General features: G+C 46.3%; 1 protein-coding gene across 1 annotated transcript; it reads left to right on the top strand.

The window, feature by feature from the left end:
• The first annotated feature begins 50,822 nt into the window (after window positions 1–50,822).
• On the top strand, window positions 50,823–66,603 carry LOC146199124 (ornithine decarboxylase-like). The gene is made up of 10 exons (XM_084592050.1): window positions 50,823–50,888; window positions 52,454–52,567; window positions 53,714–53,813; window positions 57,728–57,804; window positions 58,377–58,543; window positions 59,388–59,522; window positions 59,707–59,872; window positions 62,299–62,452; window positions 63,978–64,081; window positions 65,806–66,603. The coding sequence occupies exons 1-10, from the start codon at window positions 50,823–50,825 to the stop codon at window positions 66,178–66,180; spliced, it is 1,458 nt and encodes a 485-aa protein (XP_084448176.1). The 3' UTR covers window positions 66,181–66,603.
• The last annotated feature ends 5,486 nt before the right edge of the window (window positions 66,604–72,089 follow it).

Here is a 72,089-nt window from a genome sequence, read left to right as displayed (position 1 = left end):
ACGAAGTGCGTGATCAAAGGGCTCGCGTATACTCTTCCCACCTTTGACCGTCAGACATACGCGCGCTCGTTCGGGTATTATGATCTGCAGACGCAGCAAACGGCCCCGCTGACACCGGGCCGTAAGAAAGCCTTTTCCTGAAAGTGAGAAGCGAGAAAAGTTAATTTGGGCGTGCATTCATTGTACTAGAAAGTTATGGGACAGTTCTGCCTACGGACGATTGCACGCGCCCTTGAAATATTACGGACCGCTCGAGGTATTTTTCCTCTGAAGACGAGTACATATGGAAAACCTCAGCGGGTGTTAGTCCACTGATTGTTGTCATTTGAAGTCGACCCATTGAAGAAGCTTTTCCTTTTGCGTCTTCCCAGATCACTGTTTTATACTTTGCTTTGTCGCTTTCTTTATGACTAATAAATCAGAAATCATGGTCACATCGTGGTTTGATGAGTTTGATCTGTTACATAGCCTGCCAATATACAGTGTACATAAAATGCTGGGATTGGTCTTATTGATGGCCATTGTGATGATATACACGGTTAAGTGAATCCGTAATGTTTTTATGCGGACTGTCTAGACAGGTAATTGTTGAATAAAGCATGTTACTTATATATAGACGTTTATTTCTTTTGCCTCCTCGCGAGCACGCTGCCGCCCAGGCGCTCGCTCCATAAAGCGAATCGCCTTATGGAGGCGCTCGCTCTGTATAAGGATAGTACTCAAATAAACACGTGAAAGCGCTTGGCGAAAACAGTGACCAACAAGAAGCATCAATAAGTCCGCTGGCAGCAGCCAGCCGGGTGGCCGTCGAAATGACACAAAGTGAAGCTAACCTATCTTATGAGGCGAACCTTAAGAGGCGAACCTTATGAGGCGAACCTAGTCGTTCAAAAACATATAGCTTAACTCCGAACTGACGGAATGTTACTCGCGGTTATTACATCATTATTACAAAAGATAAGATGCATGTTCCTGTGCGATATGTCGGCATACAGCTAACGGAACGATTAGAGCGAAATGACCACGCTGATGCAGACACGCTTCGTGTGTCTGTTTATTTTCTCTTTTTGGTCCTTTTTCGCTTTTTAGTGTACTGAACCTTCACCAACCCATTTTTTCGTTCGACTTGACTTCTGCGCACCGTGCAAAAAAAGACACCCTATTATCCCTTTCGGTGCTTTACTTGATCGTGGGCCCGGGCTAGTCCAAAACGATTCAAATTGCACAAAAAACGCAATTGTACAATATATGATATGCGATGAAACAAATTACTGACGATGAGATGTCAACATCGAATCTAGGGCACCCTGGGGTATCGCGCATCACACGCTGCTCCAAGCCAATCCGGCACTTGACAAGCATTTACCTGTACCGGTAAGTACAGGAAAACGTGACCAGTGTCGAGTGTTAAAAATTCTAAACATATGTACTGTCATTTTTAAAAGGACGTCCATCAGTTCATTGAGCTCATCACAGCCAATCTGGTAGCTGAATGCATCAGCAGCTTTCATACATGTTAAATGACATTAGGCACACTTAGCGGGCGTCAGTATCACAGTTGCTTGCCACCATATGCGACTGTATACGTGATATGATTTGCAGGCCGGGCAGGAAGAGCACATCATATGGATTTGTTGCAATGCCCTCCGGTAGTGGCGACTCTCTTTAAAAGGCAAGATGTCCCAGAAAAATATAGCGTGCCAATAATATAGAGAGGATTGTTCAACATATTTTGATTTTTGACAAGGATGCAAGCAATAAATACCCCTTACTCGGAGCAATAACTTGGTTCGGAAGGTACTCGCGTGCAGTTTCAAGAATGCAGTAAAACAGTCTAGCCATCCTTGCGTTAGCTCATTCACATAAGGTAACAGCTGACAATTGCATGAATGCTAAGAATTTTCTGTGAGATTATGGAGGTAATAATAAAAGAATAAACGCCATTATACCAGGTGTTTACTAAATCACCAAGCTGCGTAAGAAAGGAACCACCAAATTCTCTTTGATGTGTTTGTAACGCCACCTCGCCTCCATGCCGCAAAATACTAAACGGCGGGAGATTTGAACTCAGAGCTTGACCTATGGCAGGTATGGCAGATATGGCAGGTAATTGGATCTATTAATACGCGTAACGCTGAATAAGCTGCGACAGCGCTAGAATGTACAGGCACTAAAGCCAGAACTATCCTTTCAGATAATAAGGCGGCTGTTAGGAACTTCGGCAAAGGCCTAATTTTCAAGCAGGCGGCCAGTCTGCTGAGAAAGCACACGCTAAACCGGGAGGTTTCAGTCATCTGGGTTCCAGCTCACGAGGATCTACCAGGCAATGAGGCTGCCCATCGCCTCGCTCGAGATGTATACTACCGAGCGGCCATATAGACTCCGCTACCCGGAGACAAAGACCTCCTCATTACTTACAAGGTGCTTTCTGAGACTCCCAGACTAGACAGAAGGACCTGTCCACCACCAGATAGGTCCCTAATACCCTCAGAATGCAGGGCCTCGCGAAAATTTCAGGCCAATCGTTTCTTTCCTCATGTTACTCCGCATAATGAGTTGACAGCGGACCCAGAGGCTTGCAATCTCTGCAACGTACCTCTGAATCAAAATCACCGAATCTGGCAATGCCCCGATTCTGCGGGAGCTAAAGAAACTGATCCCCTTGATCAAATTACCTGGGAGTCCTACATCCGCAGACAAAATGTGGATGAACAAAAGATCGTCCTACGCGTGGCGGAGGAGGCTTACTCCAAGACCTTCTCTGCGGCCACGGTGCAGGAGAGCCGGCAAGGAGACCCTCCCCCTGACTGAGCCCCTGCCCCGAGGTCCATGTCGGTGTAAATAAAGTCTTCTCACTCACTCACTCACTCATTCACAGGTATGCTTGCAATCGTGGCGCAAAAGTATATATCAATTAGGGGTGAGTGTGACCGAATAGGAACTCGCAATAATAGTAGCTCACAGGACCATGTTACAGCTTGTGGGGGTTCTCAAGGGGCTCCGGCTCCGCTCTGAGACCCGAAGCCACAGCGCTAGCTCTGACCAGAGCCGCGGCCGTGAAGGACGACACACCGAGGCACAGCCTGCGGGCCAAGCTGTTCACTGAGAACGCCCAATGTTCTTCCTCGGTGTCGTCGCAGCATTCGCGCGCTCCGGAGATGCGCCTTCGTCTCCATGGATGCAGATGCTGTCCACCGAGGTGACAAGGGAGGCGGAAGGAGGGGCCGCCCGGCGCTCTACGCCAGTTCTCTCACCCCCCACCTCCTACGCCACAGCTCCGGGGGAAGGATGCCAGGAGGGTAACGATGAAGGCTTCTCGCGAAAGAGAGGGAGAGGGCATTCGCCGCGTCATGCGGTCAAGGGGAATGTTGAAGTTCCACACCCTTCCTCCCTTAATCGTGACCTCCACCTGTTCGCTGTTTCCCCATTTCAAGCTGCATGGCTGATCCCTCAGCAGGTTCATGCCGCAGGATAGAAGTCGGGATTCGGGTTGGCAAGCTCTGCCTCTGGCACCACGGCCACAGACAGGACGGCCACCCTCACGTCGGGCTGGCTCCGCGTGCAGGCCGCACATCGGAATTGTGCTGCTGAAATCCCCGCCGCTGTCGTCACGGGGACGAAGAGGAGGCGAATCCGCTGGCCCGCCATCCGGTCGCAGGCCGCCGGCACGCCCGCAGTGCGCTAATCGCCTACGACCGCGCCGACTCCCCGCAGGACGTAAATCAGGGCAGCAGGCTCCGTCCCTCCGCATACAGGAACCACTGCGGCCTCCGTATATACACGGGCCTGGTTCTTCCGGGTTCTTCAACCAGGGTTGAACAGGCGTAATCTAGCCCGGGGAATCCGAGAGAGCGTCGGGAGAGGTCGGAGTGCACTGGTATCTCCTCGCCCTCCCGTTCGTTATTCGTTCGAGCTCGAATGCGAGCTGCTCCAAGAACCATTTAACACTGGCGCAGCCACGGGGCGCGCCGTCTAAATAAAAGCCTTCGCCGCTCTTGCGCCTGAGCGTAAACGGCGTGGCCCGTACGTACGCCCGGAGTGCCGGAGACCAGTCGGCGGGCTCGTCCCGTTTGGAAGCGCTCAGCACTGGATTCGAGTAAAGGAACATCGCCGCCTTGTGTATCGACTTGTGCCGGATAGCTTCCATGTAGTTGGAGCCTGAGAACAAAAAATATAGTTATTCGATAAAGCCTGCCTTATACAGGGTAGACCAAAATATCACGAAGCACGGTGCTGGTGTTTCGTATTTTCTCACGTTTTTCAGAAAGAGTAAGATGGCAACCTCTGTCCCTACACGAGCACAGAAGCGGTGTATTTAAATATTGTAGCAATGCTGAGGAAGAGGAAAACACATAGAAGAAGAAATCGAAAAGGACGCTGAGAAAGAAGAGGAGGAGAACAACACCAACAACAACAACCTCGACCTGTGCAGCGCTCCGACGTCAAACCCCCGTCGTAACAATATGTATAAGCTACTTTGTAATGTACATCAGGTAACGCGTGACATGCAGAGTAGGTCAGAGAAATAACTCAAGTTACCGACATTCTAGGGGAAATTAGGAAGAAGAAATGGACATGGGCAGGACATGTAGTGTGAAAGGAGGATAACTGATGGTCGCTCAGGGTAGCAAACTGGACTCCAAGGGAAGGAAAGCTTAGCAGGGGGCGGCAGAAAGTTAGGTGGGCGGATGAGATTAAGAAGTTCGCAGGGGTCAAGTGGATGCAGCTAGCACAGAACCGGGGTAAGTGAAGAAATATGGGAGAGGCCTTCGCCCTGCAGTGGGTATGGTCGGGCTGACGATGATGATGATGAACGCGTGACAAAAAAATCTAATTGCTGAAGCATTTTAATTACCATTACGGCAGAATTCTACATGCGAAAGTATGAAGAGTTTGTGCAGTGCAATATTATATCCGAGGCTCACGTTCATGACGAAGATAATCTCTGAACAACTTTCATCAGACTAAGGCATAAAATACCAATGTGCGTATGCCATGGAAGAAAGGTTATTATTTTATTGAACCACACGAAAAATTTGAGTTATTTTGAGTTAGTTAAACAAAACCGTTACCATCAGCAGGATTCATGAAGATAATCAAAGAATAAAATTAGAAAAACTCTGAGGGTAGTATGCGCCGCAGCTAAATGAATGCATAAGGTCGCTGTTCTCGCCCAGGTGCTTCTTTTTCTCCCGTTGAGTTTTTTTCGTCTATTATTCAGTACTAAAATAGTATACGACAAGTTCATTGTGGCGCACTGTAGAATATTGAAAGATGCTCCTGAGAAAACGGTAAATGTGATTGCTCTAACCTTGCGCGGCGCTGCACAGTCATGCTTCTACAATCAGTCCTACGCTCGGACAAAGTATTCAACGCTGGTATGGAGAGTGGTTCCGCCAATAATTTCGAAGCAACTCTCGACAAGTGTATTATACAATACTAACATATCGTTACGAGGCGGCAAACCGATGAAGAAAGGAGACAACATGACCGAAGGCGATAGTAGATGACGTTTAATGAAAGATGGCGGACCTAGCTCGAGCGCGCCTGCTCACGCCAGTTCTTTCCCGCTAGTAACAACACTGATGGGGTCGATTATTTTTCAATATATATATATATATATATATATATATATATAATCATCACAAGCCGAGCGCTTTAATCAACTGCGCCACGCCCCAGTCCGTGAAACGTTCACTCCCACCTTTCTCCCTTCCCTTAGAGCGTGGTTCAGGTGTCCACAGAAATAAGTGTGACAAATACTGCGCCTTTCACTTCCTGTTAACTAATTATTATTATTATCATAATTCCCCTTATCCACTCTCAGGATAACGGGATTCCGCGAGTGACGATTACGACACCTTTAATTTCCTGTAAACGAATTATAGACCGCCGGTGAACTTTGAAGCGTTCAATGGAATTCTGGTTTTGTTGGACAAGGGGCACGCCATGTGCCGTCACGAGTGGTCATGACGACAGAAGGCGATTCATGAATAGACGAAGCTGACCCCACCGGGCGTCCGATCCAGGCATCCGTGAGGCGCCTTTCATTTGGCTCTTCCTCGAACGCCGTTGTTGTTGCGACTGAAGAAGAAGGAAAAGAAAATGCATGGGCCTGCTACTGGCTGGGCGCGAGATACCGTGGCGCCACCTCTCGGAATCCCCCGTATGACGAAGTAAGTGGAATAACTCTGTTGAACAGCTGCTGTAGGATGCTTTTGTAGATAGTTCAGTTGCGCATTAGCATTACGTGAATTTATTTATTTAATAGACACATCAAACTTGGCCTTATGTTTAGGTATGAGGCCCAGTCATTCGGCAAAAAAACACTTCACCGAATTAGTTATCGAAGTTGGCGAGCTCTACTGCTACGACGAAGCGCACCGGCTGCAGCATTTCTGCTGGTGTGAACAAAAAAAAAATGAAAACAACTGAAGCTACCACGCAACCAGTCAGTTGCAAACAGTCAGTGCACAGGTAATGGGATTCCTGAGCAAGAGCAGATGACTGTCAGGAGCCTGGCTGTCCCGGGGGGAAATGTAGCAGTCCTGAGGAAGAGGAAAAACGTAGAAGAAGAAAGGGAAAAGGACGTTGAGAAAGACGAGGAGACTCTCGTGCCCGTGCCGGACTCGCAGCCGTTCACCAGCTGAATTCTCTGCCCCCTCGACCTGTGCAGCGCTCCGACGTCAAACCCCGTCGTAACAATATGTATAAGCTACTTCGTAATATATGCATCAGGTAACGCGTGACGTGCAGAGTGGGTCAGAGAAATAACTCAAGTTACCGACATTCTAGTGGAAATTAAGAAGAAATGGACATGGACAGGACATGTAGTGCGAAGAGAGGGTAACCGATGGTCGCTGAGGGTAACAAACTGGATTCCAAGGGAAGGAAAGCGTAACAGGGGGCGGCAGAAAGTTAGGTGGGCGGATGAGATTAAGAAGTTCGCAGGGGTCAAGTGGATGCAGCTAGCACATAACCGGGTTAAGTGGAGAAATATGGGAGAGGCCTTCGCCCTGCAGTGGTTATATTCAGGCTGATGATGATGATGATGATGATGATGATGATGATGATGATGATGATGATGATGATGATGATGAACGCGTGACAAAAACTAATTGCTGAAGCATTTTAATTACCATTACGGCCGGAATTCTACATGCGAAAGTATAAAGAGTTTGTGCAGTACAATATTATATCCGAGGCTCACGTTCATGAAGCAGATAATCTCTGAGCAACCTGTATCAGACCAAGGCATAAAATACCAATGTGCGTATGCCATGGAAGAAAGGTTATTATTTTATTGAACCACACGAAACATTTGAGTTAGTTTGAGTTAGTTAAACAAAACCGTTACCATCAGCAGGATTGATGAAGATAATCAAAGAATAAAATTAGAAAACTCTGAGGGTAGTATGCGCCGCAGCTAAATGAATGCATAAGGTCGCCGTTCTCGCCCAGGTGCTTCTTTTTCTCCGGTTGAGTTTTTTTCGTCTATTATTCAGTACTAAAATAGTATACGACAAGTTCATTGTGGCGCACTGTAGAATATTGAAAGATGCTCCTGAGAAAACGGTAAATGTGATTGCTCTAACCTTGCGCGGCGCTTCACAGTCATGCTTCTACAATCAGTCCTACGCTCGGACAAAGTATTCAACGCTGGTATGGAGAGTGGTTCCGCCAATAATTTCGAAGCAACTCTCGACAAGTGTATTATACAATACTAACATATCGTTACGAGGCGGCAAACCGATGAAGAAAGGAGACAACATGACCGAAGGCGATAGTAGATGACGTTTAATGAAAGATGGCGGACCTAGCTCGAGCGCGCCTGCTCACGCCAGTTCTTTCCCGCTAGTAACAACACTGATGGGGTCGATTATTTTTCAATATATATATATATATATATATATATATATATATATATATATATATATATATATATATATATATATATATATATATATATATATATATATATATATATATATATATATATATATATATATATATATATATATATATATATATATATATATATATATATATATATATATATAATCATCACAAGCCGAGCGCTTTAATCAACTGCGCCACGCCCCGGTCCGTGAAACGTTCACTCCCACCTTTCTCCCTTCCCTTAGAGCGTGGTTCAGGTGTCCACAGAAATAAGTGTGACAAATACTGCGCCTTTCACTTCCTGTTAACTAATTATTATTATTATCATAATTCCCCTTATCCACTCTCAGGATAACGGGATTCCGCGAGTGACGATTACGACACCTTTAATTTCCTGTAAACGAATTATAGACCGCCGGTGCACTTTGAAGCGTTCAATGGAATTCTGGTTTTGTTGGACAAGGGGCACGCCATGTGCCGTCACGAGTGGTCATGACGACAGAAGGCGATTCATGAATAGACGAAGCTGACCCCACCGGGCGTCCGATCCAGGCATCCGTGAGGCGCCTTTCATTTGGCTCTTCCTCGAACGCCGTTGTTGTTGCGACTGAAGAAGAAGGAAAAGAAAATGCATGGGCCTGCTACTGGCTGGGCGCGAGATACCGTGGCGCCACCTCTCGGAATCCCCCGTATGACGAAGTAAGTGGAATAACTCTGTTGAACAGCTGCTGTAGGATGCTTTTGTAGATAGTTCAGTTGCGCATTAGCATTACGTGAATTTATTTATTTAATAGACAAATCAAACTTGGCCTTATGTTTAGGTATGAGGCCCAGTCATTCGGCAAAAAAACACTTCACCGAATTAGTTATCGAAGTTGGCGAGCTCTACTGCTACGACGAAGCGCACCGGCTGCAGCATTTCTGCTGGTATGAACAAAAAAAAATGAAAACAACTGAAGCTACCACGCAACCAGTCAGTTGCAAACAGTCAGTGCACAGGTAATGGGATTCCTGAGCAAGAGCAGATGACTGTCAGGAGCCTGGCTGTCCCGGGGGGAAATGTAGCAGTCCTGAGGAAGAGGAAAAACATAGAAGAAGAAAGGGAAAAGGACGTTGAGAAAGACGAGGAGACTCTCGTGCCCGTGCCGGACTCGCAGCCGTTCACCAGCTGAATTCTCTGCCCCCTCGACCTGTGCAGCGCTCCGACGTCAAACCCCGTCGTAACAATATGTATAAGCTACTTCGTAATATATGCATCAGGTAACGCGTGACGTGCAGAGTGGGTCAGAGAAATAACTCAAGTTACCGACATTCTAGTGGAAATTAAGAAGAAATGGACATGGACAGGACATGTAGTGCGAAGAGAGGGTAACCGATGGTCGCTGAGGGTAACAAACTGGATTCCAAGGGAAGGAAAGCGTAACAGGGGGCGGCAGAAAGTTAGGTGGGCGGATGAGATTAAGAAGTTCGCAGGGGTCAAGTGGATGCAGCTAGCACATAACCGGGTTAAGTGGAGAAATATGGGAGAGGCCTTCGCCCTGCAGTGGTTATATTCAGGCTGATGATGATGATGATGATGATGAACGCGTGACAAAAACTAATTGCTGAAGCATTTTAATTACCATTACGGCCGGAATTCTACATGCGAAAGTATAAAGAGTTTGTGCAGTACAATATTATATCCGAGGCTCACGTTCATGAAGCAGATAATCTCTGAGCAACCTATATCAGACCAAGGCATAAAATACCAATGTGCGTATGCCATGGAAGAAAGGTTATTATTTTATTGAACCACACGAAACATTTGAGTTAGTTTGAGTTAGTTAAACAAAACCGTTACCATCAGCAGGATTGATGAAGATAATCAAAGAATAAAATTAGAAAAACTCTGAGGGTAGTATGCGCCGCAGCTAAATGAATGCATAAGGTCGCCGTTCTCGCCCAGGTGCTTCTTTTTCTCCGGTTGAGTTTTTTTCGTCTATTATTCAGTACTAAAATAGTATACGACAAGTTCATTGTGGCGCACTGTAGAATATTGAAAGATGCTCCGAATTAGTTATCGAAGTTGGCGAGCTCTACTGCTACGACGAAGCGCACCGGCTACAGCATTTCTGCTGGTATGAACAAAAAAAAAATGAAAACAACTGAAGCTACCACGCAACCAGTCAGTTGCAAACAGTCAGTGCACAGGTAATGGGATTCCTGAGCAAGAGCAGATGACTGTCAGGAGCCTCACAGATGTTGAGCACCGTTCGCCTGCTACCTTGAACGGTAGAGCAAGCACGTTTGACTGTGGGTATGACATGGAATATTTTTTTAGCAAAAGTGAAGACGTGTGTTCCACACAGCGTTCTTGCATTCTGACTACCCTCATCTGCACTCTTGATTAGAGCGGATATTTTATTTTTCCCCTGCACAGTAGTTTTTTTTTTTTTTTTTTTTTGCACACATATCCTGATCAGCTCATTACAAAATGCATGCAATGCTGTATCTTCCGTTTATTTACGGACTCTTTCTTTTGAAATTACTACAGTACTGGAGACGCTGCCTGAGACAACTCGCCATGCATACCGCTGCCCGAGGCGAGAGAACCTTAGGTCAGGTGTCCACAGAAAGGTGAGATACAGCGCCTGTCGTTTCCTGTCAACCAATTATTATTAATTACACCTACCTTAGAGCTTTTTAGTGGAAGCATACGATTATGAGCAGCAAAAATATATATTCCCATGTTTATGTTTTCCCCCTTTAAGACGAACCTTTCATATGTCCTAACATATATGCCTTAAATTAGCGCACAGTCCTGATTAAAGAAGTCCTCAGGCGCGGCAAGATCGTTCACCCGCATGATCCCACCTATGAAGTAATGAGCTAAACATTATAATTTTTTTCTGATGTTGGTTTACTTCTGGCTATTTAAAGGGAGTCCATTTTTTTGGCATTGAGTCGAAGTCCATTTTTCTTTTGGCATTGAGTCGAAATTGAGTTGAAGTCTGGCGTTTACAATTACAATATACTTACAGAAGTACCTCGTGCCACGAGGGGTGGGAGGACAACGCCTTGCTAAAGGGGAGCTCGTTGCTTCAGTGGCGCAAAAGGGAAGAAGAAATTAGTGCGCCGCAAGGACGGATACGTTACCTAAAGGGGTGAGTTGGCCAGCTGGCCCTGTGATTTGATTATTGAGCGTCCACGCCGCCATTCTTGCCTCGCGTCGATGAGAGGACATTTGCGCGTCCGGCGCTCGCCGGCGCGTTCTCGCAATGCCAGGAGCCAAGCGTCTGAAGCCTTTTACGGTTTTCGGCCGTGTGCCGCAACGCACCACAACGCTAAAACTGACAAAGATCCTAGTGAAACGTTTTTCGAAAACGGAACTTGGTGGCGTTCAAGATTTCACAGGCGGGAAGTTCTAGATTTTCCTGAAGACTAGGGCTGCTGTTGAGAGATTCCTGAAGGATCCCGTCGTAGATGTTAAGGGAACTGCGGTGACTTTTGAGTATCGGGGCACGCGCGCGAAGCTGGTGCGCGTCTTTGGCTACTCCTCGAAGCACCATGACGTCGAGTTAGCAAGTGCACTGCAGCCCTATGGGAAAATTGTCAGCGTTGCTCGCGAGACCGTCCCCGGTTTCCCGTTCGTCACCACGGGGATCCGACGGATCAAGATGGAGATGAAGTCTGAGATTCCGAACTTCCTGGATGTGATTGATACAACCATCCAGTGCGAGTATGAAGGAGTCTAGAGGGTATGTCACAAGTGCGGATACGAAGGCCACATGGGCGCGAGTTGCAACACGCCACAGTGCGAGCGTTGCGGCGCGTATGGGCATGAAGTGTGTGATTCCGTGTGCCCTAAGTGTGGTGAGGACCACGCTGTGAAGGCATGTAAGAAGAGGGCATTTGCGTCTGTGTTAGGGAATGAAGACGTGAATGAACAGCCAGCCAATAATTGGGAGCAGCCCGCACCAGCACTCGTGCTGGCAACTCCTGAGAACCCGAAAGATACCGAGACGCAGGGTGATGCGTCTACAAACGCCATCACCGAGGAAGATAGCAAGGAGGCGACGGCTGTGGCCGCGCCATCTGAAGAATTAGAGGAAAAACAAGCAGAAGTTGTCTATGAAGACCACGAGGTGCTCCCAACGTCCGCTGCCGGGAGAGCGGTTACGGACATTAGCGCACCCTCTAAAGAGCCCGAACAAAACCCCGAAAAAAAAAACTGGACACTGCCAGGGGCCCTCAGTGGCCGCCACGGTAAAGGAGAAAGAGTGTGCAGCCGGCGTCGCTGCCACAACAAAAGACCGATCGGTTGAAAGTGAAGAAGATTAAGAGAGGGACATGGATACGCCCACAGTGCGCCCCAAATGCAAGCGCAGTCCCAGAAAGAAGAAAACCAAAAAGTCAGCGCTTTCAACATCACCAGAATCTTCCGCCGACGCGCCGTTGACGAAGCGTGCGTTTCTGAAAAACCCTCCACCAATAAGCGAGATCAGCTCTGACGCTGAAACAGAAATGCCGAGCCAACCTCCCTGTCACATTTGCAACACAACGAATTGTGATTGCTACTCGGACATCTCAGACATCTACGACGGCGATTCCACAGCGGAGTCACCTTCCGCTTCTCCCACTGTTCATTAAACCACTCCCTCCTCATGAGGTGGGCGCGCATTCCCCCCTTTCCTACCTTTTGCTACATCCTGGCCTTTTCCTTCGTTCTCGCAACGTTAAACATTCGCGGCTTTAGTAAAACTGCGAAGCAAGCTGAAACAGTAGACATAGCCCGCGCCAAAAAGGTCGGCATCCTCACACTCAAGAAACTTTTCACCGACAAGAACAAATTGAAAATTTTGACCTCCGTTTCAGCACAAAATCCTATCGGAGTTTCGGAAGGCAGGGTTCAGGGGGAGTTGCGCTCATCTTCCTAAGAGACACCGGCCTGTCAGTCCTACTCCATGATTGGGACAACGCAGGACGCTTTGTCTCGATTGACCTTAACAATGGCATGCGCATCATTAATGTATATGGCCCATGCTGTTTTACACAGCGAGAATTTTTTGAGGGGCTAGAAGAAAGATTTATTGGCCCAGCCAAAATAGTGTTATTGGGCGATTTTAACTGTGTCCTCTTCAAGGAAGACCGCCGCTCTCTTCGGGGTACACCGCGGCGGCTTAGACGAGACCACAATGGCGCACAGGCCTTGCGTGATCCGGTGGAGGAGTTAGACTTAACCGATGCTTGGCGCACACTCCAACCTGGTCGCGCCGGCATGACCTGGTCTGGCCGTGGTCTCGAAAGCCGTATTGACCGCGCCTATGCCTCTGCTAGCGTAGCTGGTTCCCTGCACTCTGTGTGGGCATTCCCCAATGCCCTAAGTGATCACAGGCTGCTTATCACGCGCTTGTGTGCGGCTGATATTACTCCACGAGAAAAGGGTTGCTGGAAATTAAACACGCGACTTCTGGATGACGAGCGTGTCCAGCAGGAAGTCGCCAAAGTTATAAGGATGCAGAAAGCTGGGATAATATGAAAACCTCCATCAAGATTTGCCTCCAAGAGTGGGAAAGAAGATGGCGCGGGAAGATAGAGAAGAAACCCGAATTGTCTCGGATGCCATCATCCCGCTATCGGCCCCATTTTCTCAGAGACCTAGCATCCCCGCGGCGTTAGCCACCCTTCGTAAGGAGCTCCATCGTCTTCTAAATCGGCGCTGGGACAGACTTCGCGCAACAGCACGCGCTGAACGACGGGAAACCGAGGCATGGTGTTCGCGTCATCTGCTACGCCGTCGCCTTGCCAGAAAGAACGAAACCCTCTCTGCAGTCGAAGATCCACTCACCGGCCATATTGTTACGAACCCTGAGCAAGTATTGAGTTTAGCACGCGATTTCTACATCGAACTTTATGCTGCTGAGCCCTGAACCCCCCCCCCCCCCATCGTTCCAGCTGGGGGCCGCAACATGACGCACCTACGCTGGACGACACATGGCTGTCGTCTGAAGAGCTACACACAGCCCTAAAACAGATGAAGCCAAACAGAAGCCCGGGTATGGACGGACTTCTGCCAGCCTTTTACATAAAGTTTTGGCCGTCGCTAAAGACCGCTTTCACAAACTTAGCAAACGACGCATTAGAGCGAGGGGAACTAACTCCAAGTATGAACGAAGGCCTCATCACACTCCTGTCCCAAGACACCTACAGGAGCAGCGACCTTAAAGCTTGGAGGCCAAAACCCCTTCTAAATACGGACTACAAGGCAATTGCCAAATGTCTTTCCTTATGCCTGACGCCTGCTCTATCGTCAATAGTAGGCCCACACCAGGCTTGCTGTGTCTCAGGCCGCTCGGTAGAACTCAATGGCATGACTCTGAGAGACCTTTTGACATGGATGGAATCGCGCAGCCTCAATGACTTTCTTTGCTCCCTGGACCAAAAGAAGGCATTCGACCGCCTGAGTCACGAGTACCTGCTTAGGACACTTTATCTCGCGCGCATTCCCGTACAATACATAAATATGTGCAAGGCGCTTTATGACGCACCATAAGCAGCAGTCATTGTACAGGGGCGCATCTCAATGCCCTTCCCCGTGGAAAAGGGTGTCCGACAAGGTTTCTCCCTCTCCCCGTTGCTCTATGTAATAGCGATTGAACCCCTCCTGCAAAAGATTGTTACAGATGGCGGCATCCGCAAAGCACCATTGCCAGCGGGCCGTCCCTGCACTCCAGTGTTCGCCTACGCGGATGACGTTTCTGTGGTGGTGCCAGACACAACATTAGTGGAGAGACTACTTGAATTAACTACGGAGTACTGCCAAGCGAGTGGGGCTCACCTCAATCACAAGACGTCCACTGTTATGGTCTTGAACACGACCCCCTCCCCTACCACTATCCAATCGATCTCTGTTACTTGCGAGACAAGAATCCTCGAATATTTCTTCGATTCGGCTGGACCAGCGCCTAGAAATTGGAATAGGGCTGAAGAGCAACTAAGCATCAAAACCCACAATCATGGTGCTCTAAAATGTCCCCTGACTGCGCAGGCCACCATCATCAAGACAATGCTGATTTCTACCCTCAGCTTTGTGGCCGGCATTCTTGACATCCCCCCAGACAAGAAAAAACAGCTCCAGAAACATATATACCGCTTTTTGTGGCAGACAGCCCCCGATAAGGTAAAGCGAGCCATTGTCTGCCTGCCCAGATTCTAAGGTGGCCTGGGGCTGCCCGATCTGGATATTCTCGCAAGGGCTCTGCACATCAAATGGACATTCAGAGCCGTCGAATGCGACATCCCGCTAACAAAAACGATGGATTCGTACTATTTGTCGACAGGGCTGCGAACATTCACTGAGAAGGCCCTACACCACAACACCCCGCATGCAGGGTCACCCCTATCATTTCACCGAACCGCAGCCACTGACTTAGAGTACCTGAAAGAAAACTCGTCTCACGTTGACCCACGAACCATGCACCTGAAAGATATTATCAATTGGATCACCCCTCCGCTCCCTGCCCGCCTATCAAGCTACATGCTATGTGCAGAAAGACCCAGTTGGCAGTACATAACCGCCCACTTACTCGATGCACGCCGAGCCTCCCTGATGTGGAGGTTCGCAAGAAGCATCTTATCAATCAGAAGGCTTGCCTTCGTCCCTGCGACGTCAGGAATGATTGACCTGTGTCCCTTCTGCTTGGCCCGAGAGACAACGGAGCACATCTTTCTTTACTGCCTAATTCCCACAGCACTCCCAGAGCGACTGAGAGATATGTTTGGCCTCCCCGGGGTCCCATACCCCACCGTTCGCTACTTCAACCCGCTTCCAAAGGAAGGGCGCAAGCAATTTGTCTTGACATTGGCAGAGGTCAACTATCATGTGTGGTTGGCCCGCTGCAAAGCGGCCTACTCGAACGAGACTCTGAGCCTCCATGAAGTGAAGGCCAAAATCAGAAAAGAACTATGGTTCCACCTAGAGAGAGAGAGACGCCACTTAGGGAAAAAAGTTTTTTGAAGAATGGGGACACCCCATGGTTATCTTCAAAGAAGGAAACGGAAAACTAGAAGTGGGATATTAGAAGACTTGCTCGCGTCAGGCTTCGACCCACCGGGGTGGTGCGAACGTGGTGCATATGCACTGCGACCCCGCCCCAGTGGGAACAGGCCGGATTGCATGAGCCCCTTGGCTGGGAAAAGCCCGCTCCCCGAAACAACCCCCCCCCCCCAAACATTATGGTGTGGGAGGCCTTGCCTGGGGTAGCCGTAGGATGATGATGGTCGCAGGTTGAGGTCTGTACCCTCACAGGAAGATCGCACCTAGTGCATCCTTCCTTCCATCTGATAAGGCAAGGGAATATACTTGTTCGCCGTGCTGCGCTAATTTGGTTTTCCTGACGAATTCGTTCAGCTCCTACGCGGCCTATACACAGACCTCAGTAGCAATCTATATAGTACTAAATGGCCAAATTGCCGGCAGCTTTCCGACTACGCGGGGAGTGCGTCTTTTTTTTTGTCACTGAGTCGAAATTGAGTTTAAACCTGACGTTTACAATTACAGTCACAGGGAATACTTGTTCGCCGGGCTCCGCTCATTTGGTTTTTCTGACGAATTCGTTCAGCTCCTACGCGACCTTTACACAGACCTTAGTAGTGATCTATGTAGCACTATAAATGGCCAAATTGCCGGCAGCTTTCCGATTACGCGGGGAGTGCGTCAAGGGTGCCCGCTCTCGCCGGTACTCTTCATACTTTCACTCGACCCGCTGCTGCGTAGGGTCGCCGCAGACACGCGTAATCGAGGTTTTCCGTCAGTAGGACAGGAGACTGTCGTATCTGCATACGCGGACGATATTTCATTCTTCGTGCGTGACAATGACAGTTTATTTGTTTTTTTTAACATCTTTTCAGAATACGCAGCTTTATCTGGAGCGCAGCTCAACACGAAGTAAAGTAACGCACTCCGCTTCGGTCAGTTCAGGGGCCCTTTAGCCGCCGCCGTACCGTTTGTGGACGCAGCGCGCGTACTTGGCGTGGTTTGAGCTGCGGGGTTTCTCCTCGCATCTGGGACGTAGTTATCTCGCGAGCGATGTGCGCCCTTTCTTATGCAGCGCGTTCCAACCTGGCGCTCAATGCTCAAGTCAGTGTCGTCAAGACACGAGCTTGCGCTTTCGTCATTTATGTGGCCCATATCGCGACAATCTCGCGCCGTGTGGCGAACCGACACGAGTCCCTTATAGGGACCAATGTTAGGGATGGCAGGACAGCGCTAGTCCCATCCTACACCTTCCGAGGAGCATGAGAGGCCTTGGCCTGCTGTGCACACCGACGGTGGCTCTAGTACTCGTCTTAAGGCTGGTGGAGAGGCTATTAGCTGACGAGTCTTACCCTGGTCGCTCGGTTATCCTGTACGCGTCGTGTGCTTACACCCGAGCATTACCTCGGTCCACAGGCGGACAGACCTCTGCCTGTTTACCGCGATGTTGCCGAGACAAAAGTCGACTCTCGATGCAGGCCTGTCAGATGTTATTGTAGGCGACCTACCAGCCACACCCATCAGCGACCTAGTTGCCGTTCGCAGGCTTTCAGCTGATAAGCAACCAGAGACCGCTGTCCCCAAATGGCGAGCGTGGGCAGTTTGTCGACTGCCAAATGAAGTGCGAGATTCTAACTGGCTTATGCGCTGGGCCATCCTCCCCACGAGACAGCGCCTTGCCAGATGGGGTATTCTACTCAATGATCAGTGTGCCAATTGCGGTGCTCTCAAGAGACTCTCGCATGTTTTTTTTTTTTCAATGCGTAAATGCGAGAACAATGTGGCGGCTCGCATATCGGATGTTTAACGTCCGCATGAACCCCGGCGTCAAGCGCCGGCGCAACCCTTTTGAACACCTTTTGTTCACTGTGGCTCTGTTTGTGTTGTGGCGTCGCAGGTGCCTTGCTGAGGCACGCCGCACTCCCACCCGAGCAATGTACCCAACCTTGCAGAGACTGCGCTTCGTCATCTAGAAGTATCTCTCTATCCAGTTAGAAACGGATGCCTAGGCGTGGTTTCTGCGGCGCTGGCACACGCGCTTCTAAGTTTTACGGGGTAGCAGACTTGATATGCCTGTCGTGCTTAATTGGAACCCCTCCCCCTTCTATGGTTTTTCCCTCTCTGAGAAATCATGTATTCGAGCTTATTTTTTATAAGCACATTACAGTATTGTGTATAGTGCTATTGGTCTGTGGGTAATGGGCGTTTCTGTATGTATGTATGTATGTATGTATGTATGTATGTATGTATGTATGTATGTATGTATGTATGTATGTATGTATGTATGTATGTATGTATGTATGTATTGTTGTGCCAGTGGGGTTATCACACAGTAGCCCACCGTCAACAGGGTTGTGCCAAGGAGCTGGTAACGCAGCGCTCGTCACCCGTTTCGTGAACGAGGGCTGTCAGCTTCCTGGGCGGTAGCGATGAATCCGAGTCGGCGTTGGTGAGATGAAGGAAAGGCTTTATACACTATTTACATGTATTTACACAACAAGATCGGCTCTGGGGCCGAAAGCTAACATAGCCATACGCGACTGTTCTCGCGCAGCGACGGCCGGGGAGATTCCGCCGCGTCCGCACTGTCAGGGGGCGAACTGCTCCCGATGGACGCTCGTGACGAACTCACACTCGGAGTCTCGAACGGAAGCACTTGAGACTCCGTTGCCGAGAACCGTTGACGCTCAAAATGGTCCAATCCGACGGCAGCACTTTCGCAGGGCCAATGGGAGAGCTTGCTGCGCTCTCGCTTCAAATATGCCGCGGGGCGAGAAGGGTTCACCGTCAGGGCCACGGCGCGCCGTGCTGTCTGGACGTTCAGCGCATGTTAAAACACGTCGCTTCTGTCCCTTTGGTACGGCTCGCCTCCAGTGCATTGGTGCTTTGCAGAGAAGTATCCAGAGTTTGTGAAGGAGGCGTTCGCCGAAGAAGTTTGGCGTCCGGCTGAATTTCTGGGCGGCTTTGGCCAGGCACAACAGCACCCCCGCCATCAGACAATGCGCCGGGAAGACGAGCTGCTCACATGTGGCTCGGATGCCGGGCGCGCTCGTTCGCCAGGTTCCTCCAAGCTCACGTACAGTGTCCGGGCGCCAGGTAGCCTCACGTGCCTCGGGTTCCACTCGCCAGGTCAGGATCTCTGCCGACAGCCTGGTTGCCGGGGCACGCCGATCAACTTCGCCCGGGTCGCTCCGATGCCCTTGCCACTCGCCACTGGTAACGGTAGACTGTTCTGCGGCTTGCAAAACCGACCGACAACAGGCAACACCCAACACAAGCAAGTACCCTCAGTCACCCGTCAAACACCAGACAGAGTCAAAATTTCAAATTCAATTAGCTAAATTGTTGTCCCCTTTTTGTTCCCACTACAACAAGAGACAAGTGTATAGGATGCAGTACACAAGGTCCAAACAACAATTTTGCGTATTAAAGATGCATTAAGTAGCAAGTAAAATTATCAATAATAGAAAAGAGTCTCCTTGAAATCACTTGGACCGTAGACCACAACTGAGGAAATAAGGAGGTCATTCAATTTTGCCCCGATCTGCCTACAGCATTACCGTTAGCGACGAAGCTCGTCGAAGGTAGCTATGTTTTGAATGCATAACTCAAAGCATCCGAGTTCGCATTGTGCTGCTCTCTTCCGCAAGCGGCAGAACGCGAAGCAGTATTCGGGCGGTTTGGCTCTCCTCCCTCCGCTACAGCCTCGGCTGTCCATTTCTCTACGAGACCTTTCTTTCCACTTTGGGTGTGAAAGAACAGACGTGCACAATTTGCTCGCTTTGTTGAACGATCTGTCTCGTTCTTTACGCTTTGCGCACCAATCGCGCATTTTCAGAGCACGGGTGCATTTGTGCCACTGGGATCGCCGCTTCTTTTCCTTTCGCGATCGTTTGCGTTTTCTCACCTTTCGGTGACAGCGTTCTTTCATGCACCTGCCTTTCCGCTCTTTTCGGCGGCGGCACTTGAGTTTTTGCTTTCTTTTTGGGGCCAGCTCTTTCAAGCTGCCGGTAACCGGAGCTAGTATGGCGCCGACATCGTCGGAGTTCGGCGCCGCGCCTGCATCGCGGCCAGCAGCGCATGACTCACTGCCAGTCGCGTCCGAACAAGGACAAGGCTCGCTCACGCCAGCCCCCGAGCTAGGCATATCCTCTACGGGCTCGCCTCTCAAGTTACACTGATCTGCCGGTGTGCCGCATCGCTCAGCGCTAACCGGCGCGCGATCACGTTCGTCCGACAGCTGCGGCGCTTCGGATCGCGTGAGGTCCATGTTCGCACCAAGGTTGTTTTCGCCAATACAATTGAGCGCGTCAGGACAGGAAGATTCATGGTTCCTATCTAGTCGCTCGCTGTCGACTTCACAGGTGTGATTCTCGACAGCGTCCGCGTCATGGGTTTGCCTTCGCTGTTCACCACTCGTGGGCTGCGCAGTTTCCATGAGCGCCACTTCGTTTTTCTGCGAGTGATGATCTACGACAACGCTGATCTCGGACATCGCCAATTTGTCGTCTATTAGCCTGACTACATCTCCGCCATGCTTGACAACTTCTGCTTCTGAGTTGTCAGGCGGTTGATTTACTGCCAGTTTCCAACTCTCGATTGGTGGAATGCTTACAGCTACGTGGGAATGCGTGCAGGATGGTGTCACTGCGAATTTCTCGCCGATGGAGTCGGCTCCAACCGTCTCAGCTGCCAATGGTTCGACCAAGGTAACCCTAGACACTTCTGTTTGAGACTCGATCAGCTCGCTGCTGCTATCGCGTTGCTTGGCCGCTTCCCCCAGCTGTGTCTCATTCTCTGGTGCAAGTACAATTTTCTCCGAGACTTCCTGACTGTCTAGCCATTCGGTTATATCGGCTTTCAACTGATACGCCAAATCAAAGTGCGTTTTGGTACAGTTTTTCTCTCGTTGATACCTGTCCCTAAGTTCCATTGGTGACAGCCGATGTCTTTTCAGTAAAGATTCTTTCAGGTAATCGTAGCTTTTCAAGTCAACATCTATCACGCGCTTGATTTCTTCCGATGCCTCAGCGGAGAGAATAGCTACCAATTTTAGTGCCCAAGTATCTCGCTCGAAGCGCTTACTTTTGCAGACACGCTCGAAATCTTCCAAATACTTTGCCATATCCTCGGCGATGAGGAACGGTGGTGGACAGTCTCGCGGTATTGAACCGTTACAATGAATGACATTAAAAGCTTTAATCTTTTCCACGCTCATTCTATGGGCTGAAATCTCCAGCTGCATCAGTTGCCTTACGCGGGCGTCCTCTTTCTCGTGACGTTCCCTACGTTCACGATCCTCTTTCTCGCGACATTCTCTACGTTCATCGCGCTCTTGGCGTTCTAGCAGTTCTAGTCTTTTGGCTTCTTCCTTCCCTTTTCTCTCTTGAATATCATCCCAGGCCTCTGCGGCTTCCTCAACCGTCACTTCTTCTGCCTGCATGATCTCAAGAATTTCCTTTTTTCTTTTTGTTGAGCCCAAATCGATGCCCAACTCATCACAAATTTGGAGAAGTTCTTTGACCTTGTAACTCTCCATCCTTTACCGGCCTCTTGTTGTTTGCCTTTTTAGAATAGTGTACTATACGTTCGCTATCTCGCTCCTAGCAAGAGATGCGCAAGCCTTTCTCACACTGATTCCCTTCTCAGCATCCCCTGGTTTTCAAAACACTTCCTGTAGGCTTGAAACACGCAAGGTTAACACAATGCTACGCTCAGCCTTTCTCTAAGCTACCCTGTGTGTTAGAGAAGTCTGGCGTTTGAGGGAAACTTCAGGTACTCACCGCGCCGAGGTGCCTGACGCCGGTCAATCCCGCAGCTGCCATCCAATGTTGTGCCAGCGGATCCCACCGCTGCCACCAATGTTGTGCCAGTGGGGTTATCACACAGTAGCCCACCGTCAACAGGGTTGTGCCAAGGAGCTGGTAACGCAGCGCTCGTCACCCGTTTCGTGAACGAGGGCTGTCAGCTTCCTGGGCGGTAGCGATGAATCCGAGTCGGCGTTGGTGAGATGAAGAAAAGGCTTTATACACTATTTACATGTATTTACACAACAAGATCGGCTCTGGGGCCGAAAGCTAACATAGCCATACGCGACTGTTCTCGCGCAGCGACGGCCGGGGAGATTCCGCCGCGTCCGCACTGTCAGGGGGCGAACTGCTCCCGATGGACGCTCGTGACGAACTCACACTCGGAGTCTCGAACGGAAGCACTTGAGACTCCGTTGCCGAGAACCGTTGACGCTCAAAATGGTCCAATCCGACGGCAGCACTTTCGCAGGGCCAATGGGAGAGCTTGCTGCGCTCTCGCTTCAAATATGCCGCGGGGCGAGAAGGGTTCACCGTCAGGGCCACGGCGCGCCGTGCTGTCTGGACGTTCAGCGCATGTTAAAACACGTCGCTTCTGTCCCTTTGGTACGGCTCGCCTCCAGTGCATTGGTGCTTTGCAGAGAAGTATTCAGAGTTTGTGAAGGAGGCGTTCGCCGAAGAAGTTTGGCGTCCGGCTGAATTTCTGGGCGGCTTTGGCCAGGCACAACAGTATGTATGTATGTATGTATGTATGTATGTATGTATGTATGTATGTATGTATGTATGTATGTATGTATGTATGTATGTATGTATGTATGTATGTATGTATGTATGTATGTATGTATGTATGTATGTATGTATGTATGTATGTATGTATGTATGTATGTATGTATGTATGTATGTATGTATGTATGCACACAACAAATTCTCTTTCTGCGGGCACACCTGCAGGACGTATGAGTGAATTTACACAGCGAGCAATTCATTGCAAAGTCTGTTAGGGGACCAGAGTGCGAACTTTCTTGACCGGGTGAACGTCGCCTCCGCCCTAACACCCTGCTTTCTCAAATGTGACGTACCGCCATGTCCTCAGGTGCTAGCAATATTAGCGATTATTTGTCTGTCCTTGTAGCGCTGCGACCACCACACTGGTCAACGTACAGTACTGATGCATACATCCACCACATCAAAGGGCTATTGGAGTGGCCAGGCGCTGGTCGCACCAACAGCCCCTTGAAGTAGTGGATGGATGCATCAATACTGTACGATGAACAGTGTGCGACAGAAATCCACACGGAACTCAATTCTGTAATTGTGGAAATTACTTCGGTGACACCGGTGTTGTGGTATGCATTTAAGCTATATTGCCGAAAGATTCTTGTGCGTGCAGGGAAAGCACGGTGTGTTCGCGTCACCATCGCCCAAAATGAAATTGCGACGATGGACAGCTAACTTTGCGATGCACGAGTACCTCGACACGCTCTGAATTCGGCACCACAGAATCATGGAGCATAGCTCGCGCGCGTTACTCGCCGCACGAGTATACTATCTGTCGCTCGAAGGTAACGCCGATCTCAGACACGCGAGAGCTCTAAGCAAACTCAGCGACCGTCGCACTCCGGTAGATTTTGTTGCTCGTGAAGACGGCTGCACGTCTTCCGATCCTGCTGAGATCCTAAGCACTTTCAAATCGCATTTCGCTCGCCTTTTTTCATTCCAAGGCATTGAGCAACAGGAAGACTGCGAAGAACCTGTCCTTTATATGGACTCCTTCTTCAGGATCCAGTTGATGCGAATAGGGCAGTTTCCTCGCCAGAAACTTTGGACGAGGTCCGGTGTGCGTTAAGCGCTATGAATAATTCCAGTTCACCAGCTCCGGATGAGCTGGTGACGGGATTCTGCTAAACATTTTACCACATCCTCGGTTCCCTCTAGCTTCAGGTAGCGAATACATTTCTGGAAAGCGGAACCAAAACACCCTCGTTTAGTCCGGGATGCATTGTTTTGCTCTAAAATGAGAGTATGACAGCAGTGAGTCAGTCATTGTGGCGACCAATTACCCTCCTCAACACTGACTACAGGCTGGTGTCCACAATTCTTGTTCGGGCGCTCCATCTCCACTTGCAGTACTTGATAAGCCCGGCCCCGTACCAGTCCTGTCCGGTGCCCGGACGGTCGCTGTTTGCTGCTCTAAAGCTAACGAGAGATTTATCCTTTAACGCTCGAGGTAAAGGCATAGCGAGAGTCTCCGTCGTACTGGATAAAGCCAAAGCCTTCGATAGCATTGCGCACAGCTATTTATTTGCTGTGCAGCGCTCCTTCGGCTTGCCCGAGGAATTTATCCGCCTTGTTCATTCTCTCTATGCAAATCTTACTAGTGAGCTCCTTCTAAACGGTTGCATCGCAGGCAGATTTCCCGTTTCATGGGGAATTCGGCAGCATTGCCCCCTATCGCCGGCGCTCTTCCTTCTTGCCCTCGATCCGCTTCTACGTAAAGTTGCAGCTGACAGGCGCACTCGCGGTTTTCTACGTGTTGAGCAAGAGACAGTGGCGATCTCTGCGTACGCCGGTATTTCCCTATTCTTGCGGCATGGTGATAACTTCCGCATTTTCTGGGAGTGTTTTTTGAAGACGACGTGTCCGGATTCCTGCTGAGCACAAGAAAAAGTCACGAGCTCCGAGTTGGATCTTTTCAGCGTTCATTTCCAGCCGAGGTCCCCTTTGTGGACGTGGTCTGGTCCGCGTACTTGGAGTACTGCGAACCAGGCTAAGTATCTGCCCGCACATGTGACGAAGCTGTTTCACGTACAGTCCGAGTGCTCGCTGACGCCGCGCGCTTCAAGCTGTCGCTGAGTTCCATGGTCGCGGTCTCGGGCGTGCGCATTCGCTCTTTGTGTGGCGCGGGTGGCAGCCTTGCCGCGCCACACGACGGGCCGTCTCACCTCTTTGATAGGCGCGTTCTTGAGGGCTGGGAGACGGCTCTCATTGCGCGCCACTTCCTGCACCTACCGACTAGCCTGGGTGGGCATGGGCTCCCTTGCATCAACACGGTGGCTCGAGTCCTCATAGTTAAGTTAGTTACGACACTGCTAGGAAACGAGTCGTATCCGGGGTGATCGCTTTTACTCTACTGTATGAGCACAGCTCATGTTTTCACCGCGGATCTATATAGGGGCCCGCAAGCCGAAAGGCCACACCCATTCTGCTGCGTCGCAACGTGTTTCAGGCAGACCCTGAACGCGTACCTACCTGACGTGGATATGGGTGCTGCTCCACCAACGGGAGTTAGTGAGATGGTCGCCAGCTTGCAACTCATCCCGGACGATCAGCGCCGTACCTCAAGCAATAGATGTAGGCTTGAGGCAGTAAGCCGCCTCCCTCGAGGTCAGGGATGGCGGCGCCACCGCATTGAGTGGAGGTAGTGCTGGGAAGTTTTGTCCATGCTTCAGCGCCTGCATTAATGGGACGTCGTGCCCAACGACAGCTGCCCCATTTGCGGCGCGATGAAAACAATTTACCATGTAGTGTTTGACTGTTCCGTGGCACGAGTCATGTGGCGCGTCGTGAGGCGTATATTTTCTATGAAGTGCGGGCCAGGAGTCCGTCGGCCGCGCGGAGTGTTTGGGCGCCTTGTTTTATACTGTCATGTTTATTTTGTGGCGTAACCGCTGCCAGACGGAAGCACGCAGGCAACCTGCAGGCGCAATGTATCCCACCGCCACGGAACCTTCGCGTCCTGCTCTGGAAGTAACCGTTCGATGGTCTGGAAACAGAGGGGAAGGCGCGGTTCCTGCATGCCGGCATAATCGTTTGTGTTTCGCCCGGATGTAATGCCCATGCCGGCACTGTTGTATGAATTATTGTGCTGTTTCTTGCCATGAAGGCCCCACTTGAGGGAGAATGAACACCCCCCTTCTTTTCCCTTAGATATTTTTAGGCATGTTGAAGGGTTAATACGTACAAGGTGTGTACTTCTTAACTTGGCGACAATGTAACAATCGTTGTGAATGACAGACCTGCAGCTTGTATGGCACTGTTTAATATAGTGTTGGAGAGTGTGTATATCTGTAGGTATAGTCAATGTTGCAGTTATAATAAACTCCTCTTTGCGTGCCGTCATATAGAATAAACGCATCTTTTTTATTAGTACAACACCTGTCATTGGGTTTATAAAGGTTACGAAACACTTAGACTTGCCCATTACCGTCTACCTAAAGTGAAAGCAGTTGGCGTATGTACACGACGTACCTGCGCGACGCTGACAGTTATCTCGGTGGTCTTCGTCTCTGACCCACACCTTCATCTCTCAATAGCACTTCTGAACCTTGCTAAGAAAAACGCGTTCAAATTTAAACCACTCTTTGGAGCCTGTCATAAAAAGTATAATGGGTGTAAAGTTTCTGGATCAGCTTCTCACGCGACAGGTCGCGGCTGGTCGCAGCTAACACGAACTGATAGTCGGAACTTACCTGTTGCAGAGCACTTGCGACTGCCCCTTTTGAGAGCATGAGTTTTGATCATGCCTTGCCTATCGGCTACACTTTATTTATGTGGGGCGCATCGCACTCCCCCAACGCCGTATATGCGGCCCTTCTCCACAATGTGCGGAATTTTCCTTTCGACAGGATGGGAGGGTCAGGAAGAAGGTTTCCACTTATCTTCTTATCCGTTTGAAATGCAGAATAAGTATAGCCGGTGGTTTCAGTCTCCCCTACCTGACCACAATCTTAGGCCGTCTGAGCAGTCCTAGACCTTCTGTTGAATAAGTCGTATGTTGTACACACTCGGTAAATTATTTTCTTGATAACTCACTCTGCCACGGCTTTACTAAACAACTTCGTAAAGGTCTAAGCACGGCCAAAGCCAAGCATTTACACCCACGTGGCAGGCGTGTTAAGCAGCTCGCCGCAACCACTACAGAGAAGTTCATCCAGATCCCCCCCAGGGCATGTCTGTGAGGATATGGCGGTGAGAGAGCTGAACAACGAGCAAGCGCGGAGCAGATTTTGGCTGGATAAGAGTTTAGCGCGCGTTATCAGTCGCTGACCATCTGTCTATATTGCACCCTCCAATGAGTGTCCGCAGACCACAGCCACTAAACCTTGGAACATGCACTTTCCGACAGTGTCGCCGCATTCCGTAGTATAACTACTTGATTTTTCATGGGGTGATGGCTACAATAATAAAGCTCAATAAATGCCGTGTCTGGTCAGCTCAGCGTGGGATTAGAGGACGCCGATGACGCATAGTAAATCCCGTGTTACGAGCAGGTGTTCGAGTGATATCCGGTACTGGGAGAAAGACCTTCAATATAAGCGAAACAAATATTCACTATCGCAATGTCAGAAAGGGCCCCTAAAAACTGGGCTACTAATCTCATTATTACATCCCCAATCGGCATATTCTTTACAGTGGAATTAAACAAGTTCAATGGTGCTTTAGTTGGCCGTTAATTATTCACCCGACAGAGCTGATTTACCATTCTCCTCGTAATCCGATCTCGACGTCAGTGAAAAAAGCAGCTGTGGTTTAGCTTGTTGTTACACCTGAATTTACGCGAGAGCTATCTGCATGGCTACGCTTATATTCGGCTTGAAAGTAAACACATGACTTTTGCAGAAAGTAGTTTACTCTGCGATTGCAGCTTTATTTATACCATAGGGGGCAATTTTGACCACTAAAGTGTGATGAGGCAAAAGCCTCTATCGATCGGTGGTCCGAATTCCTCAACTACGGCATCTTTTTCTCTCTGTTTTCACTCCCGCCTTCGCGATGACTGACGAGATGGCGTAATCGACCAGCCAACGTATAAAGCCCCGCTTTAACCGAGCCGTATGAACGTGACTGCGTGGCCTAGGGATAACATGTATGCAAAGGTTTTGGCAGGCTGATTGTGAGGCCCGCGTTGGCAGCTCCTGCCAAGCGCAATGTCAGGAAGCCCTACGTCTAGTTAGAGCTTGGCCATGTTAACTGCCAGCTACAGCCTCCCACGACTCCCTTTTCGTCGTCTTCTTCTCCTTCTTCGTTTCCTCTTCTTCCTCTTCTGCTCAACGTCTCAAGGTCAGTCAAATCACGGCCGAGGTGCGACCACAACGAAAGGGTGATCACGGCAAGTCGGTCTGCACAAACCAAAAGGGAAATTGGCTCCTACATGGTTTCAAGCCTAGAAGCTTTAGCTGGTTCTGGCACAGGAATCTTGACACAGGGTTAGATGTTAAAGCCATCGTCATACTTTGTGTTTTTGTGCACGAGGGCTGCTGAGACGCGGACCTCCTCTCTCAATATTTCCGCTTGCCTCTCTTTCAGCTCTTTTTCATCCACATGACGCAGCAATTTCGGCAAGGCCTTAGCCACTTGGGAAGCCCATGCCTTTTCTTTTTCCTTTTCCTTCATTCGCACCTGCACGCGCTCTTCGGTATGTCCATTACTTCGGCCAGATCCATTGGTATCTTGGACTAAGAACTCCACCTGCTTTACGCCAACCACCATCTTCATCCGTAAATAAATGTATGTTCCTTCTCCTCTTGCTCAGTAGCAAAAACAGCGCACCGAGCGCTTGCATACGGATGAGTCTTCGATTATGATTAGGAAGGAGCAAGCGTTTCCGAAGAGATCTCCAAGGTAATATCTTAGGTACGCGCCACGATCTTTCCCCATTTTTAGGATTATGGCGGTGTCGATGACACTGTTTTTCTTTTAAGTGCCGCAAGGATTATTTGGTCTTAGAGTTGCATAGAATATTTAGTTTGTCTGCCCAGCGAGGGTGGCGCCAGAGGCCCTTTATCATTAAAATGTGTATATGCAGGAACAGTTTCAAAATCCGTTGCGTAAAAAGCAGCGCGAAGGCCACAAGCAAGCACACTGTGCTTGATTTGTCACACATACTAGTGAAGAGAAGGGTTGTAGCTGCATTTCTCGTGGCTTCCCGCTTTTTTGCCGACCGTTGCCCGCTGTCACCAGGCAACGGTCATGTAAGGATGTGTTGGCTGGGATGACAACAGTGGCTTGAGAGATGCACCTAGAAAAACCTACTGTTGGCAACTCAGCAAAGAAAATCAATGACAAAGCTAAGTTCGCCTCTGGTTCTATTGAGAAATGTAGCTGCTGGAAGGAAAAGGGTACGGTGGACAAGCCTAACTGAAGGAACGCGTCAGCTGATCACCACAGTTATGCGAATGCGGACGTAAACCTGCTCCATGAAGACCTACTGAATCATAAATGAAGTGTGGAGTCACTTTATGTCAAATGTTTGACACGCCGTGGGTCTCCCGAATACGGCACCAACGATGCACTGCTTTCCTTGCGGCCACTGAAAGGCCTCAGACATGGTGCTGTGGTTGGTGTACAGAATTTAACACTTCTCCTGTTTCGTGTCTTCATTACAAAATGACAATAATGGATCATTTCATTGTTATATATTTTTTATTATCTCTGTACCATCCCTGAAGTGATAATAAAGAACATGATTTTCAACCTATAGGTTTCAAAGTGAACGCGAAAGTGAAGTCGGGAATGTAGAGGATCTCTGCAGGTGCACGTCCATTGTGACAGATTCCTGATCTAATGTTGACCACCCGGTACATGCTAACATACAGGTACTAAACATCTGTACGATTATATTAGGCAAGTAATATTGGTGCCTGTTATTCTAGGCAAATTAAAGCAAACATCCTGCATTAAATTGATAAACGGCATAGTGAATCTCAAGCCTACAGGAGGGCGAACGTACCCGGAATATTTTGACACTTCCGGTCTGAATGGCATCCGGCAGAAAAGAAATTTCCAGCCCCAAGCGGGATTTGAACCGGCCGCGTCGCGTACAGACCAGTCCGCTTCCCGCTGACGTACACAGGTCGGCTATCATCGCGCTTTGCTTTATATTGTTGCTCAGTAGAGAGGACATACACCCACAGGCGCCAACAACAAGTCAATCAAACTTGTACAGCTCAAACTTAATATTATTTCTTAAATACGCTAAGCCATCAACTTGGAAGGCTCGCTGTGAGAAATCGTTTTTGTCTTATTCAATTCTATGAATAACTAAATAATGTTAATTATTTTTCACAGGACAGAGTCCTCTATTTCACTATCTGTTGGGGCCCAAAAGCGTCACATCAAAATATACGGTTCCGCAACCTTGCACCGGAAATATCAGATGTTGTAAGATGTCATGGAGACTGCTTACTTGGATGTACGCCGTCAGTATCCAACTGAAAAATATTGACGGGGGTTTAAACCCGGCAGGTTGCGTAAGCAAAGCCGCCATAGGTTCCTCTTTGTGTTCTTACTTCTTTTTTTTTTCTGTTGCGCGGCGTAGCTACTGACCGGGTTTACCCGACGGCTTGAAGTGGGGCACCATCTGCGGTCGCTCTAAAAGTGAAACGTGGCTACCGGCCGGGCTCAACGACGGGTTGAAACCTGGCGTAGTATTGCTTTCGCAATAAAACAGAATTTCAGATTCTAACAGAGCACCATCGTCAGCCTCGCGCTCTGAGTGTTAAACTTGTAATGTTATAATAATATTGATTTCGACCTCTTTGAACGGGTCGTTCTGCACTCTAAAGGATTGCAAAATCCCAGAAGAAAGATACTTAGTCCTTACTAGCCCATCCATCACTTTCCGTAACGGAACACAAAAAAATTATATGCCCTTGACCACTTTGTGCTAGGTCATCTTCCAATGTCCACACAATGCATTCTTCTGAATTGGGCAGGTACATCATCGTCCATGAAATAAACAGAGAAATTCATCATATTCTTCTCAAGTATCTATATTCTGCTTTTTTTTACGAAAGTGCGCTGCCATGCATACGTGCTCAGCATCACGAGGCTTCAGACGTGACATTGTGCCTCGATTACCTATAATCCTAAAAACTCTCTTTGACTAGGCACGCAGTGAACCCGTACAGAATAAAGGAAGCGTCTTCCAAGTGTGCTTGCTCTTTCAAGGTTGTTTAATTTCTGGGGTTGGCGGAGGGGTAATTACATATCACTATTTTAAGTTAATCGTGGACCAATTCCCACTAAACGTCGCCTTCTCTCAGATTGGCCGCGAGCAGTGCACTTGACCTCAACATGTAGATGATTAAAACTAATCTTAATAAAAGTGATGAGCCAATTACTTTCTCCCTTAGCCGCTAGCTTTTTTTGGCATTTGTGTTGAGTTCATTTGTTTCCTGTTTAAGAAATTATATTTCTTCCTGTGTTTATGAATATAATTTGTGCCAGGTCAGACATGCATAAACAGAAATTTTCGATGAGCTGTTTGGTAGTGTTTTGTAAGAGAGTTTCAAATAGTCTTTTTTAAAATGAAAGCTTTTCTTGGGTCTCGCGTGCCGTCCGCAAAAGCTGTGATCAGAAAGCGTCCATCGCACTGCCACTGAAAAAGATGCCTCCACCGCAAGAGGAGGAAAAAAGTTTATTGTCTAAATATTTTCCTTTCATTCCTGAGTGCTACCCTCAGCCCAAGCCTCCACAGGCCGTCCCGACCCCGCAGGCCCGCCAGAGCAGCTTCATTGGTAATCAAACTATCCATCCGATCCCTAAACGAGCGCGCAAAACCCCTTCTCCACGCCGGGGTAGTGAGGAACAGTTAGTAATTAACTTTGTTTAGCGTAAGCACTATAGTAATGATGACATTGATGGCGCAGTTAATGATAATGTTGACAGTAATGATGACGATAATGGCGCATTTAGTCAATAGTAATGATGGTAGCGATAGTGGATGATAGGGATGACTAAATTGACTATGCATTTATTCAAAATAGTCTTGTAAAGAGGAGTTCGCTATTTCCGCTCTTAAGCAGACTTAAGCGCAGTCCTGTAAATTTTATCAGCGGCAGTGAATGCAAAAATCTAGGCACTCACATGCACCAAACTGCATTACACGAGACGAGCGCATGCGTATCAGAATGGATTAATAAAAGTTCCTTTGGCTAATATATTTAATTGTAGCATTAGTCTGGCAGTCTTCAACCGTGAAGTGTATGGATACTTCCTCCACACAGTTTCCAGTTTCATTGGAAATATTATTACCGCATTGCGTAATTTAAAAAACCTAGATTATCGGCAATCAATTATCTTTTAAGCAAACATCTATATAATGCACCGAAATAGGACAAAGGAAGTAAGCTCTTCATTTCCTCATCAAAATGCGACGATCTTGTTTCATATCGACAAGTTACACCTAATTTTTTCAATGCTATGGCAGTTAGCGGTCTTCATTCTTTTCTGGCTCTTAAGATCCGTCGTAACCTGCTTATCGGCACAGATACTTATTTGCCTAAGCCGTTGTTAACCAGGTCAAGAATTAAACACAAGGAAGCGCTGCCTGAAACTTGGGAAACTCTGCTGGCTTGTTTGCTTTTTTGCTTATTAATTTCTCTAAACACACTTTTAGCGAACTCTCAACCGAAGCGCTCCAATTCTCTGTAGCGTTATTCTTCCTCGTGAAATTAGTGCCTCCTGAAATTTCTGGCTGCATTCGTGAAGTGTAAATATTAAACTTTGGCATGGAATCGAAAGGGCGCAGTGCTAATTAATATTTCCATTCAAGCACAAATTCATCTGACCAAATCTAAAAGTGCAGTTGCCCAGGTTTCACTATTAGGCAGTACAGAATCGCGCCAGTAGTCTGCTCTCGTAACCATATTATTTGTTCAGTTATATATTATACGAATTATATAATATTTGGGACACAGCACAAGGGCAAAGAATATCTGCCATAAGTCTGCGAATTATGCACTTATTTTAAGAATATAAACGCTATTAAACCGCATCCTGTATTGGGTAGCTGGGAGATAGCTCCACAAGCCCTACTCTAGAGATTAAAATGAGCATACGTGGGCCATCGGTGGATGAGTAACTAGCCTTCATCATCGTCTAAGATTGAGCACTCTTGTATAATCGCTTCCTCCTCGGCCAGTACTTGGGTCGTGTGCTGAACATATGATGAGAAATTGATTTAAGAAATAAAACGATAGCGTTACTGGTTTAAAACGGTCCACAAAAAATATTAAGACTGCGTTACCACTTAGAGCTCACAAAGAGTAATATAAATAATGTATTAAATATATAAATATAAATATATAAATATATATATAAATATATAAATATATATTTATATATATAAATATAAATATAAATAAGTGCAAATAATGAATATGAAAGTTAAATTGTTTTCTATATTTACGTCCAAAGGAAAGAGGATTAAGAGAAATAGTAACATCTCTTTCATCTCTGTGAACAGCGACAGAAACAATGTTTACACTAAAAATTTTGATCACACCCGATAAATTTCATCCATCTACAATGGGATAAGCTCCCATGCACGCAAATGAAACAAAGGAAGCAGAATCACGCTCAAGCACTTTTTTGCGATATATGCTGCCTCAGGTCATAAATAAGAATGTTATGAGAGATGAAGGGTGTGGTCAAATAAGTGAAAAAAGGTTGCCTGATGCAATGAAGTGGAGGAGTGAACGATGATACGGTCTCTCCGTCCAAGCGGCATATGACTGCCGATTAGAGGGGAAGAGGCCAGCTGCCACCAGGTGCCGGATCCACGTCGGCTTCAGCGTTGGACATTCCCACAGCAAGTGATGGGTGTCAGCTTCTGTATTTCTGGACTTGCAGACTGGGCACCAAGGGTGTGAATACAAATACCGAAATTGAGACCACTTTCGAATCACTGCCGGTGTTAGGGCCACCGCAAGTCTAATCCTCCGAAGCGCCACCTCCCCTGCACGGGTTCGAACGTGAGGGAGGCTTAACGTACATGGAGGTATGAGAGCATGTGTAAGGGGTCGGAGGTGCTACTTGTTAAAAATGTGGTAGTATGGTCCAATATTATGAAGTTTCGCAATGTCGAGGTTGAGGTGGAAAGGCTGGTCGCAGAATCCGCATGGCGAATTTGAGCACTTGAAAGGTTACACGAAGTCCATTCAATACGAATTCGCTGTTGTGTGCGTGCCGCAGACAGTGTATGTTTTGGTAGATTTCTGGGCTACTACTAACGGGTCTAAGTGGTTTGTCACCTAAAGAGCCTCAGTGCGTATGACAATACGGGCCGTGGGAAGCATGGGAATGGCGGTCACAGAGCGAAGCGCCTCTTGCACTGCAAGTAGTTCCACACAAAAAGAAGATGAAGGTTCCGGTAATTGAAACATTGATGCCTTGTTTAGAAAGACTTGTTAGGGCGTTAAACTGCAGTTGTCACTTCGCAGGCTTAGATGCTTGCGTCGATTTAAATTATAATGGAACCTTGTGGCAAGCGGGCGAATTGTTCCATAATTAGGTCGTGAAGTGACGAAGCCATTTCTTGTGTTCTCGGTCGTCGTAAATCAGTTGACTTGTTATCACTCAGCAGTATCAAACGCCAAGGAGGAAGAACTGGCAGTGGCTATGGTAGTAGTGAATGTGACGAAGCATAAGCCCTCAGAGCGCACGCTGCTTGAGAGGGTGGCGTTAAGCCTGCGTGCATCACGTCGTTCCTGCACGAGTTCATCTATTGTGTTTAGCTGTGCGTTTTCTTCGAGTGCCACCCACGATTGATGACCCTCATTGCCTCTCGATTTATAGCTTCAAGTTGATCCTATTGTGCCCTTGTCAAATGCTGAAATTGGACTTGATAAACAAGGCGCGGTTGCACAACTGCCTGCGCAAACTGTCTTGCAACATTTGAGCCATCTCCGCCCGTTTTTGGAGCAATGCGTCTTCTCATGAGTCTGTAACGCCTGTTTATTAGCGCGAGAAAGCCATGCAGTTCCAGTTCCTGACTCATGAATTGTTAAACCCAATATTTTTGCTGTTGAACTTTCCTGAAGGGGGGGTTCCGGATAGATGTAGACGAATTAGTGTTGCCGCTAGTTTACGGCGGTCTCAGCGATTGGTGACTGATGTAAACGTAGTTTTCCTGGCAAAAAGTTCCAGCCCAATAGAAGATGCATATGTAGACGTAATATCTGAAGCTGATTGCAAAGCAGCGGATTGAGTCAGTAGGCCGTTGTGTGTGCCCACACCGTGATGTCATCAGCGTATATGAAGAATTTACCATCAGAAATTTCATATAACCGCCATGCAAGGGAGATAAATGCAACATTAAATAGTGTTGCTGGCAACACTGAACCCCGTGATGCGCCTCGAAGAAGGACAAATGACCCTATGGCATCGCCATTTAGGCGTATTGCAGATGATCTACCTTCAAGGAAAGATTTTACAAAATTGCGTACTCTAAGTGGTAAATGGAGCATGTCAATTTGATCCATAATCGCAGCATGACTGATATTATGAAAAGCCTTTTCTACATCCATGGCGAGGGCGGTGCCTACATTGTGGCTGCGGGTGGAGGATAATATTGAGGACGCTAAGACAGCGAACTCGTCTTCTGTGCCTTTAGATGGTCGAAAGCCAATTTGGGCCGAATGTTAGAAACCGTGATGTTCAATTAGGCCAGCACGAGATTTGTGCGGCGAGCATTTTCTCAGCAAGCTTCCAAATTGTTGGCGTTAAAGATATGGGTTTAAAGTTGCTAAGGACTGCTGGCGTTTCCCCTCGCCTTTGGAATAGGGATAGCCATACCTTGGTTATGGTGTCAAGGAGTTGAAGTGCATCACCACTGAGGTTCTTGCAAAACCTCGTACATATGGAGTCCGGACCTGGCGCTGTCTTTCGGTTGGCTTCATCTATAGCTGCAGTCAGTTCGGGCATAGAGAATGGGCTCGTGATTCCCTCAGCGTTGGCAGCAGATGGCAGCTTATCTACATGGGCTGGCATGCCCCACAAGTAAGTTCTTGTAACTGGTACTATCAACACGTCGTACTTGGGGAAAATTTGAGCGCTGCTTGTCTTGAGATATCATTCGGAGATAGGTTTGCCGCCAAGCATCCTGTGGCCACTGCATCAGGACGACGACAACCGTGCTCCTTGGCATGGAAAGTTCGCCAGAGATAAGCATTCGACGAATGTGTGGAGAACTGCTCACACCACAGATGCCATTGCCGTCATGAGATATCACGTTCATACCTTCGAGCCTTAGCAGGAATATAATTCAGTCTTGTACGTGCACGCACAAACGTTGGGTCTCTAGTTGCAGTCAATTCCACTTGTCGACGAGCAGCCCACATGTTGAGCAGAGACACATCCGGTGCTGGTCGACCAGCCTTGATGCAAGTAATGGCTGCAGCCTCATTTAGTGCTCTTTTTTTATGCGGTCTAGAAGCGATCGTGCCGACTCCGGAGAGTGATTTTGAAGAATGGCGCGGAAATTGTCCCAGTGGACAAATGAACACTTGCGGCGTAATTGTCGGGCCTGTAATGGATCGAGGTCGATGACGATAAGATGATGGTCATTTCCCCAGGAGTCTGGCTCCAAGTGCCACGATGGAGTGCGGGGTCCTGACAACCACGTCAGATCAGGTGCGTATGTTCCACTCCGAGTATGAAGCACAGCCCTCGCCGATGTATAGGGTTGGTTCAGCAGAATAAACAACGCGTCCATAAAGCATCCTGCACTTGCCTGCCGCGCCGACTTAAAATGGAATACCCCCAATCCGAGTGAGGTGCTTTGAAGTCACCACCAACTAAAACTGGACATCCCGGGTATTGTTCTTTTCGCTGCAGCCAAGGCAGTGACCAGTGGAGAACAATGTTCTCGTGGCTGAAGGCGCCTCTAACATATAAATTTGGCATTTTATGGCATCAGACGTCTAAGCGAATTCCATTCGCCGTCTGCACACATTTTAGTCCGTGCCACCACTTTCACCCAATCAGCGTTACTTGGCACCACTGTATCCTTGCCGACGTGACCTTTTGTGGGGTTCTGCAAGCTCCTGCATCATTTTAAAACGCTGGTATGCATCACCTGCCCCCTCGTCGCCACAAGGCTGGCGCAAAGTCTCTGCTTGAAGAATGCTCAGGACACAGGCGCCCCTGAGTCTGGTCCCCCTTTGTACTCTAATCAAAAACGGTGACCTGAAGAAAGAAAATATTATCAATTACGATTCTTGTTTATCTAACTGTCTCAGGCTTTCCTTGCCTCATTCCTGCTTTGGAGGAGCTCTGTATAATATGAAAGAAGCTCAAGCTTTGATGACAAAAATACCACTGATGAACATGTTTGCCTCTAATTCTAAATGTAATTCATTTGAACAAAATAATATTAGACGCAGAAACTTATTCCTTACATTACAAATTAGTCCAAGATAAACTATTCTAGTGTTACAGTGATTTACATGCTCTCAAGTATGAAGCTGAAAATAACGTTTTGGCGCTGAGCCACAGCGGGTTTGTCTTCAGTGAGGGGTGTAGTTTGCACTGATCAAATCATTTTCACCACGTGCTGAAGAAAAGAAACAGTCTCCCTACAGCTGTGCGAACAAGTCCTTGTTAATAAGGCAGTGGCTTAAAGTAAGCGGTCATCGGCCACACCTCCCGTCGAACCGCCAGCAGTACCAGGAGCTGTGTTCTGTAACTGGCTGGAGGGAGCGGGTACGCTCCCGCTTTCCGTCGTAAAAGCTTTACTCGTGTCGAGCGCACATCCGCAAATATCATGCACCCCATCTGTTGCCGCAGTCTTCCGACATATTCCTGTGCAAAGCAAGGAAAAATATGACCTTGCCACGTGTTTAGTTTCGAGGATGCGATATTTTCGCACTTCAGTGGCTTCCTTTTTTCTTCGCTCACTATGGAAACGTAAGCCCTTTATTATCCTTTGTATGATCCGTACCTCGCTAGCATTTTGCCAGTTCTAAACTCCAAAGCGCATTGGTGCTATTCTGATGGACTAGCAATTTCTGAATAACAAATGTTCGACCTTTTATTTCCACTTTTCTTTACAAAGAAACCTTTAATGTCTGTATCTTTTAAGAGGTTTTTTATATACGGCGAAGAAGACTTTCATGGTGTTCTATGCAGGAACAAAAAACAAACGCTTTTTTGTTGCTAAGGAAACAATTGCTTACCGTTCTTATTTAGGGCAGGTTCGTCACATATCCTCAGTTTTCTTTAAGGTGCTCGCAAATTTGATTTAACAAAAGCTTGGTTGTAGGTTTTTATTATTATGAGGATTTAGAGACCGCGTCGCATACAGCGAAGAAATATACAGGGTGTTTCATCTAAGATTTTACCTATTTTTTAAAAATAGGAAAATTAAGTTTTATTGTCGATTCTTCTTTTAGCTGTTGTATTAAAAGTAGAGAAAAATCAGGAGCCTTAAAGGGTACTAATTAGCTTGATAATTAACTAAGATTAACTAATTAACTTTTTATTTATACCAGCTAGGAGCTGCTTTCAAATTGCAACAGTGAGCTACCAGTGTGAGAATGCCAAATAGTATTTTAAACGACAAGAAACGCGCATTTCTTAAGGACTGCAGCGCTGGCAATTCTGGCCGCTTTCGACGCACGAAAACGAAACCTAGCAGTCGAGGCGCGCACTTATGCACGTCCATGAGTGACGCAGCTGTGACGTCACCGAGAGAAACCAGCCGTCTGCAGGCGGCCGCTACGTCATGGTCTGGTAGGATCTTGAGATATCACCAACGCATTGCGGGCGAAGCTTGTCATGGTGCGGGCGTAGCGCTGATGGTATGGGCAAATCAGCCCTCCCTCTTGACTACAAGCTTTGGCTCCCAGAGGGTGAAATAAAAAGAAAAGCAGTAGATGCACAGATATCGCACCACTGGATGTGATAACGCAGCGCCAGACGAGTATTTCACGAGCGGCAGCAGCCGCCTTCAGACAACTTGATTCGCCCGGCGACGTCACGACTGCGTCACTCGTGGGCGCGTGCGTCGAAAGTGGCCAGAATTGCCAGTGCTGCAGTCCTTAAGAAATGCACGTTTCTTGTCGTTTAAAATACCATTTGGCATTCTCACACCGGTAGCTCACTGTTGCAATTTGAAAGTAGCTTCTAGCTGGTATAAAGAAAAAGTTAATTAGTTAATCTTAGGTAATTAATAAGCTAATTAGTACGCTTTAGTGCTTCTAATTTTTCTCTACTCTTAATACAACAGCTAAAAGAAGAATCGACAATAAAACTTAATTTTCCTATTTTTAAAAAATAGGTAAAATCTTAGATGAAACACCCTGTATAGAGGGCCCTCCAAGTAGCTTAAGCGGTGGGTTAAAACGTATGCAGTAAACGGAATTTAGGTGGAACCAATGTCAGGTCTGAAGTTACGTCACGTAGAGCTCCTTGGATAATTTCATACACTTAGACCTGTATGTATATAACATGAAAAAAATCTCAAAATGATTAACTCAGGGCAAGCGGTATTTTCAGCTTGACATTTGTTGTGAAGACAGTTTCTTCGCATATGGCAAGACTTCGTCAAAATAATTCGTATATCTGTAGGAGTACTTGCAATCAGCTTATTTTTTGCGACGCCCGACGGTGAGCTGGCATCCCATCCCTCGAATTGCGCTGATGGGTGTGAGTTGCTTTGCACTGATGCTTACTTACTGCCCATTATAGAAAGCCTAATCCTGTTATTAATGCAGAATAAAAAGAATAAATTCTCGGTACACTCCAGTTACAGCTCAGTTTCCACTTGTTCCAGGATTCCAATCAGGGTGAATGTGAAACAGTGGATCACTTCACAAGCGTGTTACCTATCCATTTGAAGGAGCTTGCAAAGCAGTGTATGTGAGCAAAGGGACAGGAAAATAAAGAGGTTTCTGCAAAGTTATTCAAATCGATGGGCGGCGCTCGAGAACTTTCGTTAGGTTTTGATGAAACGAGCTTCACTGCTTGACACCAGTGTGCTGTGAGATGTGAGTAGAATCAGCCACATGACTAACACCCCCCTATGTTCCCTCCGTTATGCGATATCAAAGTGCGATTCTGCCAGCGTGCAGGCGCCCAGTTGCGGACATGCGCGAAAGGGGTCGAAGAGCGCCCTTATGGAAGCCTATACTGCTGGAATGCGGAGGTAAGCTAGATATATCGTACCACCGACGAAATTGCCCTTTTTGTACGGCGCACCATTCCTGTACTTTTGCACAGGACCTTCAAGCAGACAAACTGTGCTTGATATGACCTGTAATCCGAACTATCACGGCTCGATGTTCACGTGCTCGACTTCATTACGGTTAAGTAACCAATAACTTAGATCAATTATTGATTTATTTTGCTATTCACGCTGGGCCTAAGTGCATACGTCAAATTGTAGGAAGGGGGGGGGGGTCCGGAACAACCAATCCTGTTGCAATTTTCAACCTACCTACTGCGTGGTCCTTTCCCCCAAGCTTCAAAAAAGCGTTAAAAATAAGAAATTCGGCATAGACACCTAGACTATGAGCTAAGAGTAATGAACTTATGACTATTAATATGGGTCATGAATATGCGTAATGCTTTTTACAACATTCCGCCTTACTCTTTCAACTTGTGACGTGCTAGTAATGCTAGGTTGTACAATGTATGAGAGCCATCAGTCATTAGGCATGACTTTATACAGCGTTACGTGCCATCATCCAGAAATCTACTTGTCCTCTAACCTACTTTTTATCACCATACATCGGCAGGATGATATCATCCGAATTTCGTACCATGTGCACAGCCGCCGCCAGCTGATTTGTGCTAACGGGAAATGGAATGTTCCGGCTTTAAAAACAAATATGCGGTGGTGTGGCTAGGCGAATCAGGGATGTGCACTACGATACAATATTCAACACGTTTAACTAAGTTTTGCTTCGTTTGGCTCTAATTTACCATGCCTTTCGAGTTTAACAAAATGAAGACTGCTTTACAATTTCGCTAGGAAGCAGGAAACTATACGTGCAACTTTTTCAGAGCAGATGAAGACGATGAAAACGGTGGTGTCCAAAGCGTAACGCTAAAAACTAGAAGCTTACCGCTTTGAAGAAAGCGGCTATCAAGATTACGCAGTACATGTTTTATTGGACTGCTGGGGCGCATTTTTTTTCTGGGACGTCCTCCAAAGAACTGCTAAGAAAAATTTTCAGCTTGACCCTCACGGCATCAGGTTTCTGTCGATTGAAAACTAGGATATTTCTTATTATCTTTTAATGCTAATGTAAGGCCTGCATAGTATATAGAAAAGCAGGATATAGACGCCTCACGCAGGTCTTGACGCACGACCATTCTGAGAACATGCTAGGAACTTGTTTTAAAGAACATAGAAGTTATTAAAGTTGTGCCTTCCACTGCTGACTGGCTCCCGCTCTTTGAAACCTTCAAAACAATAAAATAAATTTATCCATTTTATGTCAGTCAAATACGGCTGACAGTTCCTGTGTAAATATTGCATGTCTTGATTCCAGTAGAAACTTATACACAATTCGATATTGCTTCATTAATTAAACCAAGTAACTTTTGGGGCATACCGCAAAGAACCTTATAAAATATTTTTTAATACGTAGAGTGTGCAACACTCTGTAGTCACTCAATTTTATTACGAACTTTATGACACGATTTTTTCCTTATTGGATTCCGTAGCGTAAGGAAGACGCGCTTGCGGAATCGCAACATTGAACCTTCTGTTTAATACAACAATAATTTACACGAATCACGCTCCAGCAAAACGACATTTGCGACGAAAATGACTTTCAGCCAGAGTAGCTTCCACTGTTGATACGTCATTTACGGTTGCTTCACTTAGAGATGTCTCTTCTGTGAAGATAGCCCAGCTCAGTAACACTTGAGTGCTTCGTAAATATTGCGTGTATATTGTCCGTAACCACGTCTAATAAGTACCGCGCATGGGGAAAAAAAATATGGGCGCAGTATCCTTTAACGCAGTGGCCAACAAAGCTAGCTTGTTTGCCTAGGTTTGAAGTTCTAACCCAGCTGGCCGCGAGTTTTGTTTTTCGAACGGTAGTTCAAGGTAGCTACCAAAGCCACTCCCGTGAAATTAAATAATTCTGGTAGCTGTGCTTTCGCATCACAACACGCGAGTACACTATAGCAGTAGTATGTTCCAGCCTCCCCTGACTGTATTTTAAACCAACGAAACATACACGGTCACTACCCACAAAATGCGCATGACATCAAAGCTATTGCATATATAATGTTGGGGAAAAAATTTGGAGAAAAGCACGTATACCAGCTTTCTCATTTTCTAGATAAATGTTTCTTTTGAAATCATTTTTATGACAGGATTTCAATGGAACCTTGCATTTTCCAACAACGTTGCTGAAAGCGAATTCCTCTTTCAATACAAGTCTGATTTTAAAACCATCTGTTCAGAAAAGTACTGAGGAGACAAGGAACAGACCTTTGCGATTCAAAAAATGAAAGGTGGGTTAGTTCAGCTGTGCCTGGATATACGTAGTAAAAAGCAGGGACTACCTCGGGATAAGAAGAAGTTAATTTTCTCCATTCTTCTGCGCCGTTCGCCAGTAGCTAAACACCCCTTGGCTTCCATGTTGAGTGCGTCTATGTTCCCTGGAGTTCTGTAATTCGTTTACAGTAAAGGAAATGCGCAGCATCTATCACTCGCGGAAAGGCGCAGCATCTGTCAGAAGCGCCGCCTGGCGGAATTGGAGCCCACACGTTCCCGCTTGGTCCTCATAGCTAACGGTAGATGGGTGACGTCACATCCTTGACATCACCCTAATTCAGTGACAACTATTTTAGTCTTTGGTACTTCCAAATTCCGCGCTAATCGCAGTATCTGCCACTCGCGGAATCCCGCTAGCACCCGCACGCAAAACAAGCGGAATTATGAACAGCCTTTCACGACCCGGTACGTGGCACAGCCGTAAAGCGCTCGGCTGGTTATCCAAGGGGTGGATACTTCTTTTTTTTTTTTTTTTTTTGAATGAGGAGGAGTCGCACACCCCTTAAGCGTTGCTAGGCAACGCAGGCAAAGCTTGGCGAGGGGGCTGCGAAGCTGGCCTTGGCTGTAACGTCACTCGGTAGCTGCATATGGCATACGACATACGCGCAAAGCTCGGCTCCGACCCTCGTAGCGAAGCTTTTCGCTTCAAAAATACTTTCCATCTAGTTTATTTTCCTGCTGAACAGGCCTCGCTCCACTTTACGCAAGGATAGTTTCGGGAGCAGTTGTCTGCTCTATAGCCTGTGTTCATTCTAAGGCATTTAAACATTATTACCAACACCGCTTACTGCAAAGGCCTTTATGCTCGAATATACGCACTCACACAATGTTTCGTTTGCCAAGTATGGCCTGCAGGTCGATGAAATGAACTGACTCGTATATTTAGTTGAAGACGACATGCACTCAGGGCTGGATGTTGGGCGGAGACAAGACGTCATAAAGGTCTGCCTCTGTGGTGCAAAGCATTGATGGAGAACTACTAAAGATACAGACCACGGCTGAATCCTTATCATTAGGAGAAATGACCACTTGTTCAAATGACAGCCCAAACGTACGCGCAACCGCCGTAACGGTTGGTTCATTTGTATTTAATTGGTCTAACAACACATCAAATATTTATTTAAGCGTATCTTTATAATTAATTGCCGGGTACACAGGCTCTCTCACAAATTATTGGCACACAGTGCAGCAAAAACCCATCACGAACATAAGCCCCGAAACATTTTGGCGTAATTATGAAAGAGAAATTAGACAGATACACAATAAAAACTATCAAACTGAATAAAGTGGTTATTTTGTCCGGAGCACTGACCAGTTGCACACATATTTATTCTTAATTCAGCAAATGTGTATTCCTAGCTAAATCAGCAGGTTTATTCTTAATTCCGACGTTTCTATTCCATCATATAAACTGTGCACTTTGCCATGAAGCTAAACACTCGAGGTAACGTAGTTGCAATTTCTTGTGAAGAGAAGCATTGCTTTTGAGATACTATGAACTGTTACGTTGAGCCATACTATTTAGAAACTTTATTTTTAAATTGAAGTTTTGCCTACTAATTGGTTTCGTATACCATCGATCCTGCCTGCTCTCCGGTATCAGGCGACTAGTTGACGGTGTTCTTCACCCCCTTCCCCGCCAAGGTACTCGAGCAAGGCGTTAGTAGAAAGGGGGATATGGGAACCCGAAAGCTGAGCATCTGGGTAGTGCACGAGGCAAATATTAACCCTATTAACCACTAAGCCTTACCTCATAATCACGCCGTCGTTTTCCGTGCAATAAGACGCTCCAGTTCACTATTAGCGCTAGTAACCGCAGCTACAATCTCGTAAACATGTTTCAAGTTTTGAATTTTCAAGTTCCGAATTTCAAATTTCGGGTTATAGCTTGACATTCCGCGGCTCGAAGGTTCAATGTGATTCTTTTCTAATGTCTTGCACGTAGAAAATTAAGCGTACGCCCACATCGGATGCTGTATTTAGTTGAAAACTGAAATAACGAAACCGCCAAAAGACTGAAAGCCATTCAACTTTAAGCCGATAGCAACATTAAAGAGCAAAATTCAACTAAACAAAATATCTAGCATTGAAAATTAATCTAACCCTTTTAATACGCACTTCTGTAGCATCCGTTATTACTTCTCCCCAGAGTAGATGAACGTCAGAGCTTTCGACTAAGCAGAGCACATGTCCATGCAGCGACAGCTGCAACACGTGGGGGTTGTATTTTTGGTTTTTTTTCCATCGAGACCAAAAGCTGTGATCTGCGCGTCATCGTCACGGCGATGTTGCTAGAGCCATTTCAAGTCAAACTGGGGATCATACCAAACATATACGCCGTGTTTGGATGTTCTACGGACACAGAGTTGTTTTCGCATTCCGCGCCCGCATTCCGCGCGACATTCGTAACCTCTTTATGTGCCATACGACCAAGCAAGCATCTGATTCCGAGACTGGTTTTTTATATTCTCCATGTTGCAGTAAAATATATCTGTGAATTTCCTGATACTTTTCCTGACTTACGAATGTTAGCAAAAATGGACAAGTAAAACATTTTGCAGGTGGCTAAAACAAAACGTCGTTATATGGCTGACTGTGTTCGGCTTACGCCATCGCAACTGTGACGGTAGGTCGAGACCAGTAGGGGGCCCACTGCTTGTCCACTGTCACGGCAAGAATGGGACAGGCCAGTAAAATTTGCGTAGGTGCCCGCCGGCGCCCACTGCGCTAGCAGGTCCTAAAAAGCCATGCGATGAAGACAATTTGCACTCAGGAGACAGGTGCAGTTCATGCAGGAACTGACAGATGCCCTTTCCTTCGGACGGCCTCCGCTCAGTTCCCATATTTTGTGTTGGGTTGCTGTCCCCGGCGGATGTTGCAATTCCTTTTATTTTTCTGCGTAGCATACCAAACGTTTTGTCTTTTAATTTTTTCGAGTGAATATAGGCTGCTGCGGCGGCATTTATACACTGAAGCCCAGATTGCGGTGGATGCTCCGGTGCAGCTAGTGCAGTTTCTGACAGCGGAAACTATATTTTCACCCAGAAGGTGAGTGCAGCATTGGTGGCTTTGGTATGCCTAAATTTTGGATTCCACCAGAAAAACAAGACGTGCACATAACAGTCGCCAGTTTCTGATCAATAAGGTATTTCACCATTTGCAACAATGCATGAAACAGCTTAGGATGTAGATACCAGATATCCAGTAAATAAAAATTGCAAATTTAGTTTACAGCCTAACAATGGAGTAGCTTCGTTTATCGAGCTCAACTTTCGTCACCATTTACCTACCGCAATAGCAGCAAATAGTGGTAGTTAAATGATTTTGCTTTTAAACCGACTCAAACAGTGTTTAAGCAAACAAGATGTTGCCAATGATTCGAACACTTTCTGTTGCTCATCCTTCATTTCGGCATTTTCATTCAAGATGTACTGCAGACCTTTATCGGTTGTTTTCAATATAATTCAAGGACCACCTAAAACGCTTTTGCAATTTTCTTTCCCATTTTCATTCATAAAGTAGCGTATGACTGATCCCTCCTGAACCATACTAGTAGCAACATGATGTTGGCATATTTCCTCATTTAGATTCTATCCGGTACCACACAGAAAACCCGCAAGCTGTAGTGGGTCACACTGAAACGTTTGCTGATATTTATTTCCTTTTGTTTCGGAGAGCTGACCGTCATCATCTTCAAATTTCGTATGTGTCGACTTCAACTCACATTTCGAGCACAAAACTGCGAGCCATACAGCGGTCGAGTCTGCCCCGTAATGGACGCGTTTTTACTACGCACGGTTCGTTGCCCACGCCTTGTACCTCGTTGTCCGTCGGCCGAAATCGCGCTACTGCCAGCGTCCTTCGCCGACATACGAACGCAGAGTCGCCGCTATGGTGGGAAGGCCCATTTCAGTTCTATTATGTTCAATGCACCTGCGGTTGAGCATCTTCTCGAAATCCATATAAGGATGTTGCGTTAAGATATATGCTGAGAACTCGTAATAGGTCATGCACCCATGATCATACCTGCGTTCAAAACAACGCTTACTAAAATTACACATTCAAGTCACATGTCCCTTCTTGAGTTCATACGAACTATTTCATTGGCAGCAAGCAGGTTGCGGGTGTGCGGTGTTCCTCTTTTTTCTTCAAAACTCCGAACTTCACTACTAGTTTCATCATGTAGAACTTTTCGGCAATCTATTATATGATAAAGATATATCGCTAGCAGAACAATAATTCTGTTGTAAAATACACCTTTTTATTTTATATTGCAGCTCGGGCCGACATGGAGTGTTTTCCGCCTGTGCGGTTTATGTAGCTCTTCATTTTGAGCAGCTAAAACGCACTGACATATGTAAGGCAATATCAAACATAACTTTGCGCCTCATAGAGAAGGGTTATTTCGGTCATATTTCTCAGTATTACCTGACGTTGTTGTTTGCTTATTACCGTCCTTTTAGAATCGACTAGTACGTCATTCAGCGCTGCCTGCTTCTGTCGTCTTACACTGACTAGATGTGATAAGCAGATAGTGTTCTTTAAGCCTCCTGGCAAGAATCTCGATTATATATCACAGTTCACCAACACAGGAAAATAATAAATGAAGCCAAAACATTGTTTACCGGATCTAGTTCAGTATGGTTAGAGACGTTTAAATGCCGGCTTTTGTGTTTATAGCATTTTAATGCTCGGTTAAAGGGCCTTCCAGGCAGCAGTGCAGCAGTGCAGCAGATAATTGAACTGAGCAGTATATAACTGGAGCGACACTGAACAGCTGCAAGACACAAGTGCAACGAGAAAGATTGGGGTCACGCCTGCTTCAAATATATAGAGACAGTTGTCAATCAGCCGACTGTACCCTAATATTTTGGTATCATGATTATGTATCTTTGTTTTGTAACGGTGATAATGCACCGGCGTATAAACCATGCTGTCCCCTGCAATAAATTCAGATGGTAGTAGGCGCTCTTTCTGTTCCTTTTGTTTCCCTGTTATCGTGTTCTTCGCGACCTTCAAACTTCAAGCGTGAATAAAGTAGCCGTAAATCATGTACTATTGCAATGAGTAACTCTGCCAGAAAAATCCAAGTTGCTTTGAAAATAAGCCCTACGTTGCGCACACTTATGCACAGGCATTTCGAGGAATCCGTAGGCATATTAAGACGGCTTCATACTTCACCTGTTTTCAATGAAATGGCCAACACAAATACTCTTTTTTACAGCACAGACTCTATTTATGCGTGTTTGGTTGGCCCTAAAAGTGAAGTGTCAAAGATGTTGTGGAGCCGAGTTCTGCTCTCGTCTGCCAACGCGAAGACGCTCAAATCTGGTTCATCAATTGCAACGAACAATGTGTCACTGGTAAGCTCTGTACACGTTTGGTAGTAGAAATATGCCGCAGAATATTTGTATCAAGCACACCCTTAAAGCACTTGTGCAGCAGTCAAGCTTTGTTAAGCTCGCAGTGATTGGCATATAGTGCCTGAAGAGTTTGAAGACTATAGTTTGTTTCCATTGAACGATTGTCCTGCATCGCCTTTACGGACATGTCAGACTGATGTGTGGGAGTTAATCTTGTCAAAGGCAGCAATCTTTTTCCTAGTGGCGCAGTGGCCCATTGATCACTCCATACAGAACCACTTGACTTCTTATGAGCACTTTCGTATACATTCTTTTTGTCCTCGCAGATGCACTGCGTGCTATTTCTTTTTCATTATGTTTTGTTTTGCTGCGGAAACGTTTGGCGACGCTCTTGGAAAGAGGCTTTCAGTTCATTTTTAAGAGATGAAATGAATTAGGAAAACATTTTCGCATGTGCCACTTTCGTATAACACGCCGCCAAAGATAAAGCGCCCAACTTACATTTTTAACACGGTATAGTCCCTTGTGTACAGTGGTGCTAGACTCAATCGGTGATCCTACAATGACTCGCATTCGCATGGTTTTATGTACACTTCTATCATCAATTTAATTGAATATCCTCACAGGCCTCAATTCTTCATATAGGCAGAGCGGTCGGTGTTTTTGTCCCAGAGTGGGAACGCATACGGGCTGATAGACTGCAGGTATCTTTTTCTGTTTTTTTTTTTCGACTTTTTCCCTGCCATCGTATTTTACTGTTTCTTTAGACATGCATATAGGCGCTGGACCCTGTTTCATCTACTTCTCCGGTACTGCCACTCTGTTTTTCTCACCTGCACTACCAATTGTTAACACAAGCCCAGCGCCGCGGCCTCCTTGAGCTATACCGCCCCTAACAATAGGCTACGCTTAGCCACCGGCCAAACGCTTCTGTTGTAAAGCAATTTTTTTTAAAATAGTGGGAAGATGATCTGTCTTTAAAAAAAATAGCCACGGACTGCAACCATGGTATTCACTGCTAAGGGGATCGAGAGCTTATTTCTCATTTTCAAAGGCCACAAGGCCCCTATATAACGACCGCCGACGGCGTTACATAGCGTGTCTCAGCAGCCCTCCGCATCTCAAAAGCTGAAAACCTCTGCGCAACGCAAGCGGTTCCAACGCGACAAAAAACAAAAAGAACGATGGAAGGATGGAAGGATTCGTGGCGCAAAAACAAATACATTCACAAGAGAGGACAGGACAGAATTAAATAGGACTAGCAATCGTCTAGTCTTGTCCTCAGCTGCGCATGTCTTTTTCGTGCAATTTATTTTTTCATCTTAATAAAAAAACATGCCCAGCAACATATATTACCGAAATCTTTCTTCACCCTCGATAACAAAAAACTCCTCGGCCTTGAAAAAGGTCTTGGAAGTCGCCGAGCGCCAACGGCTCACAGCCATATGCGCTTCAGCGAAAGCCAAAATGTAAATCATCGAAAAGAAATTTCTACTCGTCTTTTTCTTTGTCTTATTTTTTTATTGCGAAACCAATACTACTCGCACTTTCAAGCCTTCGCGTGACCCGGCCGCAGGTACGTCTTACTCACGTGACGTTGTGATGTCACACCCCACGTGACACATGGGCTGGCAGGAGCTGCGAACTTGAGTCTCTCGTTTCACATGGGACGGTTATGTCAGAATCAGCCTGCTAGGAACTGGCATTCACGTTACCCCTATAGGCCACTAAGGCACGTTCATGTGGGTTGGTTAAAGCGGGGCTTTATATGTGGGTTGAGAAAGAAGAAAAAGAGAAGAAGAACTCTCGGTCACTCGCAGCTAATGCTTTCGCTGAATATTTGGTTCAGCAGCGTTGAACCTTTCTAATTTTTTCCTTCAGCAACAATCAACTGCCCGCGTATTATTTACGATGCTTGCAGCCTTAGGTTCCATTCTGGCATGCTCTGAATCAAAATTCACCTTTTAAGAAGGTTTCTACCGAGGTTTGTACCCTGCAAACTTTTGTATGTGCCTAATAGAAGACTACGCATCGACAAGTGCCACAGAGGTTCTGAATAAGAGCTACTAAATGTTTTCCCGAGTGTTCAAGGCACGTCAAACTCCACTCAATTATTTTCTTTGTACCTATCATTTCCATTTCACGCACTTCAATTTTTGATGCCTATACTTTGCACATACCTAATCTATAGGCGAAGTAAACAAATTACGGCCAATATGCATAGTTAATTAATTACGATGTAGGTGCGTAGCACGTGCTTATCTCTGCTATACACTTCTATCGCTTGCAGTCGCGCAGCCCGTTGTCCTGGAGTTTCTACCACACGTTTGTTCTTCCTCGCTTCGGCATCCGTTTCACGATGACGCTTAGTGTCTTGAGCAGTTTCCTGAGAACGCTCGGTACGATTCCTCATTCTTTGTATTCCTAGATTCTTTCACCGTTTAGCTGCGGTATCAGAATCAGTAGACTCATAATCCCGCTGCCTTTGTAACCGTTGTACTTCAGTACGTCGAGCACGACGAATCTGCGCCGCAGTGGCAAACGGCCTGGTTTTATTCATTGCGACGTGAAGCAAACGCGCGGCCCGGCCGCGTCCTCAGCTTTCCTTACACTATCTTCAGAAATGAGCGAAAACAGGCACAACGTACCCCTTTACAATGGTTGTGGCTGTAGGAAAGGGTAAAGAAAATGCACGGGCCTGCTACTGGCTCTGTAGCTGAGCCACCTCCGCTTCCTCGTGCAGACAGAAGAACAAATAGAGAAGAAAGAAAAGGAAGAGGGAGAGTAAGACGCGTGCCGCAACAACAGCCGTCGTCCATTACCGAAACGGTGGCGGGTGGAATGACGGCCTACAACAGATAAAAATTCGGTGGCAGGTCTAAAGGTCTGGGGTGAGATCATAGGAGGAGAGAAAGAGAGAAGTGAGAGGGAAATGCGCTTGAAGGCGAGCGCAAGATAAGGAGGAGCCTGATCAAGCTCGGAGCCGAGATCCAGGGAGCACCGCGCGTGAACGTCAGCCACGGCCGCCACGCCCGCAACTGACACGCCCTCTCTCAGTGCATCTATGCGGCTGTTCTGCCCTCTCAGTGTTAAGTTGCGTGATGCGGGCGTCGCCACTTTCCCTTGCTCCTCTTCAAGTTCACAGAGAGACGGATGGATAGAGTGAGAGGGAGAGTGAGCGGCTTCTGGTGCCGCTGTGCGGCCACTAAGCCTCCTCAATGATGAGCCGCGCACGCGCGCGTCGCCACCTTCTCTTTCTCCATTTCAAGTTGACGAACAGAGAGAGTTGGCGGCTTCGCACAGATATCAGCGAAATGTCTGATTGTGGCTAGTAGTGCTACGCACTAAAATTCCTCCATTTCAAAGTGACTACCTTTCTTTGTCAAAATTATTCTTCACCTAAAGTCCCGCGCTTATTGAATGACTGAGGGACAAAGCCGATGTTAATATTTGTGTCACCGTCGCCCTGCTTCACGGAGATTCCATTTACGGCAAGCGCAAGCAACGTAAGCACAGGTGTTTCAGTGCCAGGCAAGACAGGCGTCCTGTGATATCAAACAATGAAGGTCAAAAACATGCCTGTAATTCCATGACAATGAGAAGGCCATCACCTGGTCCATTGCTATGCCATCTCCAGCCCGGCCGTGGCCTCTCCTTTCAACTAAAAAGAATGGAAACGGAAGAATTATGAGACAGTTTGGCAAGCAGCTGCGTCGTCAATTTCCCTGCAGTGCCTCGAGGTAGTAATAGTTATCTTTTACGAGTACTACCATGAGCACAGCCGACACTGTGTCCAGTGCAGAACGTATTCCCGTTTCATTGAAAGGGCTTTACATCTTACGTCGAATGATTATACTTTCAGTCGAAGGCAACAAAAGTTATCCTGCATCCCCCATTTACCAAAGCATCTGGCTTTCCTTTTCTTTAATTACGTTGTGGCACACAGGCAAATAAGCATCGACTTTTGCAACAAAGTAGATGCGGCTGCAAAGCTTTGTTCTCTGTTCACGCTCAGGACCTCCGGGAGTCGGGTTTCTTTTTTTTTTTTTTTAATGCGAAATGCACCCAGCTTTAGGTACCTTGCACAATCGGAACCACGTGTGAATGCCTTCAAATTGTTCTAGACTGGTGTATGAAAGAACACTGCACAAGGGTAGAGGGAGAGCCTCAGTTCGTATGGCCTTATATTCATATGGGCCACTAGTCCACTTATCAAAACGTTGGCTCGACTTGAGAACTGAGGCTCCCTCTGTACTGTAGTTCAAAGCTAGGTATTTCATACTTTGCAGCCATCTTCTCTCTCCCATTCTCTCCCGACTGGTGTAGTTACTTTTTGCTCTGTTTCTGCTAGTTTTCTTGATCGCACACGGTAAAGGCGGCGTTGAGTGGTTCAACGACCGCCGAGCAAGTTTTTCCTATACATGCCACTGATTTTCTTAGAGGTACTGCCCTGTTGGGGCTGGGACAGGTACGTCCCCGCCGCTTGCGGTGGGGGCTGGCCTGACACCTAATTTTTACCTGTTGTAGGCCGTCATTGCACCCGCCACCGCTTCGGTGGTGGACGACGGCTGTTGTTGCAGCGCGCGTCTTTCTCTCCTTCTCCCTCTTCCTTTTCTTTCTTCTCTATTTTTTATTCTGTCTGCACGAGACAGCGGAGGGGGCTCAGCTACAGAGCCAGTAGTAGGCCCGTGCATTTTCTTTTCCTTCTTCCTACAGACACAACAACAACTGATTTTCTTATTCTTTGTGGGCGCAGGTTCACCGGATAACGATTTCATTTCACTGTCAGGCCGGTATGCTCCTTTATTACTACGGTAGTGTAGCCACCGCATAGCAAATGATGACTAGGCTTGCCTGGTGGTAGCTAACGGTCTTCACAAGCCACTTCGATCATTCGCCCTGAGAAGTAACATGCGTGAAAGGCTTCAAATCTCGCGCATAACCTAGGTTTGAATAATCCAGTGGGAAATTTCAACTTTAAGCCCGGTACTCACCATGAAGTTTGTGTGTGATATATAACGTACGTTAGACATATCTAAAATCACACACAAAAGATCGTCATTGTTTTTAGTTTCTTCGTTTCAAGAGTTCCAAGACTCTGCCAGCTCAAGAAACAGACGAAGGGACTTTTGTCTACACGCAAGGAGCCATCCACGACGTGGCCCGCGATATTCTGTCAAAGGGGGTAAGTAAACAGTACCATCCGTACGCGTCGCCCCTGCAGGCTTTGTGAGAGTGGTGTGTAGGGTGATATCAGCACCGAATATCTCTAATATCTGCCCCATTCATTTCGAATAATGTTTCGCCAGTGCTTGCACGGCAAGCGAAGTTCGCAAATTGCGTCACGGTTTACTCTTTTATATGCTTGTGCATAGTGTAGCATTGTGTAGAACAGCGCGAAAAAAAACGACAGGGACGAAGGAAGACAACAAGACGTTGTCTTGTTGTCCTGTTGTCTCTTCGTCCCTGTCGTTTTTTTCGCGCTGTTCTACACAATGGATTACCAACATGCCCAAGCTTCTGTTTTAACATAGTGTAGCAGTCGTAATTTTCACCGCTCTTTATAGGATTGACTAAAACATGCGTCTTTTACGGAAAGCACTGAACGTGCACATTTTGCCACCAGGGCTCTTCTATATGGTCATCAAACTGCATATCTCGCAGTGTTAGGGTTGTAGAGGCAAAAAAAAAAACGAAAATCTTGAGTCTTAAACACTTCTAGTATTCGTTTAGAGGATGACATAAAAAACTGAAAGAACTTCACAAATGATATGAAACCTCGAGTAAGAAATTGTGTGCATATCTTGCGCCATGCTGACTAAGCAAGCATTTGCATTCAAATGCTTGCTTAGTGTCGGTGTGGGGATTATTCATTGACATCATAACAGCACACATGTATTCTCGAGATAAATGTAGAATGAATATTTGGCGGCTGTTAAGTCCTTAGCTAAAACAAAATCACCTTCTTTCCTTTTGGAATTTAGCCAATTCCTATTTGGGTTATGTTATTGTGTTTTCATTTTCAAATGTAGCGCTTGCGTGTTGGCGATCAAGACTGTTGCAGTCACCACATTTACCACTTTGTCAAAGCATGTGTTTGGCAGAATAATGACCGTTCTAGAGGTGTCATTATCGACTCTTTCACTCAGGTTTGTAAAAGGATGCTTCGAGGATAATTTGCTGCAGACGCCCTTACATTATTTGCTTCCATGGATGACGCACTCAACTGCAGATGACATACGTTTGATTATGATGTGCTATATTTAAGTAATATTCTAAAACTTAGAGCAAAGTTAACGTCAGGTTTGCTGAGTATATTTATGTTTCACAGCCCGCAGAAAATGCAGCTTTCTTCGTCTGTGACTTGAGAGACGTTGCCAAGAAAGTTGAACTTTGGCGGGAATTTCTCCCTAGGGTGGAGCCATTTTATGGTGAGTTTTTGCTTCCTTTCATGGACTGCGGACCTCAGTCTATCTCTTGTTGCCTTTTGAAGTTTGTTCATTATTCATTGTACCCACAGTGGGAGAAAATTCAGGTGTTCAAACCACACCATCGTTTCATGTTTCCGCGTTGTAGAAATTATCGATAAAATAAAAGTTGGCTTGAAACCTTACTCAGCCAATAAACGCCATCGAGGTATGAGGTACGCCTCAATATTTTTCAGGAAGATTAAAGCACTGCTCTGTCTACTTATATGTGCTCTTCATACGATAAAGATGTTTCGTAAGCAATATTTCTTTTAAAAAAATCTTCAACAAAAAATAAAATGTAAGAAACAACACACAAATTTAAGGTTGTGCAAGCGAGCAGGAAAAAGCTATAGCCTCATTTCGGTATCTAAATTTCTATAATTACGTTATGACAGCCCTGATGCAAGTCAACGCGGCCTGCGTCTGACTGGAGTTCCTTTTCCCACACCTCGCACTTCGCAACCACGGCAAAAAAACATTTCCGCGTTTAGTCAGGCTTTCAATATCGCTTCATTAGCATTCCCTACTGAATATGAAGAAAATGTCTAGGAAAACTTTGAAAGCACAGCTGGTGAATTTCCTAGGCCATGAAGTACGTCAGAATAAAGTTCCGGCGAGGCGCTTTAAGTCGTTCTCGCTATCAATAAGAAACAACACATGAGTGTTAAAGAGAGCAAACCTTTATTCTCTAGTTGCACAAGCTATATCTTCCTCGAAACGTAGCTACTTTTGCCCCACTTACCATCGGTGAAAACCATAAATGCATTTAAAAAAAAAGAAAGTTTTCCACCTATCTTGCGTTTTCAATTTATTGTATTTTTTTATAAAAGAAATACATAAACTTTTGTGTTGTGACTCACAGAAAGTAGACGTGAAGGGCCGAAATGCAAAAAAAAAAAATTATCGACGATTACGTTACTTCCTAATGCGAAATTTGAGTGCAGCTCGTCAGCTATTCAACTTTTCGACAGATTGAGGTATGCGTTTCGACTCGGGCGGTGCACATATCGAGATCCGCCGCCACAGATCCGGCGCTCTGATTGCCGCTGCACAGGGGTGGTATGAATGAGGAGCGAAGAGAGCAATTAACTTATCGGAAGGTCGCGAAAGGCAGCGCGTGGGCCCTTAGGAACGTTGCGCGGCGAAGAGCAGCGTGGCTCTGCGTTTCGGCTTGGGATGCACGCACCGTGATCGGCTGATGCCACGGCTGATGCCAAGCAGGCGCTTCGGCAACCGGAGAACACCGTCTCCGCCAAAAAGGAAGAGGGGGGAAAGGGTATACGGAGCGGCGAATGGTGGCGGCAGGAGCACGCGCAGCAACTGGAGAACACGAGGAGGCGCAATCGGAGAACACGAAGGAGGAGAGTACACGCAGCGGTGAATGGTGGCGGCAGGAGCGCGCGCAGCAACTGGAGAACACGAGGAGGCGCAATCGGAGAACACGAAGGGGGAGAGTACACGCAGCGGTGAATGGTGGCGGCAGGAGCGCGCGCAGCAACTGGAGAACACGAGGAGGCGCAATCGGAGAACACGAAGGAGGAGAGTACACGCAGCGGTGAATGGTGGCGGCAGGAGCGCGCGCAGCAACTGGAGAACACGAGGAGGCGCAATCGGAGAACACGAAGGGGGAGAGTACACGCAGCGGTGAATGGTGGCGGCAGGAGCGCGCGCTGCCCCTGCTGCGGAACTAGGTACGGGGGACAACGGCGACGCCGACGCGAAACGCCGGAAAGGCGCAAAGAAAAAAACACAAGTGAAATTGGTATGCTTTATTGGAGATAAGGTGAAAACAGATGCAAACCTTCAGTCACAAAACTGCAAACTACCGGCGAATGACGTTCTGGAAATATGAGTGAATAAGCACCCATTAAATCCCAAAAATGTTCACGAGCCGTAGGGGCGCTTCTCGAGAAAGGGCGGTGTCAGGAGCAAATCTGCTATTTTGGTTTGGGCTTTCCGTTCATCCTGTGTCTCCTCTTATGTCCTTGTTTATCTCGCACTAAGCCTTTATCTAAAACGTGTTACCAACTGGCCCAAACTTCCATATTGCCTAAACCCCCTACACGTGCCGTTCTAGCCTCCTACTGTTTCACCACCGTATATTAAAGGCCCGATTCGTCTATCGTTCGGATGCCGTATGAGTGCTAAACATGTTTGACGTTTACACCACGTGCTTATTGTAACCCCAATTACGCGTGGCAATATCGTTGAAAAAGAAACAGTACATATTATGTACAATAACAGTAGCAGTCGTACAAGTCTCGATTTTTTTTTTGCCAGAAAGCATAAAAAATTCCATACCACGTTGAGAAGCAGGTCGGTCGGACCATGGTCAGCGGTAATAGTGTAGCGACCTTCACTTCCCGATCAAAACTTATACTACGGCACCCGAACCAGTAACTTATAAACGACTAACCACACGAGAATAAAATTGATACCCTGACACCAAATTGCTTCTGCACGTACAAAATATTGAAAGCTTATCAACTCATTCCTTTGCCCGGTAAATATGTTTGTGCATGTGCGCATGCTTGTGCGTGCGTAAATTGAAAGCCATGCCTTCTAGAGTATGGTTCGTGAGTTATGGTACTAACCGACGAGCAAAAGACCACGAGAACTGGGGATAAAACACCGGTTTATTCCGGGACAACAAGGTCCCGTAAAATGTGCTACATACCCACTGGAGCGAGATAATTTGCAAAAGAGCCGCTCAACTGCGGCTGCAAGGCGGATTATATTGCAAAGAAAAGAATCCTGACGCTAACAATACGTATTTTGTGGCAGGAAGACAGGCTTCGGGAGCCGCAGCAGGTTTCATCTCGAGGATGGCCTGCGGTGCACGTGCGCTGCAGGGCCATGGTTGAAGGCACTCCCGCGGCACTATCCGAGATCGTCACGACCGGCTGCGACGGGCGATCGCAACCACGGTGCCCGCCGACAGCGTGTCCGAGCTGCAGTAGCGCTCCAGCAGAAATCCCCGTTAGCTGCCTGCTCCATGCCGGCTCCGCGCTTATCAAGGTTCGCCGTCGAGATTCATCAGGTGGCACGCAACCGCTGGGCATGCGCCGCCATGTCCCACCCGGGTGCCATAGCTCTAGAAATATAGGAAAAGGAAGCAATCCTTTCTTTATGAAGGAAGGACGCGTGAGAGCGCGTAGCGCACATGCTTATGCGCTACGCGCTCGCAAAGCATGGCGTGGCATGAGCTTCTAGGATATTGAAATAGGGTATAGTAAAACTCGTCCACCCCCTGAGTGGAGGGCTCTTACAACTCTAGCTGGTAAATGCCTAAAATAAATGGAGCAGAGAAACTTTTCCACTAAAGGGTTTCCACATAACGAAAGAACTGACAGGTACATGCCCGAGTATAACAGCAGAGTACTGTAGTCCAGGCAGCATTTGGGCGCTCCCCTTGCAAATCATACCGCTTTTGTAGGTGGGTTTAGGGAGGGGCTCGCCAATATCAACGTAAATGTCGGTACGCGCCGCTACGCCGTTCATGACGTTATGACATTGTCATTTTTTTTTTGGAATCGCGTAATCACGCGTTAAAGAATTATCGGCGAGAAGATCAAGGTTTAACCTCATGACTCCTACTCACATGGTCATGAAGGAGCTTTTAGAGAACCACACGAGCTGTGTAATACAAGCTTATACATGTTAATGACGCAAAATTAGTTTGTGAGACTGTAAACTCCTCAAACAGCCAATCTTGGTCGACCGATAAAAGTAATAATCGCAACTCTCCTTTGTTGGTTGGTGAAACCCTTCTTTTTTCTCTATGGAGTGGTAGTATTCGTGTGAATATTACCTCGAACAAAACATTTGCAACGTGTATTCTTTGTTATTATTTGTCATTCTTTTTTTGTTCTCAGCGATCAAGGCTTGCCGCGATCCTGTCGTGCTCAATGGGCTCAATACTTTGGGCGTCAACTTTGACTGTTCTAATAAGGTACTATAGAAAAACATACGCTACAACTGTGCGTGTGCCTTTCGACATCGGGAGTTTAAAGCATTTTGTATTTCACTTGAATAATTGTCACTTAAAGTCCAATCTAGCTGCACGCAATAGTCAGTCTGCGTTCGATACCCCTCTTAGGTGCCGCTAGAGACTCAGAACCTCGACATTGTAAACTTGCGGTGTATAACATAGAAAGAATACTCGTGCTTTTCGCTTTTTTCCACTTCACTCTCATATTTTGAGGGCATCAATTGGAAACTCATATATTTCGAGGTGGCTGTAGCTGCATTGCGCATGCGACTACTTGCTCACACCTGTTGGCTGCCCCGTAACAGTGCTGCATCTCCGCGTTGCTTAACGACAAGGAGAAAAACAAGCACTGCTGGTGCGATCTGCCATGTGCGTAAAATTAACAGTTACTGCCTATATCTGAGTTGCTTACTGGCATAGCTGCGTGGGAATAAGGGGCTTGTATTGTCTGCATTTTAGTTCAGCCATTACTTTGACCTGAATTTAATGGGTATAAATCGCAGACACATATTAACATTTTTTTCTTATTTCAGGGAGAACTCAGCGCAGTGTTGAACATGGGGGTGTCCCCAAGTCGGATCGTGTACGCCAACACGGTGAAGAGTCTACCAGACATTGAATTCGCTCACCAACGAGGCATTCGCTTAATGACGTTCGACTCTGCTGAGGAGCTCGCCAAGGTCAAGAATAAAGGCGCAAGGTGTAGTGAATAACGTCGCTAAGAACGGGAACTTCCTGCAATTTCACTTGTCCAATTTAACGCGTTTGTCTTTGGTACAACATAGGCACACCCAGCCCCCACAGCCTCTTGACCTATTCCTAGAGTGCTCGGTTGATGTTTCCATTCAGAGTAACGATCTTCTCCTGTAACTACGTGCGGAGCGATATTTGCTTCGTTTATTAATGCGTAAGCATTACATGGCTATGTGGAAGGGTTCTGCGTGGACGTGACCTTATCAGAGCTGTAAATCTGGAACTAGATGGTATATCGGAAAAAGAATGATGCCATCGGAAAGAGCGTCAAGAAAAGGTGTACACGGGAAGAAATGGTTGGTGTTGATTATTTAAGTAAATATTTAGACCCAACTAAGTCAATCAGATGTCAACATAGCCGTAAGGGTAATGTCGACGTCCAAAGGGGGTCACGTGGTACTCGATATTTCGGTGACGTAGGCCAAGCTTTGGCGGCGGGAAATTTGAAATGTTTGAACGTGAACGAGCGGGAAAGGGCGTGATTTGAATGCACAAATGGGTGGGAATGGTTAGAAATATAGGCAAGTAACCAACTGCACTCAGAAAAATTACGAGAGCACTGCAGAATCTGCAGTGCAGAGCTGCGAAAGCCTGAGCGTTGCTACTGCACACGATACATAGAGCGCCTCTTCTCGAACACAGCCACCGTTCAGTTGAACCCATCAAAGTCCACCGGCGTTCTACAATTAATTTACAGGAAAATAATGGCGCAGTATCTGTCACTCGCGCAGTATCTGTCACAGCCATAAGTCACGAAAAATTAGTCTTTTTTGGTACTGTCTTTCTTCTAGGCTGCTACTACGGATCCAAGCAGACGAGACGGGCTCGCAACACTCATTCAACATAAAGTTTGGGTGCACGTTCAGCGAGGCCAAGAACATTCTTCAGCAAGCTCTAAGAATGGGATGCAATGTCGTCGGCGTATCGTATGTACTTTCATCACATCAAGCATGTCATTAGAAATTATCCAAAATTAAATCTAAGTCTTCTAGAAAGTTTTCCGCAAGTTTTATTCAATAAAACGCATCGACGGCTTCACGATTTATGAACGATATCTCAGGTGTTTTTTTTAGGTGTCTCTAATGCGGACACCATGTTGCTACTTTGCAGTTTCCACGTTGGTTGCGCCTATCAAAACACGGAGATCTTCGCTCATACCATCGAAAGGGCAAGGGCGGTCTTCGACGTGGCAGCGAGCATAGGAATTAATATGACCCTGTTAGACATTGGAGGAGGTTTTCCCGGGGGTTCGAGAAAGCGCGACTTCTTCCGAAAAGTACGTATCAGTGTCACCTACGTTACATTCTTGCACTCAGCTCCTGCTCTCGTGCGCTATTATCAGTTAAAGGGACGATTGTTGCTGTTTCTATGCTTCTATCGACCATATTTCAAGATCATGTAGAAATTTCACTGAAGTTTCAGTTTCCATAGATGTGAAGACCTGAAATGTGGGGGAGAAGACGAAATCAAACTGAATAGAGAAGACAGGTTACAGCCTTGCAATTGTAGCATACGGAATTAATTTACCATGTACACATACTTTAAGCACGCATGTCGTTTATTTAACACGTTAAGAAAATAGGCAATTTTTGTCCATGGCTTGTTTACATGTTTCCACTAATCCGGAGCCTAAGTTATCGAATGTGTAAGGTTAGCAAGGATCTTGAGAAGCGAATATTAACAATGGCCTCAATGTTCCTTGGCAAACGCCTTTCTATTCTTATGTTGAATATAATTGAATATGACATTCCTTGTGAGCCCTATACAGCAGCCTTTCCTTGAAATTATTGGGTAAAAACGCTCGCCAAACTGTAACGGTAAGTATACGTAGCCAGCACGATTACATCGCATGCTTAGAAAGGTCTTTACAGCTACAGTGGCACGGCAGTTCGGAATTCATAATATTTAATTTTTCTTGTAGGATTTTTCACATCGCTCTCACAAATATGAACTCCCCCAGCAGATAACAGCTACATGCAAGTAGTGTGATTTTTGGAGGGATTGATGAATATCGCGGGAAAAAATCTTATATGCCAGCCTTGTACTAATCGAAGGATATCCTTCTCCGCTCGCTAAACTCAGCCAACTTTCCCATTTCCCACTAAATAAAAAGCCTTACCACATCAGAAAATAGTTCCCTTCTATTGCATAATGCTTGGACACCGTAAGAAGCAGGCAAATGTCGTCAGTTCGGATCTAACACGAAGCATGGGACTTCATAACTTTTCTTTTACTTCAAATGTATCCTGCTGGTAAGATACGGTAACGCGAGTAGTTTTCTACTTACCCTCATAGACGAAATATTCGTCTATGGTTCCCGTTGTTTCGCTAATAGTTCGTTTTATTAATAGAAATAATTAGATGGCTTACTAATGTAAAATGACAGTAACACATTGAACCTTATCCTCATCTCAAGTACGGTAGGAAAAGATGTTCCTCTTATTGGACTTTCCGAAGAGGGACAAAAATGTCCTTCTTGAAACATTGAAAACAGTATATCCTTCAAGGTAGTGTGTAAGGCTTGTATATCTATCTTTAATATATCCCCTTTCTTCTGACTTCTTATTATTTTTCCGAGTGAGCATATTTACCCATATTCTCATTTTAAAATTTTTATTTCCAGCAGTGGCATACATGTGTTTCTTATTATTGCCGTCGAAAAGTGTTGTACTTTTGTTCTGTATTTTCTTTGAACAGTAGCTGATTTATTGAAAATTACGATATTTTGTGTTTAGCACACTGTAGTACATATTGTTTAGTGGAGCATGCGAACAAGCACTTTTATAAAAAAAAAAGTTTAAAAGCTGTTGCAAGATTAGAAAGGTTAGCTGTCGTTCCCTGAAGTTGTGTTATTTCCAACGTTGTAGATATGATTACTACTTGGTCTGATGAGTTATAGAAACCGAATTTCGGAAAACCAATTTCATGTTTGGAGAACAAATCGTATGTTTTTTTTTGTTTTTGTTTTTTCACGTTCCTTTGCCTGAGTCTTGTTGTATTTTAGTCCTGACAGGTTCATCTTGTCAGATCAAAATACTTGCTAAAAGTTTTGTTTTTCCTTATTTCGATGTTTTCGTTCCCTTTAAATGAAGGGTGAACGGTTGCTTGTACATTTTCTTTGTGCACACTTCATGTGTTTTGGTTTCCGCGTTAGCCCTTACAAAACTTCCTTTTATCACTTACTGATTTTTGAAGGTCGCCTGGCTCTAATACCGTGCTTTAGAAACTGGCAACCCTGTTAATAACCTCACAGATCATGATTCCATCCTCAAAATACATTAGAAGCCTCTCTTTTTTCACAGCAGAAAATTATCGGTGGCCCATATGGCAACTTACTCACTTTTTTTTTTTTTTTTTGAAGCCAGCTCGAAAAGGTGTCAGTGAGCCGCAGTTACTGCACAGATCATGAATTCACCCTCAGAATACGTGAGAGGTCAGAGTCTTTTTTCGCAGCAGAGAATTATCTGTGGCATCGCAAGTTTCTCCTTTATCATTGAAGCTAGCTCGAAAAGTGTCAGTGAGCCGCAGTTCATTACTTGTTTCACTGCTCATTTATACCGTTGTAGAGCAGCACCGGACTCCTCTCTTCAAGATCGTTTGGTAGTTGGAAGCAAGAAAGCGATCGAAAGCCAACTGCAAATACAACTTCCACCTCCGAAAACATGGAAGATCGAATGTCTTCGCTTTGTATATTTAATGCAGGTTTGCGAATCTATTCGTCTTGCAACAGAACTTCACTTCCCGGCATCGAGCGGAGTGCACATCATCGCAGAGCCAGGACAATTTTTCGTCACATCTTGCTATGCTCTCGTCGTCCAGGTCATCGGCAAAAGGCTGCGTGAAGTTGTAGTAGACGGTTCGTATCTTTATTTATTTATTTATTTATTTATTTATTTATTTATTTATTTATTTATTTATTTATTTATTTATTTATTTATTCATTTATTTATTTATTTATTTATTTATTTATTTATTTATTTATTTATTTATTTATTTATTTATTTATTTATTTATTTATTTATTTATTTATTTATTTATTTATTTATTTATTTATTGTAATACTCACGGCGCCGCAATGCAGCATTACAAGGAGGGGGGCGGGGGGAGGAGAACCAAAACATAACTTATGTAATAAATATGCAGAAAAAACAACAAAAAAAAAGCGCAATGAACACGCGAGGCCGCAAACCTCATGTATAGCATATTTAAAGAGCGGCAGCACACGATTCGCAGAACATAATTGAAACCACTCTTTCGGCCAGCTTGTTCCAATTGCGTCAGCCTTTGCAGCACTCGCGGCAAGAATATTTCCCACGTTTTTCGTTTCCTTCAGGGCAGGCAGCGACGATGGATGCACTAACTGGAAAAGATCATCCGGACCCCACAAACACACGTCATCATGTAGTCGCACGGGAGAAATAATTTGTATGATTGAGAGGTTTTTAAATAAAAGTCTCACTAGGAGCTTAATAATGGGGTCTACAGTTGTGACCAAAGACGACTGTGCTGAATATGTTTACCTCATAAGTCTATCTTTGGTCTGCCGTGATAAAACAGAGGAAGAAATTATAGCCTGTTATCCAGATTTTAGCCTTCAACGTCAGCCCCGCTAATTCGACGAATGTAGCATCGGCTTTGCCTGATCATCGGTGCCTCAGTGCCTATTAAACATAGGTATATTTGCAGACAGAAAGCACAGGGAGGATTGAACGACGGCAACGAGAGTATTTCTCATGGAGGTCGCTAGGAAATTGATGCCTCTCTTAAGCAGGCAGGCAGTCTCTATATGCCTGAAACTTCCTTTTAAAAAGTAGTTCCCGAAGAACCAAACAGACAGCTTGTTAGAGGATCCACAGTAGTTTTCAGTGATTACGTGCAAGTGGTATTTTTTGCTACCACAAATGCTGCTGTCCATCTTTTATTCGAATGAATTTTTGTCCCTGCCTAGCAGTTTTTGTTAGGTAAACTTCGGTTTTATGTCCCTGTGCTAAAGGTCGGCTATTATTGACTCCATAGCGGAACGCTCAAGACAAATCTGGAGCAACTTCGAATCTTTAACGTACGCTGACGTCAATGAAACGGCAAGAATTTCATCTTTCACCTTCTAGAAATGTGAGATCCGCTGTATAAAGTAGATCCCGCATTGTTAGCATTCGAACGGCCATAGCAACAACTATGGCGAGTGCGAAGTGCCAACCTTACAGAATGCTGTGCGCGGAATGCGCCCAAACTTCAACCATATATTCGGCACTTCAGCTTTCCTGACAGTTTTTGAAATGCTCTTCCATTATTGTTTTTTAATATGGATGTCCCCTGCGTCTTACTTATTTTGCCTCCATGATGAAAGAGATGTTTATGTGCGAATGTTCGGTACACGTCAGATATCTGCCAGCCGCACCAAGAGCTGTTCATCAACGAAAGCAAGGACAACTGCGTATCACGAAACCTTTACGACTATTTGGACGTAAACATCTGGCCACTTCAGGTGAAAAAATGGTACCTTTGCCTCAGCTTCCACGTCCAAAGCCACTTCCAGTGTACCCTCAGAAACCGCAACATGCCAATCATTCAAGCAGTTAAACGCTATGGCCGTCAACTTACAGACTTCTTATTACAGTCCTGGAGCCTCCGTTTATTATAATATGTAAAGAAGGGTTCATATGGCAGATTCAAATTTCCTCAGGGTGACATAATATTCACATTGAACGCTAGATCATTGCTGAGGTGTTTATTGCGCCATTTTAGCCAAAACATTAGAAAGACACTTTATCTTCATGTGTATCAGCAGCGCAAACACAATCAGAGGAAAAGAAGACTAAGATAGGACAGAGCGCTGACTGTCCTATCTTAGTCTTCTTTTCCTCTGATTGTGTTTGCGCTGCTGATACATATGGATCGTTACCAACTAGCCCGACAGATCGTGTTATACTTTATCTTCGCCTGAAGAGTGTAGCGATAGTGCCTTTAACACCGCCTTTTCAGCTGCGCAATTGTTTTGTTACATTTACAGACTGGCACGCAGCTTTGCAGTATTGAGCGTATTTAGTTGGTTTGGTTAATGGGAAAGAAAAGCGCACTATCTGCTTCATCTTCTCGGCGAACACATACTGTCACGTACACGGTGACTAAGGATACCAAGGATACAATACACTTAAAATGAACGGCATGCGATGAGGAAAGGATGACATATATGTCCTCCTTTCCACACCCTTTTCGTAAACAAGCCTCCAATTTGACGAGGATAGCGATGCTAAATGTAAAGTGCAATGATACGATACTATACTCTGAAAGCTACACAAAAAGCTTTTCCTTCAAACTTTTGACACTAAATCACGTGCCTGCCTTTTCCGACAAGCTTCTCTAGACTGGGGAACAGCGAGGACTTTAAGGTAAAACAATCCTAATACGCTATCACATTATAGAGGTGAGCCTTTGGTAAATAAACTGCGTGGCTTGTTTTTTCGTATTCCGAGGCTATAATCTACAAGTACGCAAAGCCTGCGCAGCGCCTCGAGTCTGGCCTAATACGTGCACGCACGTTGCACAGGTGTTTAACACCGTTTGCATGCCCATGACAGGTTTTGAGAAGCAAACAGGTGACACAGGTGGCTAGCAAATATGAAGGCGTAGCGACGGTCTGTGACTGGGCAGGAAACACCTGCACGCTGCGCCCTTAACCAGTTACAAAAGCTAATACAACCTACTGTGTCGTTCCATACCCGAAAATAACGCGCAAAACCACTCAAAACCGCGCAAAACCACGCAAAACCGCACAAAATTATTTTTGCTCAAGGTGTGCATTTCTTGAATACCGTTCAGTTTTCTGTTCCTATTCATCATTGTTTCACGGCAGGTGTGCAGTTGGGGGCGGGGACAAATGTTCCTTTGCTAACGTTCCGGAACATGAAAATAGAGTCATATCCAGTAGCAGCTAAAGTTGCCAAGAGTTTCAAAACAGAACAACAATGCACCTATACGGAGGAAACGAAAAAATCTCATCTGCTAGTGATTATAGATATCTCAGTTTTTAAGCTTGGTTTAAACTATTCAGTGAAGCTTCAGGTTCTGTAAGCAGGGCACATCTTTGGCGCTGCTTAAAACGTCAGGTCACTGTCTACTGGCACTAGGGGCATTGTATTTCTTAGTGTGCAGAGAAGAGGCTTTTTGAACGCCCAACCCATTTCTCTTTCACGCCTTTATCACGTCAAGGAACCATTGGAGAGGCCGAACAACGTGCTGACCACAGTTTGGGGCTGCACGTGCAACCCTATCGACTGCATTCAAGCCGGGAAGCCGCTGTTCGAGGCATGTGTTGGCGAGTGGCTCCTAATGGACAATATAGGCGCCTACTCCCTGAGCAGGGCTTCGGGTTTCAGCGGACTCCCTTTCGCTCGGGTGCACTACATAGCGGAGCAAGAAGACGCCTGTATCGTCCGTCGCATACTGGATGCCTCACCGATGCGCAGTGGGTACTGCCAGCCCGAAAGCGTGCTCAAAGAGGCCCTGCTGGCGCACTGGCGCACCGAAGCAACAGCCAACGACTCGCGAGTTGCTCCGGCAGCGGCTACTGCTCTACAGTGCTGAAAGTGCATAGCTGACATTTCAGTGTTCGTAAATGTTCACCTGATTTCGGAGCATGGAAGATGCGGCGTAGGACGCACGTCAAGCGCTACGCTTGTGATACGCGCCTAAACTGGACTAGGCGTTACTTTGTCCTGTACTAAAAGTCGTGCTAGGACCACTGTATTATCCCATCCTCATCGCGGGCACATGTTGTGGGAGACATGAATGTTGGACATATATTATGTTGAGGCATGAAAAGGAAAGAAAAATAAAGAGCCTCTGCCCGTGCCACTTAATGAATGTTGGACAGTGGGAGTGTTGTATTCAGAAAATATCGTTCCCTGTTGCGTCTGGAGCGCTCCTGGTGAATGTCCTGGTCAAGCTCAACACGTGCGCCAGACGAGAAGTCAATGTTTCGAACCGAGTATTTTGTGTCACACTTCAATGAGACATTAGACACTGATCAAGGTTGTAGCCCTGGAGCGTTTTAATTCGCAAACGACAGCAGATTAGTGGTTAAACTAAGACTGTCGTCTTTACCATTAGTTATCTGATGTTCCCACTGCAAACTAATGAATATATTTAATAACAATATCGTCAAGCTGATTCACTTCCTTCCGGCTTCGTATTTCACAATATTTATTTTCCCACCGACTTTTACATGTGCCTCTTCCAGAACCTGCTTAAGCGATTCACGCATAAGTGCTGATGAATACATTGACGGGAACTTCTAGGCTTTAAGCGCTTGTAACTTTTTTCAAGCTTACATGGACATCACGGAAGCAACTTTGAAGATGAAATTAAAAAGGGGAGCACATAAAGCATAGGAAGATGGAAAATCTTGAAGCAGAACCTTTCCGCAACACCTTGAAACTTTCAATCGCAGTGCAACGAGGAAAGAAAAATCTTTTTACTTACTATAACGGGAAGCGAGATTAGGGCCAGTGGTTGCACAAAAATTAGATTTGCTTCTTGTTGCTTGGAAGCAGAATGTGTTTATGGTCTGTTTTCCAGAGCCGCTGGTCCTCCGTTTTATGACTAGTATCGTCTTACGCTTGCTGTTTTTTAACCCATCGGTTCTCTGTTCCGAACGTATGTTAAGGCCGTTGAAAACAGGAAGTTGCGTGGGCAAAACAGGTAATGATTGGTGAAGCAATTGTGATTGTGATATCAAAATGTAAAAATATGAACCGACTGTACGTTATCATATGCGAAGTACCAAAAGCGGCGAATGATGCCACTCGTGCTCCAAACCTAAGAAAAGCACCTAATATAGGGAGCCTGCACGCACGTCATAATTCTGTCCTTTTATGGGCCACGTAGCACGGTGAACCGTGAGGCTACCAAATTGCCTGATCGTCACTTTAAATAGTGAACCTGTGTTCGCCGCAGTCGTGGCCAAGTTGTTTGGGCGCCCGTCTCGGCAGTGGGAGGTGGTCAGTTCGAAAGCCGCCGCCGGACACCAACCGGTAAAATTGGGTACAAGCGACCCCCGGCCCGGCGCCCGGCTCTCTCAGGGATGCGCGTTTTGAAGAGGCTCTGCTAACTGTGCTGTGCTCCTTCGAGGGCTTAAAGTTTCGAACAACCAATGGCCTGCAAAGGTGAGGCTGACGAAATCCGACCTTCTGTCAACCCTACTTATTTTCCATAACATTTCCAAACAAACAAAAAAACATAAAAGGCATATTTAAAACAACACTCTAGCTTTAATTTTGGCTCTAGAAGCTGCCTAATGACATATTACGCGTTCAGACCGGAACTGAATCTCTCTGCAAGCCTATCACCATAAAATCCTGATTTATGCGCTAATGGTGACAATTTTCACACTGTCAGTGTCTGCCAATTGCGGAATGATAAAGGCAATCTTGTTTAGCGGTGAAGCTTATTGGGCCAGCAGCCAAGCGGGAAAGCCCACCACTCCCCTAGTCTAGGTCTGGGTTTGGGGGTTGACCGATCATCTCCTAATGCAGCGGAATACGTGAATATCTAATTGATTCTGAATGCTCACTATAAACACTCAGCATCTATCTATTCGTATCGCTTCATTGTGTTCCTATTATGCTATTATAAGACTTTATGAGACCACCTCAAAGCACGCGATCACATACCTTACGCAAACAACCGTACATTGAGTTCAAACAGCAAATTTAGGCAGCAGCGCGAAATTCCCATTAAACAGAATCCCCTCTGTCGTTGTTGTCAGGAGCAATTCTCTGGCATGGCCCGGCAATGGTTAGTTGGTTGGGTTTGTTGGCTGGCTGGCTGGCTGGCTGGCTGGCGTCGGTCGGTCGGGTTGGGTTGGTTGGTTGGTTGGTTGGTCGGTCGGTCGGTCGGTCGGTCGGTCGGTCGGTCGGTCGGTCGGTCGGTCGGTCGGTCGGTCGGTCGGTCGGTCGGTCGGTCGGTCGGTCGGTCGGTCGGTCGGTCGGTCGGTCGGTCGGTCGGTCGGTCGGTCGGTCGGTCGGTCGGTCGGTCGGTCGGTCGGTCGGTCGGTCGGTTGGTTGGTTGGTCGGTCGGTCGGTCGGCTGGTTGGTCGGTCGGTTGGTTGGTTGGTTGGTTGGTTGGTTGGTTGGTTGGTTGGTTGGTTGGTTGGTTGGTTGGTTGGTTGGTTGGTTGGTTGGTTGGTTGGTTGGTTGGTTGGTTGGTTGGTTGGTTGGTTGGTTGGTTGGTTGGTTGGTTGGTTGGTTGGTTGGTTGGTTGGTTGGTTGGTTGAGTTAGTTGAGTTGATTGGTTGAGTTGATTGGTTGAGTTGGTTGGTTGAGTTGGTTGGTTGAGTTGGTTGAGTTGAGTTGGTTGAGTTGGTTGGGTTGGTTGAGTTGGTTGAGTTGGGTTGGTTGAGTTGAGTTCGGTTGGTTGAGTTGGGTTGAGCTGATTGAGTTGGGTTGAGTTGGTTGAGTTGGGTTGAGTTGGGTTGGTTGAGTTGGGTTGGTTGAGTTGGGTTGGCTGAGTTGGGTTGGCTGAGTTGGGTTGGTTGGTTGAGTTGGTTGGTTGAGTTGGTTGGTTGAGTTGGTTGGTTGAGGTGGTTGGTTGAGTTGGTTGGTTGGGTTGGGTTGGTTGGTTGGTTGGTTGGGTTGGTTGGTTGGGTTGGTTGGTTGAGTTGGTTGGTTGGGTTGGTTGAGTTAGTTGGGTTGGTTGAGTTGGTTGGGTTGGTTGGTTTGTTGGGTTGGTTGAGTTGGTTGGGTTGGTTGAGTTGGTTGAGTTGGTTGGTTGGTTGAGTTGGTTGGTTGGTTGAGTTGGTTGAGTTGGTTGAGTTGGTTGAGTTGATTGAGTTGGTTGAGTTAGTTGGTTGAGTTGGTTGGATTGAGTTGGTAAGGTTGGGTTGGTTGAGTTGGTTGGTGAGTTGGTAAGGTTGGGTTGGTTGAGTTGGTTGGTTGAGTTGGTTGGTTGGTTGGTTGGTTGGTTGGTTGGTTGGTTGAGTTGGTAAGGTTGGGTTGGTTGGTTGAGTTGGTTGGTTGGGTTGGTTGGTTGAGTTGGTTGGTTGGTTGGTTGGTTGAGTTGGTTGGTTGAGTTGGTTGAGTTGGTTGAGTTGGTTGGTTGAGTTGGTTGAGTTGGTTTGGTAAGGTTGGTTGGGTTGGGTTGGTTGGTTGGTTGGTTGGGTTGGGTTGGGTTGGTTGGTTGGTTTGGTTGGTTGGGCTGGTTGGTTGGTTGGTTGGTTGGTTGGTTGGTTGGTTGGTTGGTTGGTTGGTTGGTTGGTTGGTTGGTTGGTTGGTTGGTTGGTTGGTTGGTTGGTTGGTTGGTTGGTTGGTTGGTTGGTTGGTTGGTTGGGTTGGTTGGTTGGTTGGTTGGTTTGGTTGGTTTGGTTGGTTGGTTGGGGTGGTTGGTTGGTTGGTTTGGTTGGGGTGGTTGGATGACATGCAAGATTTGTTAGACCGGACTTAGCTTTTAAAGATGAAATACTGCCATCTTATGAACGGCAGGAATTAATGAATCTAGCGGCTCGACTCTGTAGGGATTCAAGTGGAGTTATCAAATAGATTTGGTTTGGACTCCAGATGGGGGATGCATATTTTAGTTTTGTTCGTATCAGTGACCTGCATGCTAGAAGTTTTACGTTTTGTGGTGCGTGGCGCCAGTGCTGTCTTAAGAAACCAAGAGTTGTATTAGTTGATGATAGGATTTTGGTGATATACGCATTCCAGGTTAAATCTTCGCACAGGATTGCGCCTAGGTATTTTTAAGATTTGGTTAGTTCTACTCGGATGCCTGGGATTAAGTAGGGGTAAAATGGGGTTACGTTTGCGGTGGAACGACACTTGCTTGCATTTATTTGGATTGAGTTCCATGAGCCATTGGCTGTACACATGTCAAGTCGTTTTGAAGGGCTAATTGATCAGATGTGTTAGTAACCGTGCTGCAGACGACGCAGTCATCGGCAAACATACGGATTTTAGAAGTAACTACAAAGGGCAAATCGTTTATGTATATCAAAAATATTAGTGGGCCGGGCACGAACCAGAACCAGGTACAAACGAGAAGACTGGTTGTTAACAGAGACAAACTACATGCGGTGTGCTAAGAATTCCTTTATCCATTCTAGTACATTAGGGTGTAAATTTAACTGAGCAAGCTTTAGTTGTGAGGCACTTTGTCGAACGCCTAGTGAAGTCGAGAAATATTGTGTCAGTTTGAATGTTAGAATCGAGATTCATATTAAGAGCATGAACGAAAATGGATAATTGTGTTTCACAGGCGAATCATTCCTGGCGAAAGCCATGCTGTGAAGGATGGAAAAAATTGTTCGAGTCAAGAAATTTCATCATGTGAGAATAAATGACATGTTTCATGATTTCGTATGGTGTCATTAGGTAAAATGGGACGGTAGTTAAGAGGGGATTCTTTTTTACCTGATTTGTAGACTGGAATGACCTTTTCCACTTTCCAATTGCTGGGTATGTTGCCTGTGTGAAGTGATTGCGCGAAAACTAGTAAAGCGTAAAATGTGCAGACATGCCGAGTATTTTAAAAGTTTAGAAGTGATTCCATCAGCATCCGCTGAGGATGACAACTTTATGTTTTCGATAATACAAGCCATCCCATGTGCACAAAATGTGGTTGACGGCATTGAGGATATCGGGTGAGTATACTGCGGCAAATACTGACACATCAGTTTCTTTAGTGAAAACTGATGACAACGCAGTGTTAAACATGTTTGCACATTCAGCGTCGCTGTCTTTCTGCCCTAGTGTATTAGTAAGTGATAGTACATGTATTTTGAGGGTTTAGTATTTTCCCCAATTTTCGCGCGTTGTGGCTCAATATTTTCTGCAGCTCTGTTACAAACAATATGCGTTTAGCGTTGCAGATTAATAGCAGGTACGCGTCCTTGGCTGCATAATACTTGTTCCACGCTCATACGTTAGGGTTGCGTTTAGCTCCACATAATAGGCGCTTTTTCGTATTTTTAAGAGTCTTTAAAGATTAAAGAACCATGCCGTATTTTGGTTAGCGCGAGATGTTATGCTGGGAATAAATTCGGCCGCCAGTTCTGTAATTTTAATTGTGAAAGTCAGCCAGTTTTCTTCAACGGATCACTCCAGGAAACCTGTTTCATAGATCGGAAAAAATATCTGCAGTTGGTTATTTATAGTTTCATAATTACATCTGTCTAATGGTAATTTTGCCGTGACTCTGGGACAAAGGTGAAAGTGGCATGCATGAGTTTGTGGTCGCTAATTTCGCGTAGATAGGTAAGGGTTGATAAACTTTCAGGGTGATTTGTTAGTATTAAGTGCAGAAAGTTAGAAGATTTGCACGGGACGCGTGTCGGCTTTGTTATTAATTGGGTGAGGTTAAAATTTAAACACACATCAATGCAGTCCTTTGTTTCTGAGCTGCCTGATGTCATGTTAGGCCAGTTAATCGCAGGGTAGTTGAAATCGCCGAAGAGAAGAATGTGACGATAGGGCATTTAGTCTTCAGTTGATCTAAGCAAT

This window comes from Amblyomma maculatum, chromosome 2, assembly GCF_055883805.1.
Source record: "Amblyomma maculatum isolate TAMU_Amacu chromosome 2, ASM5588380v1, whole genome shotgun sequence".
NCBI lineage: Eukaryota > Metazoa > Arthropoda > Arachnida > Ixodida > Ixodidae > Amblyomma > Amblyomma maculatum.
The sequence above is the reverse complement of the archived record's forward strand: the minus strand, read 5'-3'. Positions and strand labels throughout refer to the sequence as shown.

Excerpts from the sequence above, each read along its gene's own strand:
- LOC146199124 (XM_084592050.1), top strand. The coding sequence starts at position 50,823 with ATGTTAATATTTGTGTCACCGTCGCCCTGCTTCACGGAGATTCCATTT. Across the intron at positions 62,453-63,977 it reads GCGTGAAGTTGTAGTAGACG|ATATCTGCCAGCCGCACCAA; the intron begins GTTCGTATCTTT and ends GGTACACGTCAG. Across the intron at positions 64,082-65,805 it reads TAAACATCTGGCCACTTCAG|GAACCATTGGAGAGGCCGAA; the intron begins GTGAAAAAATGG and ends TATCACGTCAAG.